The sequence below is a fragment of the Sabethes cyaneus genome, chromosome 3, assembly GCF_943734655.1.
Source record: "Sabethes cyaneus chromosome 3, idSabCyanKW18_F2, whole genome shotgun sequence".
Lineage (NCBI taxonomy): Eukaryota > Metazoa > Arthropoda > Insecta > Diptera > Culicidae > Sabethes > Sabethes cyaneus.
The window spans coordinates 197,608,099-197,680,034 of NC_071355.1; the positions used below are offsets into that span (position 1 = coordinate 197,608,099).

The 71,936-nt window shown below is 38.7% G+C and overlaps 4 protein-coding genes across 12 annotated transcripts; 3 read left to right on the forward strand and 1 right to left on the reverse strand.

Annotated features, from left to right (window-relative positions):
* Nucleotides 1–2,099: 2,099 nt before the first annotated feature.
* Nucleotides 2,100–10,235, forward strand: LOC128742184 (uncharacterized). 5 transcript variants are annotated; one of them, XM_053838447.1, is made up of 3 exons: nucleotides 2,100–2,275; nucleotides 2,335–3,195; nucleotides 3,253–10,235. In XM_053838447.1, exons 2-3 carry the CDS (start codon nucleotides 2,395–2,397, stop codon nucleotides 3,808–3,810), a joined length of 1,359 nt encoding a protein of 452 aa, XP_053694422.1. In that variant the 5' UTR covers nucleotides 2,100–2,275; nucleotides 2,335–2,394; the 3' UTR covers nucleotides 3,811–10,235. The 5 variants fall into 5 exon arrangements, with proteins under 5 accessions (XP_053694422.1, XP_053694423.1, XP_053694420.1 ...); XM_053838448.1 differs by having other exon boundaries at nucleotides 2,340–3,195; XM_053838445.1 differs by having other exon boundaries at nucleotides 2,100–2,271.
* Nucleotides 10,236–15,439: 5,204 nt separating this feature from the next.
* LOC128739244 (probable serine hydrolase) lies at nucleotides 15,440–17,844 on the forward strand. The gene is made up of 3 exons (XM_053834710.1): nucleotides 15,440–15,798; nucleotides 15,882–15,950; nucleotides 16,501–17,844. The coding sequence occupies exons 1-3, from the start codon at nucleotides 15,699–15,701 to the stop codon at nucleotides 17,349–17,351; spliced, it is 1,020 nt and encodes a 339-aa protein (XP_053690685.1). The 5' UTR covers nucleotides 15,440–15,698; the 3' UTR covers nucleotides 17,352–17,844.
* LOC128739246 (uncharacterized) lies at nucleotides 17,738–28,929 on the reverse strand. 2 transcript variants are annotated; one of them, XM_053834716.1, is made up of 3 exons: nucleotides 28,738–28,929; nucleotides 18,169–18,272; nucleotides 17,738–18,104 (listed from the first exon to the last, which is right to left on the reverse strand). In XM_053834716.1, exons 2-3 carry the CDS (start codon nucleotides 18,252–18,254, stop codon nucleotides 17,840–17,842), a joined length of 351 nt encoding a protein of 116 aa, XP_053690691.1. In that variant the 5' UTR covers nucleotides 18,255–18,272; nucleotides 28,738–28,929; the 3' UTR covers nucleotides 17,738–17,839. The 2 variants fall into 2 exon arrangements, with proteins under 2 accessions (XP_053690691.1, XP_053690692.1); XM_053834717.1 differs by lacking the exon at nucleotides 28,738–28,929 and adding an exon at nucleotides 28,397–28,458.
* LOC128739245 (uncharacterized) lies at nucleotides 28,644–41,260 on the forward strand. 4 transcript variants are annotated; one of them, XM_053834714.1, is made up of 4 exons: nucleotides 28,644–28,853; nucleotides 40,423–40,717; nucleotides 40,785–40,957; nucleotides 41,017–41,260. In XM_053834714.1, exons 2-4 carry the CDS (start codon nucleotides 40,480–40,482, stop codon nucleotides 41,125–41,127), a joined length of 522 nt encoding a protein of 173 aa, XP_053690689.1. In that variant the 5' UTR covers nucleotides 28,644–28,853; nucleotides 40,423–40,479; the 3' UTR covers nucleotides 41,128–41,260. The 4 variants fall into 4 exon arrangements, with proteins under 4 accessions (XP_053690689.1, XP_053690690.1, XP_053690688.1 ...); XM_053834715.1 differs by having other exon boundaries at nucleotides 28,649–28,853; nucleotides 40,542–40,717; nucleotides 41,017–41,259; XM_053834713.1 differs by lacking the exon at nucleotides 28,644–28,853 and adding an exon at nucleotides 28,878–29,118.
* The last annotated feature ends 30,676 nt before the right edge of the window (nucleotides 41,261–71,936 follow it).

The window sequence follows — 71,936 nt, forward strand, 5'->3', positions numbered from 1 at the left end:
GCTTCGAACAAAAATCTGCACCAGAACAATAAAAGTGAGAAAAACTGCAAATATCTGCAAATTTATAATGATCTGCAAGACCGTTCCAAAAATCTGGAATTTGCAGACAAATCTGCAAGTCTGGTATCCCTGCCCATGCTCCCGAGCAGGGTTATTTTCGAAAAACCATCGAACTGTCAAATTTTAACCAAAAAGTTAAAAAATTCGTGAAATGGTTCACACAGCGGGGTGCTATCCCTATCTTAACGAACGGTATTTGACAGTCGACTTAACGAAGGGCGCTATTTCAAGAAATGCAAGAAATAGCGCCCGTCTGACAGGTAGATTTGCTGCCAACCTTGTCGAGATGTGCTGAGATGCAAAGTAAATTGATATATACCAGGTATGTGACCATCGAGGGTTGCATTAGTGTGTGTAGAAAGAAGAAGAAATAGTTCTGAAATATGGTGGAACTTGCATGAAAATTAAAACTAAATTAATTGTAATTAATTAATGCAGCTATATTATTCCAGAGAAATATTTGAACATTTACAATGAAATGTAAGGAATATATTTTTAAGTCATTTGCACTTGTAGCCTTCTTTATTATGCGTAAAAAATTTGAGAACATGGGTGACTAACTATTTCGATGTGCAATTGAAAAATGAATTAATGTTTCTAATACTTCACGATCAATACGGTATACTGTTGCTTAAATTAAAACACGTTCCATCTAACATTTTGCTTGCATGATGCTCTTGAATATCTGCCTTTGATGTCTTCTTTTAAAAAATAGTTTTATTCGAATAGATGCTTGTGCTACTGCTTGAAAATCTTAAGTTGAAGTCACTGTTTCAAGATGATACCTTTTTATTATAAATTTACCCGTCTCAACACTACGTAGAAAACCATAAAAAGTAATCTTAGATTGCTACAAAACGGTCTTAGAAGATAATTAACACTTTAAAAGCTTACCAGAAATCAGACGAAAAATATCGCGGGCGAATAACAATGTTGCTCATGCTGCTTATTGAACAATCATGTCCGAGCATTTTAAAAAAAATCATTTTTGTTTTACTACTTGTAGGAAAGCGATATAACGACATTTCTTTGAGACATCTTGATACCGTTTTGACGAAAAAATTTCCGCTTGCAATATGGAATGTTGCACTTCATTGTATTCATGAAAATACATACTAGAAATAATGTTCTAAGCATAAACATAAAAACTGTGAGAAAAAAAATAGACAAATCTTGCGTATCCAACGATTTTTTTAAAAAATTAACTAATTTTCCATACAAAATGCTCGAAATTTCAGAACTAGTGTAGATGTGTTAGTGCAAAGTGTATATGACAGCTCGCATTGTCATATACCTGATGGTATATATCAATTTACTTTGCTGAGATGTTGGCAACAAAAACATGGCACCCATCGCAAGCAGAGTTGCCATTTTCACAGATTTTTCTGTAAAATCACAGATTTTTTCGTCATTTTAAAGCACAGAATCTGTGATCACAGACCGCCCAGCTAGCTTCGAGGTACGATGCTGGTCTAACAAAGCCAGTCGTCGTATGTTCGAATCTCGGCTAGGCGGTGCTTGCTAGTTAGAGTCAGTAGGATTGTTGCACTGGCCCCGTAATTTTCCTGTACTCTAACAGCCGGCTGCGAAGTCTGTCGATAAAGAAGGGTAATGTCTAAAGACGGTATAAACCCATGGCTTTTTTTGCTGTGATCACAGATGACAGATATTTTTGAAAATCACAGATTTTCACAGATATGCTACATGCTGAAGAAGAGAATTTTATCACTGGAAGTGAAATGGCACAAAAAATCGGGAGGTAAAGTTACAAAACCGAAATTACTGCACATCAAAATCAAAATTTACGAAGCGTATGGATGATATTGAATGAACCATATTGTTCAAAAACATTGAAATGCTAGTTTTTCTTCATGGGAGCATAACTATGTAACACAGATTTAGTAACAGATTTTTTTCGATAGTTTTACAGATTTTCACAGATTTTTAAACCAGAAACACAGATTTCAAAATGGCAACTCTGATCGCAAGCCCCTGGGTTCACAGCCTAAAAAGATGTTATCCGCTTCTTTACCCTTCAGTTTCATACGAACGCCTGAGAAAATATGGTATCTCTATTGATACCGATGATTTGTTTTTGTATAGTTTATTAGCTTGGTTTGCTAAATTGAATATTTTTATCAAACACTGATTCGTTCAGTGGGCCAATTTGCTGTCGTTTTTCCATCAAAACAAAAGGGAGGAGTTTACATCGTAAGTACGATCATGAAATTTGAATTAAAAAGCTATATAGCCTATAACAGTACTTTTAAAAAGGACAGGATATTAAAACAAAGAAAATATAGTTTGAATTGTGAGAACTGATCGGCTGACATAATGAGTTCTTACAAGTTACACGTCAACAACCTACCCAGCGAAATTCTGCAACATATTTTCTCTTTTCGGCCGCAGCTGGAAAATCGAAAACTGCTATCATTAGTATGTCGACGGTGGAATGATCTTGTTTTTGACTTTAGCTATTTGGGTCGCATTAAACTAAACTGCATACTTGATATGGAGAGCGTGAAGAAACAACAAAAAATTTTTCGACGCTATCGTAACATTCGCCTGCGGTGTATTCTAAATTGCAATTTGGATGAAGCGGAAACCGAAAAAATAGTGGCTTTATTTGAGAAACCTAGCTCGTCCCTGGAAGAATTTGAATATAATGAAGCGTCACATGTCTCTTTGGTACTAAGACTTCTTTCCATATGCCCGTACGTTAAGAAGCTTCACCTTAACTCTGTCCGGAACATATCGAATGATAATCTACCGGTCCTACAAAATTTGGAGGAATTAGTAATCCCAACCATGTCAAGGTGTGACATTATTCACATAGCGCCGAATCTACGTAAGCTTGAAACCAGGGGTGAACTATATGATCTACCGCTGGCAATTCAGAAATTACCGCTGGAGCAACTGAAAGTGAATTGTACCTTCGTCCGTGACCTTGACCCTGATTTATTCCAAAAATGTTCAAAGGTAACCAAGCTTAAAGCTATTGCACTGTTTGGAGAGTGTATCAGTCCAAAAAGCTTTGAACATATGTGTAGAATCTGTCCATTGTTGACCAAATTACGGATTTCTATACCATCAAAGACTAAATTACAATGTTTGACTAGTCTGTCGCATCTTAAGGTAAGTCATTTTAAACCTGTATTTTGAATTATTGGTTACAATTCCTTATGATTACAGCACATTTCTTTACTCGCAGTTAACTATAAATTGCTTGCAAACAGCGACGTTTGTTTGCCCTCCGTTGAAATAGTCGAATTAACTGTAGCTTCGGATTGGCGTTTCAGCCAATCTATTCATCAAACCTTCCGTAATGTTCATTATTTAAAAATATTCCTAGCAATGACGGAATCAGAAAAGGAATTCATGGATGAAATTGGAGAAACTAGCGATAGTTTTCCACATCTCAAAACATTCGAGCTATACTATTTATCACGGAGAGAAAATTACTCGTTTGCAGTTAAACTGTTTGAAGGGTTATCCGATTTACGTGAACTTATCATGAATAATATTCGACTACAAGGCAGCTACTTTCCGCCCATGAATATACAACAGCTGACGTTGAAAGAATGTGAATTAGTAGTGACTGACGAGATGGTAAATAATCTACCAAATTTGCAATTTTTGAATCTACACAGCAAATTACGGTTAATAAATGCCGAAAAGCTGCCGTCAAGTTGTACGGTTAGGCGATATCCCCGGAAAAATAACGATTTATTCGATAGATTTCGCATTTAATTAAACAAAAAATAATTTAGTTTAGAGGAATAAATAATATTTCGTTCGTGTTTACCCAGTTGTGTTTTTATTGTAGAGGAACTGTGGGTAAGACGAACAGGTTAAGAACATCTAATATAATACAGAGAACTTATAATTTTTAAAACCTAAATGCAGTTTACTTCAGTTCAATTGTCATTGGGTGATTGTTTTCAAAAGCAGCTAGTGGAATATTTAACAAAAAATGTTTTTTAAAGTGTATTTAGGGTATTGCAAATGGTCCGAAAAAGTGAACTTTTTTAGTGCTGCGGGTGAAACGGACAATGTGTGGGGTATTGGATGGACAGGTATTGTAAATCGCCCCGACTGAGAGCATATTATTCGCCTTTATTCTACATACCGATCGGAGCCGGATCCGATCAGAAATTGCGCTTCGATCGGAATACAACGTATGTTATAACACACGTCGTTCGGGACGTTTCTGATCGAAACGGGCCCGATGGGGAGGTAGAATCGAGACGATTATTTTTGACCCTTAGGAAATTAAATAAGTAAAATATGGTGGTGCAGCGTGCAAAAAGTGAAGGGGAGCAATCCTCCCCCTCCCACCAGGGCCAGCCGATCGAAAATTGTTTGGCAGCGGCAATATGAACAAGCATTCCAAAGGCTATTTCATGCCTAGCCGCTAATAATTTGTTTAAAATCCACGTTAACGTTGTTGGTTAAACTTTTATTTATACACACGAGATATTATTAAGAAGCAAAATCAACAATTTTATTATAATAGGGTGATTGATCGTGGTTCGGCCTATTCTCATTGCTTCACATAGCACCCATGGACTAATGCACGTATATCTACAAAATCACAATGTTTTTCGAAAAAAAATTAGAATGTTTGGGAAGAATAACTAAAGACGATTCTATTTCTTGATTTAGAAGATACTTTAGAAGACCAGTTGATTTAGAATTTGATTTTTAATGACAGTCAAATTATGATCCTGGTTCGGCCTATTTTGATCGTGGTTCGGCCCATCGATGATCTTGGTTCGGCCTATTGCGATATAAAGTTTCCAAAACAAATGTTATTATATATTAATTAATCAGAAATGGTAAAAGCCTATTTTTGGTGCCTAATATAGTATCTTACTTCAATTTATCTACCTAGCAGTGTTAAATAAGCTTGTACATGGTCAATATTCTAACTATTTCGGGTTATATAAATTTAGACAATTTTTTACTTTCTTCGGAAGCATTACAAATAGTACAGATGTATTTTTGTTGCTAAATATAGTATCTTTTTTCACTTTATCTACCTAGCAGTGTTAAATAAGCTTGTACATAGACAATAATGTGGTTATTTCATATAAGATTAATTTAGATATAGTTTTTAACTTTCTCCTCCCAGTTGACCTCAAGGTACAACGCTCATCTAACAATCCAGGCGTTGTATGTCGTAATTTCGACTGGAAGAGGCTGTAAAACTCAATAGATCGAAGCACTAGCCTCGCAATTGTCCTGTATTCTAACAGATAGGGTAAGAACCCCACAATTCGCCCCCACCCCAGAATTCGCCCTCCCATTGGTATTCCCGTGATTTAACTCAATATATATTTGAATTATAAGTTGTTAGTTTAATTTATATTCAATTTAACTCAGTTTTCAGTTATTTGAATAGAATTCGTTGTGTTGTTTTATGTATTTTAATGATTTAATGTGGTTTGAAAAATAGGTATTGTATTTAAGACGCGATTTTTCCATTCTCAAGAACGAGCACGAAAAATAAAATTGAGGAAAAGTAATGGAAAATCGTATCTCTCTGCACTTTTTTCGCATCAATTTGGTAATATCTGTTTCAAATTTCATAATTGTGCTTTTGTTTTAATATTTTATCGCAATTCTGTTGAAAATAGAACATAAATGCACTGGGCGAAAACTGGGTATTGTAAATCATATGAGTTCCAAAATTCGCCCGGGTCGAATCTGTATATACTTAACCGAACTTACTGCGTGAACCAGTTTTCGCCCTCATCTATCAAATACATGCAAATATGCCACACATAAGCAAAAGCAAGTCACAATCGATTAGTTTGTTCGCTGATTTATGTTTATCAAAATGGTGAGTAAAAGTATCAAATAAATAATATTTTGATGCAGAAAGCACATCATATCTTCATTTGAATTCATCTAACAAAAGAATTACCTGCTAAACATGGGCTAAGGGGCTTCTACCAAACGAAATGTTGAATTAGCAATAATCGACATCGAAATTGATAATAAGATTAAAACTGCACGAATTAGTAAGACGCGCATAATATTCTCAAAAATCACAATTTTTCTTGTCATGAGAATAAATCTGACTATTGGAAAATCACACGAAAAATCCGTTTACTATTTTATAGCATCTAAGCGCAATAAAATTGTTGTCATGGATAAAACTTTGAAAAGTATTTAATGTGCAATGCAGACAACAAAGAAATAATCGCGGTGATAAAATAGAATATTTCGATAATATCATGAAAACTCTAATATCTTAGCATTACAAACCCGGTCTAACAAAAGAAGAATTCCAAGTTATGTCAAAAAATATCCTAGTTGAGTAGGTAAGATGGGTATGCTTTGCAGTTACCAGAAATATTTAATAAGGTAAACCAGCATACCCATTTACAGACAGTGATTTACTAAACAATTTTTTTTCTTCATCTTTTTATTGACTATATAGCAGTTAAGCTTAGTTATTTCTTGGGGAAGAGGTTAGGTTGTGGACTCGAGTCTCACCTTCGATTAGTTAATATATATAGCCGAATATCAAGATTTTCCAGTTCATCTAATTTTTTATTGTTCACAGTAAACATTTACTCTTTCCCAAAAAATTACTAAACAATGATATAAGTAATCATTAAGGTTATTTAAACTATTAAAATAAACATTGTACCATTCTGTAGGCACTGAATTGTATTTATTCGCCCACAAATCAATAGTGAAAATGAATTCAACAAAGGACCAGAAAAAGCACCAACAGGACCATTCATTTTAAATATCTTTGACGAGTGTCAAAAGCCTTATTTTACTGCAATAAAAATAAACATTTAGTAAAAACCCACCTTCTCTGTGTTTTTTAGTTTTACTGAATCAGGTATCAGGAGGTGATCATGATCAGTTTATTTAAATTTAGATTTACATTTAACGAATTCCTGATACAAATTGATTGCCATATTAATCACTGAATAGACATAATCTTAACGTTAAATAATAGTAACAACAATTCTAATAAAATAATTGAGGTTATTTGGGAAATTTGCAACAAATAACAAGTGGGCGAAATTTGGGTCACATGGGGGACGAATTTTGGATCGCTATGGGCGAAATGTGGTACTAGAGGTTCCTGCTCAAAATTGGGTCTTTGGCTATCAAATTTCAATTTTCGCGATTCCGAATAGCCAAAATAGATAGAATATTAATATATAGTCATACTTGTCTGAGTTCAGGGCTGATTTTATAATAATATGGCGATTTATTCATTTTACAGCATAAAAACCTGATAAAAGGGGCGAATTCTGGGGTCGTTACCCTACCTTTGAAAAAAGACAGAATTTACATTTAATTTCAGAATATTGTCCAATACATCACTGAAAATAGCTACTTTTAAAATCACAACTATGTTAACAAATAACCGGTTATACACCGACGTTAGTCGTTGGTTTTTACCTAATTCCTAATTCCTATCGTTAAAAGAATAGAAATTGGCGGACCGACATACCCTAAAAAACATTCAAGAGGTAAAGCATACTTTTATTAAAAATTATTTACGAGCGTCTTAGAAGAACTCACGAAATATCGCGAACTAATTGGAAACGAATTCCTTTTAGTTCTACTATAATTTCTGCAGAAATTTGCCACGCTGATGAAGGTTGCAAGTCGTAACCGAAAAACGCGTATAAGTGACGTAAGTCAAATTGGTAGAACTGAAAGGAATTTATTTCCAATTAATTCGTAAGGTACTACTTTTATTGATTTTTCGTTATAGTTCCCACAATCATGAAATTTTTGTGGAACCTTTTTTTCCAGATAGTATTTTTCTGGATTGGTGAATTTTTAAATATTGTTTCATGCACAAGCCCTGAAACCGCGTATAAGGTTGCATAAAATTCTGAAACATTACAACCCAGTTTGTACGCTTCTTTGGTAAAAAATACCCTCATATTTATTGTTAAAAGAAAAACTCAATTTTAGGAAGATAATAATTTTGTTTCTGAAATGCATGAAATAATAAAATATGGAATAAAACACAACATTTAGATTTAACACAAGTGGTACGTGCAGCCAGAAATTGGTTAAAACGTGGGCGAAGCGCGGCGCCACTAGCGGTGATTTAGTGAAGCTGATAGGCCGAACCACGATCATTTGTAGGCCGAACTAAGATCAAAAAATTAATGTCGTATTTTCTCAATAAGTCGTAATCTCGCTTTTTGTTTGGAATATAACGTTCCAATAATGGAAGAATATAGATGAATCTATGTTTTAAAATTGTTTTCAACCTATACTTCACAGACTAAAACACTTTCTAGATGTTTAAAAAGACAGCTGTGATGGCGACATTGGAAGCCGCTTTTACATTTGTTATAAATGTAATTATTTGAGCTATCTACATTAATGTTTATGGCAAATAAATGAAGGCAATGCATAGGAAAACATTATAAGCTGTTTATAAAATTATGTTACCTTTAAATCTGTAAATATTCAATGAATTATCGATGATTAAGCTGAAGGGCCGAACCAGGATCAGTTTTTGCATAGGCCGAACCACGATCAATATCTCTACTTAACTGACCCGACAAACTTCGTAGTATTGCCACAAATTAAACCGTTTTGTACATAAATCGTAAATCTCGCTCGAATGACTTTCGTCACAATCTCATGTTTTGCAAGTTGCTAGGGAGTTCATGGGTGTTTTAATCAGAGATGCCATTCGCTATGTAAGCACAAATCGATCTCTTGTACTCTCATGGAACTGCCATATGGAAAGTTTGTGAAGATTTGGTGCAAAGTTTTGTCTATCCTTTTTACTCTTTAACAAACCTGTGCACAGACTTCACAAATAGAACAAACTTGGGAAGGTGGCAGCACCGTTTCGCGCACATAGCGAATACAGTAGAGATTTCTATAACGCGGATTTGTAGAACGCGGATTTCTATAGCGCGGGTACCATGATATTTCTATAACGCGGTTTTCCGCGTATAACAAATACACGTAGCATATGGATATTGAGTTAATTGGGGCTAAACTCGAATTTTGAGCGTTTTTGAACAGATATGACCATGGTGTCTTTTAAGAAGTTGTAGGGCATATAACAGTTGACTCTCTAAGTGATATACGGAAACCACAAAGTTACGGGTTGGCCTGCTGGAGATTCCGGAATATCCGTTGAAATTATCTTATTGGTAAAGTTGGTTAAAATTGGTAAAATATTTTTGAAGTAACTAAAGTCGGGTAATTGATACGAATTAAAAACAAAGTAATAAATAAGCGACCTTAGAAAGCCATAAGGTGGTCCTCCGAAAAATTCAGAACATATCGTGAATATTTCGAGTGTAATTTGACTACACTAGAAGTATATTTCGACTATTTGTGACTCAATTTGGCCATTGGATGGTTTACCGGGAAAAAATTCAAAGCTTACCTGAAATTGGTCACTGGAAATGCAAATTTTTTTAATTTGTAACAGATCAAAATGAAATGGAATATCAGCAATCCTCAACTAAATAGGCCGCTCACGACACGACTCGACATAGCTGCCAAAACGTTCACTGGAAAATTAGGATTTGCCGTCAAAGTGAACAATAAGTGAAAATTCATGTTGAAGTCCGGGCTACAATTTGAAAAAGGTTTGTTATAAAATGTTCGCTGACAAATAAACGAGGTTATTTCGTCAGTTTGTTGAAATTTCTAATTTTGCTAGTGTAATTTGATAGATGTGGTATAGTAAACTGAACTTCCGGTAACATTTACTATACTTACAAATCTAATAGCAAATATATCAACTTTTGTATAAACTCTTCACCAAGTATTGTGCATTTCTGGGAAAATTTTAACAGAAATCTAACCATCGTAGTTAGCCATGGCCATTCCGAAATCCGCGTTGACGGTATCTAATATTTTTATGGATTTTGCCTGAGAAAAAGTGAGAGAGAAGTGTTATTGCTTTTGTTTTCACCTTTTCCTGGACAATTCAGAATGGGGCTTCTTGTAAGAGCGAACAGGCTACGAAAACTTTGTTGCTTTCGTCAACGCGATGAATTTATATTCCCATTTCATATTGTTCAATTCGAGGTTGGATAAACATAATTCCGAACTCAAAGAACAATTTCGCTCGTTGACCACTTTTACGGATGTTCCGTATTTGTCGGAGAATCGCATGTTGGCTTTCCCGCATAATCAAAAACTATTAATGAAACGGTGGCTATTATAAATGTATTATATGACCAATAGTTACTGTTCTTGATAAAGTTTTATATCATTTACTACCATTAATGTTCATATAGGTTTAACCATTGGGGTACGATAGTGTATTACAGTTAGTACTAAATAAATAGTAGGAACGAAATTCTGACCATTGAGTGATAAGTTGGGTTAAATTATTTTTCTGTGTACGTGAAAATGGGTTACATTATTTTACTGTGTACCTGCAAAACGAACGAAATGTCATAATTGCTTCGCGGTTTTTTATGAGGATGGTGGAGGACTAAAGCGTGTACACTGTAAGGAGGTAAGTATTTTCGCAGTTTTTGGAAGAGGAAACCATTTTTGCAGCTTGGCATTCAGCAGAAGCTTAAACCTATTCATACATAATAAAATTTCTTCACGTTTCGTTTGTTTCCTTTTCTCTTTAGCATGTGTTAAATAAGCTGTTGCATGTGTTATAAGCTGTATATACTATGTCCCGGTATGTCTTGTGCGTACGAAAACTATCGAAATGGGACGTTGTATCCTTGCTCTCATTCAAACTCTGCAACGAAACGGATGATCCCTATGAGAACAAGTAGCAGACAATGTGATGCTATCGGAAGGACCGGTGCAAATTAGTACCTGAATCTTTCAGGGGCACGAACTCTTCAATGTGCAGTTGGAATTAACCGGCAATTGCTTTAATAGGTGTAGAACAAATCAAAAATATACATACTATTTATGGAATCATTAATAAATAAACAAAATTGTATTTCTAAACAATATTTTATATCATAAAATAAGATAAGACGACGATTCCCGGTACAATCAATTAACCATACTAGAACCATTAATGCTATGTTACAGGCACCATTAGAGACCATATAATCATCATTGTCCCTATCATTCAATGTTAATCGTTTGTTTTCAAAATACCATAATAATACTATATATGCAACAGTTTTAGTACAATTTCTTTGACTGTATGTCCACCATACCAAGTATGGTATCGCGAAAAATTTGTTCGCGAAAATCAGCATTTTTGTATGGTAACCAAACCTAACGACTAGTTCATACAATGGTTATTTCTAAGTTTACCATTTACCACATAGTCAAAACCATTGCTGGGTATAGTCCGCATATGGTTATCTAATTATTCACCAAATGGTTAGAAAACTATACGGAAAATCGTTGGCGTATGGTATTTGAGTATGCGGGTTGGAATAGCACGTATTGTTTACTTTACTTATATTACGCCAAATAATAAGCCATAGGAACTTTAAAAAGAATTTTGAAGCTATGAGAAGACTTCACAGAAATGAAAATTTATCGGATGTTCCGGAAGCTCTGGAAGACCAAGAGGCGATTTTTTCTGTCTCACCAAGCATCTGTAAGATGGAAAAATATATACTTGACATCTTTCCCAAAGGAACCATGGTCGTGTTGATTCGAAATTTTGTAAAATTCAGGTATAGCCCCAATTAACTCAATTTCCATATGCTACGTGTACTTGTATAACGCGCTTCTTATAACGCGGTCCCAATTACCCGCGTTATACAAATATCGACTGTATTATCTAAAAAAATTGACCAACTGCTCGAAAACCGAAAAAATCGTGCAGTTTTCCCCAACCAGGCGTATGAAAATTGAAACTAAAGGGTAAAGTAGAGTGACTATATACAGAGTGGCGACAAGTCATCCCAAATGTATGCAATGCGGTTTTTCCAATGTTTTTCTTTCTCTTTCCTGCACACGCGTTGGATAGGTCGTCTGCTCGATTGGAATGACACTGACAGATAATTATCATTCCAATTTTGACATTGTCGCCACTCTGTATATAGTCACTCTAGGGTAAAGATGCGGCTAACACAAGGGGTCGGTCACTCGGCACAGCCGTTTTTATGTTAGGCGACTTGAAACGAGGTGAACTTTGCCGATGCTGTACCGAAAGTGTTGAACTGCAAGATTTGTTAAATTCGTTATAATCTGATAGTTCTGATAGTTCTGGCAGCCGTGCGAGATGATTTTGACAACTGGCCGTGCTCCCATTTCATATAAAATTGAACCGGATGTGTGAAAAGCCCTATAAATGTTATTTTTATAAGGCTTTAGAGGTGTGCCGCTTGATAATTTGATATCTCTGAAGTGCCGCGGCATAATGTGCTGAGTGTCCGACCCCTTGGGCTAACATCTTTTTCCGCTTCCTACACGTCCGACACAAAAAGAAAAAAAGCAAAAAAGTAATTTTGTTCGAGCGCTTACCAATACCCATTCATCCGAGGCTGAAGTTAGAGCGGGCTACTCACAAATACATTTGGTCCGAGGCAAAGTTTGTTATAGGCTAGATGAGATGTTGGCTACACGAAAAATGTATGGGAATGACATTTGTGACAGTGGGGTGGGTGTCCCCAACCCGGTAACAAATGTGACAGATCCGAGGCCGAGCTCGCCGAGCTCCCATTCGCTACACTTAAAGTGACTACCCCATAAAAATCCCTAGAACGCTAGAACCTACTTTTCCCCTTATTTAGTAGGTTCGCGTAGGGTGAATCGCCCTATTTTGCTTCCTACGGATCGGCCGATTTTTGCAATATTTACCAGCCTATGCTTATGGGAGTTTTACAGGGGAGTATACCGATTCTCAGGTATACAAAATCGACCGATTAGAACCGACTAAGTTGGTTGTTTAGTAGGGTGATGAATTAGAGCTGACCTACGGAACCACACGAAATCGGCTGGTTAATCGGGAGATAAAATTTATCGATACAGACGAAATACGTGGATTGATTGGTGCATGCAATTGGGCTCCCTACTAATACCGACCAAATCGGGGGAGGAATTGGATGACGAAATAGGTAAATCAAACTAAATAGGCGAATGCATCGAGGCAGAAAGTTATGCAACCTACGGAACTAGACCACAGAGAACAGATTAACAGGCTCGAAGGAAGTAATCGATTTTTTGTGTGTAAAATCTGTCGGTAGCGCCCTCCAGAAATAGTTTGCCAAACGCATTAAAAAATATTCATGTACCTTTATCAATAGTTCTTTGTGCTGGAGTTACATAGCAGCGATGGCAGCGACATCAAGATTTAGTTTGCCACTTACTGCTCGAGGGGTGCTCTATTGAAGGATTACTCGTAGATTACATAAAAACCTTTTACACACTTTTTGTCAATTTTGTTAATTAGAACAGACTACCGTTCTCTGTGACTAGACGAAATAGGTAGATTAATAGATGTATTCAATTGGGCTCCATACTTGGCAGGACCAGTAGAATCAATATATACTATTATATTGATAATACTGCAGGACGAGCCAGAGGGAGCAGGACCGTGATGGAGGCAACGGAGACAAGGGCATGGCGTGTTGCTATCTCTTTCTCATGTAGGAGTGAAGAGAGGAATTCCCAGCAAATTCTTTGGTTCCTGTCAAAATTAACATTTTGGTACCTATGCGTGGGACAAAATTGGGATTTCCAACGAAAAGTTAATGAATGCTTAGTTTCCCGTTAAAATTATTGTCCGTTTCTTTGGTAACAAAACGCGCTGCTCACTTTTTTGATGGCTTGAAATCGTCGCAGAGAGAATTTGCTTGGCTGTATGTAAGTTATAACTATATATTATGCTTGTCTAGCACGTAAGCTATTGATTTACTTGACAAAATAAACGATATTTGCCCCCGCGACGATTTTGGCGACGGTTTCGCCCGCGACGGTTATAATTCATCGCGTACGAAAGGGTGGGAAATTGATAATAATACAGATATCAACTTTTAACTCTGAACAGTATCATATACCTACAGATATGTGCATTTAAGCAGAAAAGAGTCGTCGTTGATCCTGAAAATTTCAAAGTTTTTTTGTTATTTAAAAAAAAAAAAAAAAAAAAAAATAATTGGTTCATGAAAATATATTCTCTGTCTTCAGATTGGCTATATATAATAGAAGAAGCAGTGATTACATTTCTAACTGTCTAAGAGTCACTGTTTTGGGCCCAAAAGCTACTTTCAAAATTAGGTTTTCCGACCAAAAGTTAATGATTGCATTGCTCATTAAATGAGCAACGAAAAATTTCCTCCTTTATAAATACTGAAAAACCTAAAATTTGAATTTTAGGAAAATACCGGATATTGATTATACTTTATACGGTCGCAGTGGTCCAGGCTCCCATAAAAAAAATATTGCGGTTATTTACATAAATTTTCATTCTGTTGCGGCGGTAGTCCGCATCGTCGTCAATCACCGCAACGAGAACAAGGAAAGGTGGCCAAATATTTTTTGGTTTATATGTGCAATTGTTACTGATGCTTTAGCAACTAAAACTACCATAAAAAACTTCTTTTAGCCTCTTATACATTCAAAAATCTGTTTTATACAAGGGACTGGCAACCCTATCCCTGCTCAATGTGTTTGACAGTAGCCAACATCTACTGTCGGCGTGGGTATTATTTGCAAAAATCTGGCTAAAATTTGCAAATACTACCCATCTCCCAGCATACCGGCTTTGCAGAGTGAAATGAACAGAACGTATAGCGGTGTCATGCTGTTTCATTTACTCAAATGGTTAGATGTTAACTGTAAAAACATGGCTGCCTAGCAGGACCGTGGTTTTATATAAATCATAAGTACAAAAATTGGTGTAAATAGTAACAAAATTTAAGAAGTACGGAATGGTGATGCAAATAATCTAAACAATAGAAATTGATCTATTTATATGGCACCTCTGGACAAAAGCACATCCTTCAATATTTGGCGAGCTCAGCATTGGGCGATAATGTATCGATATAACTGGTATCGACATTTGTGGACGAAATCTCGATAGAGATTTTTTCGAAATATAGTTAATTTCGGCATGCATATAAATAAATACTACAGCTCTGTAAATGTTAACACGTTATACGGAGTGTTATAAAACAAATGTAAAATGCAGATCGTCACGTGATGCGAGCATTTTTGCTGATTATGCTCTCAGCTAAGTATACGTATCGATATGTGAAAAATATCGATATTCAATTAACGAAAATTCGTCAGCATCGCTCAATACAGAATTATTTTGACAGCTTGCTATGAACTTTCCGAGAATGAAAAGATTTCTTGCAAAGCACAATACCTTATACGAAAAAAAATTCTGGCAATCCTGAGTGCGAGTGTCAACGTCAAGTTTGGTGAGTTGAGTTGAGGAGTATTGAGTTTGCTGTTTGCGCTCTTCGCTTGCGTTGCGAATGCGATGCCGATGATAAAACAGGAAGGTGTGATTGATTAGTTGTTTCGGTTGTTTCGTCGGATCGGAATTGTTTACAAAGATTGTAACGAACAACTTGCTGCGGGCTCATAAAATCGTTGTCTAAATTTTCGTTATTCGAGAAAATTAATTATTCATCGCAGAAAGGTCAAACTTGTAAGCGCCAATCGTACCAGGTTGCGTAATTGTAGACTTTATTTTTGTAACCAATCGATTGGAATTTGGAATGGAACAATCACCCTTACCTAGTTTGAGGATGGGCAGTGCAGCAAAAATATCTCCGGAGGACGAATCCGTTTCAAATGGGCCTACATCAACGGTGTCAGGTGCGTCTGGTCACATACCAGATGTGTTTTAATAACTCGTGTTTGTATTGTTTATAGTTGTTTACGAAAACTTTCTCTTGCAGCTTTGAACGGGGCCACTTATAGGCCAATCGAGGAAATAGAAATCCCTGTGCCGTGGGGTACCGTAGCAGGTATTTTTTTTGCTTTGAATAGTGGCGTCTGCTCTGTATTGCCTATCAAATTGCTCTTATCGGTATCAGTATTGCACGTGAATAGTGATTGATTCAATGTTCAAAGCTCACAAACTCATCAAGATATACCTACAATATTACTGGTTGCCGTTATCAAGACCTAAATCACAGGAAACATCCCGCGTTATAGTAAATCATTTTCGCTTTAAGCTTATTAAGGTTTCGCCTAGTCATTGCTGAATTTTGCAATTGTGGCGTGTGGTTGTGACGTAAGAGCCAGCGCAGAAACTCGTTCACGCTAGTGACAAGTGATAGCACATTGGCATTTCTCAATTGTTACGTGATCACAAAAGTTGTTGTAAAAAAGTTGTTTAATATGCATATTTATCTTGTACTTATATTTTCCACTTTTGCTAATTCTATAAGCAGACAACTATACTATGTACCCATTTATTCAATTTTTTTATTTCAAGATGTGACGTCCTACAACCTTTTGCTGATAAGTTAATCTTATGAATAAATATGACTAAAGCAAGCTTTTTCTTTCCAGGCAAATGGTGGGGCTCTCGACAGAAACAGCCTGTGCTAGCTTTCCACGGTTGGCAGGATAATGCGGGTACATTTGATCGACTCTGTCCGCTGCTACCGGACGACATTCCAATTTTAGCCATTGATCTCCCCGGTCACGGCCGGTCGTCTCACTATCCAAAGGGAATGCACTATTACGTTTTCTGGGACGGAATCTCGCTGATCAGGCGAATCGTGCAGTACTACGGCTGGACGAAGATTTGGTTGCTCGGCCATTCATTGGGAGGGGCATTGAGCTTCATGTATGCGGCGGCCTTTCCGGACGATGTCGAAGGATTTATTAGTATTGATATAGCTGGGCCTCCAGCTCGCTGCCATCGCAAGCAAGCGGCAAACTTAGGTGAAAGTATCGATCGATTTCTACGTTACGAAACGTTCCCGGAATCGAAAACACCATGCTACAAGTATGACGATGCTATTGATGTAGTTCTGGCCGCATACGATGGATCCGTAGATCTACAATCGGCGGAAGTTCTTTCGAGACGTGGCATGGTCCCAGCGCCAGCTCATCTGAATAAGGAAGGATTTTGCTTTTCGAGAGATTTACGATTGAAGGTGGCTCTGATGGGGATGCTTTCATTGGAGCAAATTCTTGCTCATGCGGAAAGAATTAAATGTAAGGTGTTGAACATTCGTGCTGTACCGGGACTGAAATTTGATAATCCAGATTACTACCCAAGCGTTGTGGAAGCTATGAAGAAATCATCCGATAAAGTGGTGTACCTTGAAATTCCGGGCACCCATCATCTCCATTTGACGACGCCGGAACGAATATCTCAGCAAGTTACGGATTTTCTGCAAGACAGGATTTAAACTAATTGTATTGTCTTATAAAATAGCATGTTTTCGATTCACAAATCTTGGCACAGCAGTTATGTCAGTATCACTACTTGTTACACAGCGCACTCCTTGAAATGCTCGCTCAAAAAGGCAGCATTTGTATAATTAATGTAGAATGAATCTATGCATATGATGTCTTACAAATTAATGGCACTCATCCTTACTATAAGCAAATTTTTAAAATTAACTATCGGGTAAAAGGAAACAATGGCAGTTATCAGAGGTGAAAAATAATTATTTAGGAACTGGTAGGGAAGCAAAAAGGTAGTAGTGAGGAAGTGGCTGCTGCTTCTTTGCGCATCATAACCATATTAATTTGTTTTCAAGACATTTCCTTTGATTGAACATTTTATGTACCGAGCAGTGATGTGAATGTGATATATATATTTTTGTATGTCCTTGAGCAAATAATACACTTTTTGTATTTCGTTACCGTTAAATAGCAGTTTTACTCGTCTTTTTTACACATAGGTTGGTCCGTAAGCTTTCCGAGTGGTGCACGGAACTAGTGACGATTCCTTCAGATAGTTTCCGATAGCTTTTTGCAAAATGGTCTCCAGTGGACTGAATGTAGCACGGGAGCGTAAGCGCGCTTTGGACACTTCTAGGGACCTAAGCAGTTCGAAATTTCGGAGACGAGCTGTTCCCAGTGTTAAACTGGCGTTTTTTTTGTGGTTGGGCTTTTGCTGATTTGCGCCTTTGCTAAGCATTAGTTCCTTTTGATCGCTGAAAAAAGTCACATTCTTTTAGTTGTCGCATTTAGGTGTAAAGTTTTACATTCACAGCTTACAGTGATTTAAGTTTTTCATTCAATTCGTACTCCATTGCGGCATACTTTTCGTTTATGTCAGAAATATAATCAATTTCCTTGGTCATATTCCAGGCTGCGATCCGCTTTAAACAGTTATTTTGTTATTAGGTAAAAAATCTATAATTTAGCGTTAGTTTTTGACTTTTCTATGTTTGATATTTATCCTTAGTGTATGTTTCCATGGAATCAAGCAGTCAAGTGTAAAGCTATAAAAGCTTTGGGGAGCTTTCAAAGCTCATAATTATTTGTACGAAACATTATGGCACGGCCTCAAAAGCACTAAGCTGATGGGACGTTTGAAAAATTATAAAATGTAATTTCGCATTCATCTTGTTGAAACTCGCAATGGGGCTCCTTTCGAAAAAGTCATTAGTTTCCTCGTGGTAGTTGGTTCGTTATGAAATACTTTTGCTTACACCCTATACTTCATATTATAGAAAATATAAACGTATGTTAAAAACAAGTTATAAACGTATTTTAAATCCTAATTTTTCAAATCGAAAGATAGGGTACGGGAGGATTTTTTCAGCCCATTAAACTATTGTTTCTATTTTCTCGGTCTAGGCCTACTTAGTTCTAGTGGAAGAACAGACCTTTTAACAAAAAATAATAGATCAGTTAAATTTTTGAGAAAATAGTTGAACAGACTTAAAATTTACCGAAATCTCAACAGCCGAACGTTCGGTAAAAATTTCAGTAGTGCATATCAACGTTTACGGATCTCTAGTAACGTTTGGTATCATCGTATCATAAAAAGATTAACCGAACGTTCCAGGCGTCTCAGAAACCACAAGTCGCTCTCGATCTGGTCGAGCCAAGGCGCACATTGGTCCCCTCTGCTTCTGGTGCCGGTAGGGTTCTTGAAGAGAACCGTTTTCGTCGCACTGTCGTCCAGCATCCTTACGACGTGTCCGTCCCGCTGTAGCTAGCTGACTTTTGCCATATGTGCTACGGGAATCTCTTCAAGTTGTGCCTGTAGCTCAAGATTCACACGCATCCGTCACTTTTCGCTTTCAGTTTGTACTTCGCCCAATATCTGCTGCAGCACCTTCCGCTCAAATACGTCAAAGAAATGTATATGTTCCGTGAGCAGCGTCATAGCTTGAAGTCCATAAAAGCTACCAGTCTAATGGGGGTTTTCTACATTGTCAGTTTCGTACCGCGGCGTATGCTTCTTGATCGTAGCATTTGCAAAGGGCGGTTACCAGTAATCCCAAATACATGAACTAGTCTACCAATTCTGGTTCGTCGCCGTCAACAGTTACTGTCCGTAGAAGGCTATCTCCTAACTTTCGTGTGATTGCCTCCGCCGTTGCAAAGTTACTGGCTATGATATCAAAGTCATCTGTGAAGTCTGGGTGTTGGCTACTTTTCTGAAAAACGTGTCTCTCGTTTCAATGAGTGTTCCGAGATGCGCACGAAAAACAGCTATGATCAGTCGCGTCAGTTTGTCCGGAAAACCGCGTTCCTGCATTATCTACAATAGCTGCCCAAGGAACAATTTTTGCTTATTAAACGTTTCACCGACAGCTTTTATTCAGCACATGCTGTATAGCTGCTTTTAAAGTATATCTAAACACCTCTGTTCAATGCTTATACAGTTGGTTTTGGAGAATTTAAACAGCACCGTGTTGAATATGGACGTGGAAGATGCGTTTGTATGACTGTTAATCAACGTATAGTAAAACGTTTATTCAGTACGCATAGAGAAGTTTATTAAACTGCTGTTAATGACACTGAAGCTACGTTTATTCCACAGCAGTTCAACATTAAGACAAGCAAAAAGAATAAAATATGCAGGAAAGTACCTACTGTTATTTTATTTTGCTGGTTTCGTTATTTTCATGTTCACATTTGTATTCGTATTTTTATAATTTAATGAGAGACTTAGTAGGAAATCGTTGGTTGACTCAAAATTTATCAAGCCCGCCATTATACTTTTTTCATTCATCCGGATTCGAACTTACATCCTGGCGATCGGAAGCCATCGACGAACACATCTGAGATAATCTGACAGATGACAGGCGTCGAGTTTTTAGCCGATGTGGATTTACCAGTTTAAGTTTGTCAAGCGTGGAACAAAAATGGGCTAAAATACATTTAAGCGCTGAAGAGTAGTTTCTTAAATCATGTTTGGCATCTGCTGTACAAGATTGCTTTAGAAGTATTTATTCTGCACATGTTAAACATTCATTAAACTATTTGTGCTAAAGTATTTCGCTTGTACCACCAGCAATACCAGCAACATAACACACTCACAACGCAAAGGTTTTTTTTTCTCTTGAATATTGACGACGGTGAGCGATGCTACTGAGTGAAATTCACTGGAAACTAGCTGCGAACATTGTGTGCGATTGTTCAGTTAGTTAGCAGTGATGTTATTAGTTAGCAGCAGCAGTGATTAGTTAACAGTAGAAGTGGTTCGTGGCAGTACCGCAGAGGAATAGTACTTTTGTCACCCCGTCATTAGTTTACCCAGATAGTACTGCTTCATGAGCTAATCGCTACGTATATTCGTCATCAGATCGGATTTAGTTTTTTTTTATTTAAAAAACAAAAAGCAGCAGTGGATGGCACGAGCAGAAGTGGGGTTTTTGCGCACCGGCAGCGGAAGCTGGTCACGCGATTACGGTACGGCGCTACCAGCAGTGGTGGTATCGCCACTATGCCACCCGACCATAACAATTCTGGCGGCTTTAGCCCGACGCAATTCATCTCGCTGAGCAAAATCTATTGTGAGTAACTCGCAAAGCGTCAAGCAGAGCTGGTTGCCTTGGACGAGGGATAACGACACGCCGAGGGAGAAGATACATACCGTCCAGACAACGACAAATAAAAGGATTGCCACGACCAGCAAAGTAGACTTGTCTCTGCTAAAAGTGGTAATGCAAATTTTTTCTATTCTTAATCTGTAAAAAAAAGAAATAAAGTGTACCTAATATAAATTTATTTATATAAATTATAAAGTGTAAAGTATAAAGTGTCATTCAAGTTATTGGTGTTATTGGCTGCCATCAAGCACACCTGCTCTTGGTGGTGCTACTGATACGTTTATACGACGATTAATCGACACATATTTCACACTTGCTCTCAACAATGCAGCAGATACGTTTGCGCAACTTTCATTCGACCCTTATTCCATCACTATTCCACAGTTGCTCTCAGCAATGCTGCTGATTCGTTTGCGCAACATTTATTCCACTTTTATTCTGCACGTGCTGTCAGCAATGCTGCTGATACGTTTGCGCCACGTTTATTCCATCCTTATTCCACTACTATTCCACACGTGCTTTCTGTAATACTGCTGATACGTTTGCACAATGCTTATTCCACTTTTTCTCCACAATTGCTCTTAGCTGATACGGTAGCTTTTAAACGACCGGTATTCCACACCTGCTCTTAGCTGTGCTGCTGATACGTTTGCACAATGCCTATTCGACTCTCGTTCCACACTTAAATAACAACATGTAGATGTTGATTAGAAGCTAGGAAAAATGTGGGATATAACGTTTAAACAACACGTACTTCAGCAAATTCGCTTATTCAACACCGGATGCTACCACGCAACTCTTATTCCACACCTGCTCTTTTAACTGCTGCCGTTTTGCTCCTTGGGCTGGCCTCGATCGACTGTATTATAACATGTATTTTATATTTTTGCAAGATCTGTCGGATGGTAAAATTTTTGTTAATTCTGGCGCAAGTTCCAATGAAGCCGGCCTGATAATTCCTCACGAAACCTTGGGCTGTCGGTGACAGCTGGCGTGACTGGATCTGAGAGAGTGACTTGTAAGTAGAGTTTACCAGCGTTTTGCGGCGATAGTTGCTACAGTCGAGTCGATACACTCTTTTGGTAGATGAGATAAACCACTCCTTTTATCCATTTCTTAAGTAGATTTTCCTCACTTAACCATGTTTGTATAGCTCTGCTGATAGGCGGTCCTTAACGGTGGCTTTGTTGGTCCTCAGCATCCGATTTCTTGTTTGACCTCTTGGAGGTCAGGTGCTGGGACACTACTATCGTCTATAAGCATTTCTAGGTTAATTTCCGTTCCTCTCCTTCGGAAACTTCGCCATTGATGTGTTCATCGAAGAACCGCTTCTATAATTCGACCATTTCTCGCTCGTTTGTGATCAGATTTCCTCCCTTGTCCATACCCTTGTCAGGTTCCAGTGCACAGCACGAGATTGATTTCTCTTCTCGCAAACTTGCGCTCGTTATTAGCTTTGAAGTGGTTGGTAAATGGTTGAATAATGCGTAAAACAGACCCAACAGTGGTCCTCCCAGCAACTCCTACCTCCTACGACTACCTCTTCATGGTACCAGCTTGAATACGAGCAACCTTAGCGGAGATCGGGTAACCAACCCCGGGGGAAACTAAGGTCGTATACCAAAAGGAAAGGAGGCACAGTGTGTCTCGGCTCTGCAAGATGGCAGCCCGATCACGACACTCGGTAGCGTAGGCTTTGGTACCCTAAAAGCTAAAAAGAGTCAAGAAAATCTTACTCGGAACATTTTGCATGGACTACAGCGACGAAATAAAGACATGGAATGGAAACTTGGTACCTGGAACTGCAGATCGCTAAATTTCGTTGGTGGCGACAGCAGGGTGCTGCTCGATCAGTTAGAACCCCGAAAGTTTGGCATCGTGGAACTGCAGAAGATCTGTCGCAAAGGCGAGAAGGTATGGAGGATCCGTGACGGCAAAGCCCAATTTTTCCAGAACGGTGGAGCGACCAACGAGCTGGGAACAGGCTTCCTAGTGTTGGGCGAAATGCAGGATCGCGTAATGGACTGGAAAGCGGTCAATGAAAGGATGTTCGTGTTGAGGATAAAAGGCTGTTTCTTCAACTATACCATCATAAACGTACATTATCCACACGAAGGTAGATCCGACGACGAGAAGGAAGCATTCTATGCGCAGCTGGAGGCAACGTACGACAGCTGCTCACCACGGGACATCAAGATCGTCATCGGGGATATGAACGCCCAAATCGGCAGGGAAGCAATGTATAGACCGGTGATCGGACCCCATAGCCTGCAAACCGACACGAACGATAACGGCCAGCGATGCATCAACTTTGCAGCTTACCGAGGCTTGGTGGTCAGAAGCACTTTCTTTCCTCATAAAGATACCCAGATAACACAAAATCGTAATAGAAAGTTCATAATAAATCGTTTTCATGTCAATTTCACATTGGAATTGTATAATAATTAGAGTATGTCAAATCGAAGTGAACAATAAGTTGTTTTGCAGTCGTACGTGCCTTCATATACAATTCATGACTGTGAATTATAAAACAGGATAGACGATTGCAATATTTGATTATATCTTAATCATATATTCAGGAGTATTTAGTTGCGTGTTATAAAACCTACGCAAAAAAGAATTACAAATAATTGTCAAAGCTTTCGCACGTATATTGCCTCCACTTTGGTACATATATGTTCTTATATGGCGTGATATATAACTTTTTCGTTCAGATATGATTTCGTATATCTCAGTTGCAATCGAGATATACAAACCAAATGGTTTACTGGGTATCCACAAAGCCACCTGAAGATCACCTGACCAACGAACTTCGAACCAAATCTACCATAATCTCATCGAGGGGCATATTCTCGAACATCACCAACGTACGCTCACTACGGGGTGCGGATATCGACTCGGACCATTACCTAATGGCAGTACACGTGCGCTCAAAATTATCTACGGTTTATATCTCGCGACAAAGCCGCCCTCCGCGGTTAAACATTGGGCAGCTAAACAACGCGCCAGTTGCCGAAAACTACGTGCACGTACTGAATGTAGCTCTGCCTTTCTCTGTGAAGCTGGATACTTCGACCCTCGAAAACGGATGGAGTAGGATACGCTCGGCCGTTAACGAGGCCGGAACCGCGGTACTAGGAGTAGAAACCTCGAGTGCATGAAATGATTGGTTTGACGAAAAATGCCAACAAGCGATAGAGAGGAAAAACGAGCTTGGAAAAAGTATCTAAGCATATCCACGAGAGAGAATTTGGCCAAGTATCGACGAGCGGGGAATGATTCGACCACGATCCTGAGGAGGAAATAGCGCCAGAAGGAGGACAGAGATTCTGAGGAGCTGAAACAACTGTTCCGGGCTAATGATATGCGTAAGCTTAGCCAAACTCGTAAGGGCTATACACCTAAACCTGAATGTGTAGAGACAAGGAAGGGGATCTAATCACAAACGAGCGCGAGGTGGTCGACAGGTGGAAGCAGTTCTTCGATGGGCACCTCAACGGCGATATAGCGGCAGGAGACGCAATGGAAGTTAACCTCGAAGTGCCTACAAACGACAACAGCGTGCCGGCTCCCGATCTCGAAGGGATCCGGCGAGAAATCCGTCATGTGAAGAATAATAGAACCGTCGGGAAGGACCGTTTCCCGACAGAGCTCTACAAAAATGGCCCAGAACCGCTAGCAGTGGCACTTCATTGGATAATTTCAAGGATTTGGGAGGAGGAGAAACTACCGGAGGAGTGGATGGAAGGTGTAGTCTGTCCCATCTACAAAAAGGGCGACCGGCTAGATTGCTGTAATTACTGCGGCATCACGTTGGTCAACGCCGCCTACAAGGTGATCTCCCAGATTTTGTTGCGTCGTCTGTCCCCAATAGCTAGAGAATTCATATTATGGGGACTCGTGCTACTCGACATCATTACTAGAAACCTTGGGACGGTGGAAGCAATCTACGCCACACTAAAAACGGAGGCTAGGGGGATAGGGTTACAAATCAATGCGTCGAAAACCAAATATGTGGTAGGAAGAGGCTCCAGAGAAAGCAAGGTTTGCCTCCCACGGACAGTGACTATTGATGGTGATGAACTGGAAGTGGTTGATGAGTTCGTATATTTGGGATCTCTGGTCACCGCCGACAATAATACGACTAAGGAGATCCAACGACGCATTCAAGCTGGAAATCTAGCCTACTTTTCCTTCCGCAAGATGCTTCGATCTGGGAACATACGCCGCCGCACAAAGCTGACGATGTACAAAACGCTAATCAGACCGGTAGTCCTCTACGGACTTGAAACGGTAACTTTGCTTACGGAAGACATCCGTGCACTTGCCGTTTTTGAACGAAAGGTGTTGCGGACTATTTTTGGTGGAGTACAAACGGAAAGCGGAGGCGTATGAATCACGAGCTACAGGCACGGCTTGGAGAGATTCCCATCGTACACCTGGCGAAAGTTGGGAGACTACGGTGGGCCGGCCACGTCGCAAGGATGCCGGCCGGCTGTGAAGTGAAATCCGTTCTCTTCAAGAACCCCACCGGCACCAGGAATAAAAACGCTCAACGTGCTAGATGGCTTGACCAGGTTGAAGCCGACTTGCGTCTGTCGAGACGTTGTGGTAGTAAATTGTGCTCAAATCGATACGTTATACACTGGTCTGAAAGATACCTTCGACCGTGTAGATCACACACAGATCTGTTAGTAACCAAGATAGAAAATAAGGAGACACCAGTGAACTTTGTGAATTGGTTGAAATCATACAGCTGGTTAATCGTCGCCTCTTGATAAAACTAGGCGTGCCTCTTCTAGCAACGTTTACACCAAAGCTGCCGCTCCACAAGGAAGCAACGTTGGACCCCTATTGTTCTCCTCATTATTTGACGACGTGTGAATTAGATTTCCTCTGTGGTACAGACCGCAGTATGCTGATTATCTGAAAAATGTTGTACACTCAAGTCTTTTTTTACACGAATTGTTTTTTTTTCGATTACTCGAAAATGGTGCAGCTAAGGAAAAATTTACAATCTACGTGAGGAATGTCGAGCTGCTCCCAAATGTATTGAGAAATAAATGAATGGTCTCTAAGTTACCCCGTTCTTCATACTCAAAAAACTAAATCGTGTAAAAAAAATACTTGAGTGTATTCCTCAAATCTTGTGGAAATGGTCGCGAACTGCAAAACCTTATCGATAGCTTTGCGAACTGATGTCGTAAGAATGAACTTTCCATTGGCGTGCACCATAGTGTTTAACAATAATTATTTCTATCGCATCGGCAGCAATCAAAGTTATCAAAGACTTGGGTGTGCTTTTTGATACGAGGCCCCGTTTTCGGGAATACTACTGCCTATTTTGAATTATATCTAAAGTCAAAGTCTCCTGGCTACATATTGGTGTGCTGTGCCCTGTATTCATAACCGTGCGTTTTGTCCTAGAATATGCTGCTTCAAACTGGGGCTCTTAAGCATGACTTTATTTTTCCTGATTGCGAGTCAGTAATTGGAGCTGAATTCTAACGGTATGCTTTAGGCAGGGATGATTCCTCCTCAGAATAAAAAAAGAGAAGAGAAAAATTCACACTTTACTCAGTCGTGATTTATGTTGCTCTGTTTTGTTTGAACTTTTCTCTTTTTTACTGATCGCGATTGCTCAGCAACCTGCTCATTGTTCTTCTCATTGAGAAATAAACTGAGCAACAAAGTGCAACAAAAAAGTTTTGCATATGACGATGGTGGATGATAGATATGGCAACAATGTAATTCCCGTGCCGTTACTTGCTGCAGTACGAGCGATTTCGGAAGTTTCTCATTTTTCGCACAATGAGAATCTAAAGTTTGTTTATATTTCTCTTTATTTTTGGTCTGTTTCTCATTGCGTGGATGTATTTCTCATTTGTGGCAGCAGTTCTGCTCATTGTGTTGAATGAAAAAAGTTGCACTTTTTGCACAATGAGTGAGGAAATGGCAAGCCTGGCTTTAAGATTCCTTTCTTGATAAAATCCTTTGGCGCTTCAGGCGCGCCGTAACAGATTGCTGCAACCTGGTTTATATATTTCAAATTTCAATGATAAGGATGCAGCATATTTTCAATTATTCTTCTGCCATTTTGAAATTTTAACGAATCAGAAATTTTTTGAGGTTTTTTGATTTCCATTTTTTTCTAAAATTAAATATCAAAATTTAAAACATGGAACGTTTGGGCACAGTTTGATGGGAGAATTTCGCTAAAAAATGAACAACAAATGGGTCATTCCATGCCAAGTGACCAAGAAAAAGTTCAAACGTGTAATCGACCTTCACGGATTTGAATCAAATTTCGCCAGATTGTTCGTTTTCGGCCAGGAAGTAAAAATCCAAAATTTGGTGCCGATCGGACATTTCGTCGATCATTGGGAGCACCTCCATTTTTGAGGAAAATACCCGTTTTTGTCACTTCCGGAGATATGAGCAAAAGAAAATAAGAGGGTTTGACAAAAAAAGGTATTTTCCCTAAAAATGGAGGTGCTCCCATTAATCGAGTGAATGTCCGATCGGCACCAAATTTTCGATCTTTGCTTTCTGACCGAAAACGAACAAACTGGCGAAATTTGGTTCAAATTCGTGAAGGTCGATTACATGGGGCTCGGACACTTCGCGTGGAATGGACCCAAATATAGGCCAGGCCTTATCCTATGCTCATATTGAGCTTCCCAGCAATGTTTATCTTGCTGACTTTTACACGGACACAGCTCAGATAATTTTTTCGTATGCCAAAAAGGTTGACTACTTTAGAATTCCTATTCTTCGATATCTGGGTTAAGCAGTTCATATTTTGTCTCTTGATAATGAAAGACAAAATCCGGTCCATTATTCAAGGCAAGCAACAATTTCAACATAAGCGGGGTGCCTATGGACGATGGTCCACGGCATTGGTTGCAAGCGACGGAAGGTCTAACTACATATGTAGGTACAGCACAATATCGCCGTCTGTGCACCGAAATGAACAGCTACGTTATTTTCATTTGAATGCAACCCAACTGCGTAAACATTGGCTGAGTTTGGAAATTCTCGCGGCGGTCGGTATGCGATGTTGTCTCGTTGTCACGTAATAATTTACTAGCAACAATATCGAACGCATTGTTTGAACAGTATGACAATATTTGGACTATGTGTTTCGTTTATAGTGCGACAGCGTAATGTTCCGTTTGAAACCAAAGGAAATTAATTTGATTTTAAATTCGAAATATTCCATTTCAGCCGTCTGAACATTGTTTATTAGAGGAATCAAAGACAGTTTCTAAAAGATTGGTTTCGAAAATTGGCGTAAGCAAAAAGTACAGAAGACTTCTGGAGACGAACCCGATAAGTAAATAGACATGCCGGAATTTCCTAGAGAACCATCTTTGTGGCTGAATAGTAGACACACTAATGTTATCCATCGTTGGTGATGTGCGACGTCATCTTACCTGTTCTTTCCGGACAGAGAAAAATGTTACATATAGAGAAAGATGAGTTTTTTCACCGTACACCGTACATATACCTACCGAGGAAATGTCGAGCGGGAAATTATTGTAAACTGTCACTGTGTTTTGCTAATGTGTGTGACCGTCGTCGATCGCCATCGTGTTCCTTCGTATAAAGGTGATGTTTTACACTTTATAGACTCATTTGTTTGATAAGACGACACGTTTGTATAAATTTAAACTATCACTCGTTCTTACTTTCATTCAGTAGTCGGCCACAATATGGATAATATCGGAAAGTCGTGCTTCATGCTTAAAGTTGAATAGTTTTTTTTTGTGCTTACTTTAGTGCATTTCCAGTTCAGTAGTGTTCAAGTGTTCCGCAATATCGCAAGGCGCCGAGCACGTGGTTGTCCCTCTGCAGTGAAGTGATATTAATCGTGGCACTGATCGGGATTGTGTAACGTTTTGTTCTGTTTTTTTTTACAAGTATCCGGGTTACTTAAGCCCAACGTACAGAAACTTGGCTCAAATGGCCTTTGTCAATAGTAGTTTGTTCGTTTGGCTCGAGTTATACGGATTCTTTGTATCGACTTGAGTGAGGCGTGATCATCATCGGTATCGACAGCTGTGCACGCGTGCTCTTCCACGTCAGCGTATTGAGCCGATATCAGCCATGTAGTTGGGATAATGTAGTGCTCTAGAGATAATCAGAATTTATGAACGTTCGTCCCTTTTCTAACTAGAGTTAATTGTCAATGTCGAGAAAAAAACTTAAAACTTAAATTTAGATGCGTGGGAATTGTCTAACTTATGCTACAGTGACTACAGTTATTATGTACATTGTACATTTTACGTATTCGGCAACCCCACATCTTCCTAAATTAAGTTAAAATCTGAAGTAAACTTTTTTGATTTGTATTATACTTTATCAACCTACGTTTCTAGTGGGAGGTAACATATGCGCCTTCCACAGATGTTAGCACCACAGAGAACAGATTAACAGGCTCGAAGGAAGTAATCGATTTTTTGTGTGTAAAATCTGTCGGTAGCGCCCTCCAGAAATAGTTTGCCAAACGCTTAAAAATATATCCATGTACCTTTATTAATATTCCTTTGTGCTGGAGGTACATAGCAGCGATGGCAGCGACATCAAGATTTAGTTTGCCACTTACTGCTCGAGGGATGCTCTATTGAAGAATTACTCGTAGATTACATAAAAACCTTTTACACCCTTTTGTCAATTACCTGCTAGTCTGTTTTCTGTGTTAGCACCATGTTGATTGTTGTTCAAAAATTAGGTATATCTAGGAATGAGTCGCAAAAAATTAATTTTCAAATACACTAAAAAAAATCTTCACCTTTTTTTCGAAAAATAAAATAGAAGTAATAAACAGTTTTTAAAAACTTATGGATAGAGCAACATTTTTTAAGGGATTTTGTAAAACAACGAATTTTATGATTTACAACAAAAATGCTCTTATCTAGGACCCCGGTTCAATTCCCAACTCCGCAGAAGTCATGCATGACCCAAGCTGTTAAAGTAACTATAATTAAACAAAAGAAATGCTCTTATCTTTCTAAGTGCATCCGATTTTGAGATATTTGGAAAAAAATTTAATTTACTTAAAACTAGAAAGCATGGAGCAATATTATTATCACAGGATCATCATTAAGTTTTCTTCGTTACTTTCTCGAATTCACTTTTTCAAGACGCGCCAATTATTTCAGTACCGTCATCCGGGGCGAGATTGTGCCAAAAAAGCATATATTTTTGTTCTTTAGCTCAGTATACACACAATTTAGGAACTAAGTTGATTTCAAACCTGTCAATATATACTAAATTGTTCAATTAACAACTACCGTAGAGATGGTTTAGTTACAATGAAACCTCATTTTACTGGAAGTGCATGAACTTTGGCACAATCTCACCCCTTCTAGGGGTGACATTGTGCCAAAAACATAAAGTAAGGCTAAAAACTTAAACAGTGAACATTAGCAATGTTTATAAACAATACACATAAATATCAGTATAAAGTAGTTCACATGGGGCCGTCCATGAACTAAGTGGACTATTAGGGGCAGAGGGTCGGCCAAAAACAACGCATCATACAAAAATTATGAACGAAAATAGCCCGGAGAGGTCTGACATTACTAAAAATGAGTTCGTAGTCAATGGACATGTGCAGGGCTGTCATTCGCTCACACTATGCGCCCAATGTTCCAATATTATGCCTTGTCGCACAGAGCGATTCGGCAACACACCTCTACAGCTAATATGCACACAGCGTACGAGCGAAAGCGGAGTGGGAGCGAACGACTGCCCTCGGTGAAAATCGCCCAGTGAGTGACAAACAGCACTTGGTGCTGCCCTTTGCCACACTCCGTGCGGAATTGCGCAAAAAAATTGTTTTGTATTTACAAATTTTCTGCCCTTTTAAAAGTGAAAATACACGGTGCACTGAACAACTAATATGGTCTATGTTAAGTTAGTACGGATCAGGCACCGCAACAGTAAAAATGTTTTTTTTCAATCACACCACTTCAACTGACCCAGCGTAGGGTGTACAATCCAGCCGCGCAGAGTGCGGCTCTTGGTGTGGTAAAGCACGCAGCAAATTTTTCACTCTGCGTTTGCGGCTGCCTTTTCTTGGTGCGCATAAAACACGAAAGAGCGTGTTTAGCAAAAGAGACACTGAAGGGAATTTGTGGGCGAACACACACCGCATGGCGAGTGTTGTGTTGTTTAAGAATGTGTGTCTTTTGGTCTGCGCTGCGGTTTATGCCACCTCTGGACATGTGGCCTATCCCACCCCCTCCCCCTCCTTAAAACTGTCAGTTTATACACGGTATAATATATTCCGTCTTATATTAGAGTGTTTATTCAAAGTATCTGAAATTTCCAGAGAAAAAGTAAAAATTAGTTTAAATTATTTAGCAGACCTATGATGCTGTTTGCTCCAAAATGGATGATGCAATCTAATCTGTCAAAATATTGTGCTTAATAGTAAATAATGTGAGTGTGCTGGTGTATACTGACGTATTTTTGTTGTGTATGTGAAAGCCACAAATTGGATCGATCATTATGGCTTGGCACAATCTCACCCCCGTTAAGCTCGAAAAGTACAAAGTTTCGAAAAATATTATTTTCGTAATCAAAACTTATCCAACGCATAATAATTTTTCAATACATTGTAAATGATTAGTTTATATACCTTCAAGATAGCAAGTTGATGCGATTTCTTGTTTGGGTTGGTTTATACGGGACATTTTTTACAAGCGTTATTTCCGCGTATTTTTGATCGCGAACTTTGAAACCCTGTTTAGGCTAAATAGTTTGCTAATATTATCTGTGTTACATTCTAAGTTATGAATAAATATGTTATGTTCATCATCATTCTGAGTTTAGGCCACCAGTTTCTATAGATATAATAAATTTTCACAAATAAACAGTTTTGGTTTTTGGCACAATCTCACCCCCGTGGCACAATCTCACCCCGGATGGCGGTAATGTTTTTATCAATTTGACTGCGAAGCCTATCGATAAAGAAAGCTCAAGTCTTAAAGACGTTCATAACTCAAGGCATTTTTATCAATTGGCTTTAGTTTTGTTTTAAGTTTAAGCTTGAAAAAATTTATAATAAAAATACTTTCAAAAAATTTAGAGAAAAAATAATTTTTTTTTCAAAGTTTGAGTGGCAAAATTGACGATAAAATTCAAATAAAATTAAAGCATAGAATTGAATCAAAATGGGTTGTGCTTTGATAAATCACAGGTGGTGCCTGCGAGGCTTTGTTATTAGTGACGCCGCTCGGCTAGCTCTCATGGTAGTGACGTTTTACTAACTTGCTTTACTTTTATGGAGCACCCGAAGTATCGAATCTTTGCCAATTCCAGAAGCGGCCAGGATTAAACTGCCATTGTTCAATCGCTCTAAACATTCGCTGCTTGAGCATTCTCATCGACAACTCCTATCCAATGGGTGAAATTACTGCCGTTATTGAAGCTGTCGGTCTCTATATTGCTTCGCTGAGCGTTCATTTGCCATTACCTTTACGTGGCCGGGCCATTGTAGTCGGCTGTATATAACTCGCTTGACAAAATCTGCATCTTTATATACCTCTTACAACTCGTGGTTCATGCGCCTACATCACACTCCATCCTCCAGTTTGCTGCCAAGAGTTCCGTAAAAGATCATGTTTGCAGTTTGCTTTATAGCCAACATCATTGTTGGTGTTAAAATGGTGCTGATGTTCCAAAGTAAACAAAATCGTTGCTCACTTCAAAAGTGTCTCCATCCATCACTATCGTAGCTACAACTTCCGAAGAGTTATCATGCTTCCTGTCTGCTACTGGTATTTCGTTTTAGCAGAGTTTGTGACGATTATCGAGTCGAGACGAGACACATCGAGTCCGATCATTATCGGCAGGGATGATTCCTCCTCAGAGGTAAAAAAGAGTAGAGAAATATACGCACTTTGCTCAGTTTTCAATACGATGCGTTGTTCTCCGTTTTGTTTTGCTTTCGCTCACTCTTAGTACAGACGGCTGTTTGAGCAACCTGTACGTTGTTCAATCTGCTCATTGAGGAGCATCAAAGTGTTAACACTTTGAACTTATCCAAGCATTTTTCACTAGCGAATGATGGAAATGACAATATGCGACTGCCGTATTTTGACACGACTGTTTTGGTTTCACTTTTCCCTCACTGCAATCTGCAGTCGTTACCGAGAACAAAGTCGAAAGTTTCTCATTTAAAGAGCACACAGTGCAAAGTGTGAGAATGAGCAAAGTATTTCTCTTTGCGTTTTGATCATTCTCTCTTTGTATGAATGAGTATCACAACTGTTTCAGCAGTTCTGCTCATTGTGAAGAAGGTAAAAGTTGCACTTTGTGCACAATGATCGAGAAGATAACAAGCCTGATTATCGGCATCACACATGAGTGCGATATCGCTCCCATTACCCTAATGGTTATCGTGGAACCATCAACGATGGTACGCATCAGTCTAATCGGATTCGTTGGAAAATTATGCTCAATCATATTCCATTATAACTCAATTCGATTTACTGAATCGTACGCTGCTTTGAAGTCTTATGAAATCTCGATTCATTGTAGAACGTCCTTCGCGAAAAGCGCGCTGGTATTCGCCAACAAATGATTTCTGCAATGGCCATAGTCTGTAAATAAAGGTAACTCTCGGCTTTGATACAAAATTTGGCGGTTTTTGGGTGCCTTGTCGCCTCTGTAATCTATAGTCTCTGTGATGGTTTCGTCAGCCATTTTGTTTATAGTGTAGATTTTGACAACTGTTTTGATTGTCGTTTTGGTTCGGTGCCTGGATAGCACGTTTCATTTTTTTGACAGATTAGAAGAAACATCCACTTTCTTCGCCGCATCGCGAATCACAAAATTTCACCCAACGGTTGAGCAGACTCACCTAAACAGACTGTCACCATTCTGGCACAGCAAAGCCTTGGGTAAAACCGTCTTCAAGTTCTACGGGCCGAGAGCGGGGGCAGCTCATCGCCAATTCGTTGCGCGTCACGCAAGTCGGCTTCAACCTGGTCGAGCATATACCACGTTGGTTGGGCCCCTTTATTCTGGTGCCGGGGGGTGCTTGAAGAGAACGGATTTCACTGCACAGTCGTCCGGCATCCTTGCGACGTTGCCGGCCCACCGTAGTCTCCCAACTTTCGCCATGGGTACGATCGAAGCGCCTTGCGGAGGATAAAAGTGGGCTTGACTTCCAGCTTGGCTGCGTCGTTGAATCTCCTTATTCGTTTTTTTTGAAACGGTAGTTCTTTTACAATTGACGAAGGGACGGTAGAAGAAAATAATGAAAATTTAAGAGTGATGATGAAAGAGCGGAAAGGTGAAAGAGCAAGGGGCGGGTTTTGTGGGTTTGAATCCGGTTATAATCTCAGATTATAGCTTGGTTCGACGCATCCCAAGTAGCACTTGTAACTAATCATAAAAATAAAAAAATACAAAAAGGTTGCACAGCAGTTACATTTAGGATACTTGTAACGAGTTAGGTTACATAAAATTAAAAATAGTTACTTTTTAGTTTTCTAGTGACAAAAATCTCAAAAAGTTACCAGGTAGTTACCAAATGACCAAATTGAAACCTTTTTTTCGAACTGTCATCAACTTGCTGGTCGCAAAACAGTTAATTTTCCGTTACGAGCAGTTACGAAGTCAAAAAAAGTCGGCTAGTAACATTTTCGCAACAATTTGTTCACTGTTCCTTGTAAACACAACGGATTAAAGAAAAACTAGACCTGAAGAATATTGCTAATGGTAAAGATAAACAATTGGTACACGGGTTGTGAAATGCTCTTGTAAATGCGTTTATTTACTTAATTGATGGTACTTGGAATCTTCTCCGCCCAGACATTGGTATTAAGTAAACAAATGATGATTATTCTCAAACGTCAAAACGATCAAGTTACATCGAAACGAAACCGGCAATGAAAATAGGTTACAGTGTAACTTAGAAATGACGACATAAGAAATAAGTGACTACAACAGATTTAATATTGGTTACCGTATAACCGATACCGTAACCAGGTCGAAGGCTAAGGTTACGTACAACTAGAATGTAACTGAAATGTAACCTTCTATGATTAACACTGGTGGTAACTGTTTTATTCAAACTGAAACTATTCTTTGATATTAAATTAACACTTTCTTTTCACAACAATCACTAAAAAATACCTTTTCCCGATATCAACAATGCGAACAATGAACAATGGCTGCTTAAAATGATTTCATGCAATATGCCGAAAACGATACAAAACTTCAAGGACGATGGTGTAGTAGTGCAAAATGGCTATGAATTTTACTGTGATAGAAGTGATAGCGAAAACAACTTGATTTTTAATGGTTTCTAGGTGAATGCTCCACTAATTCATTATTGCTAAGAATAAATTTAAAAAATCAAAAAATTAAAATTAAAATTTTTATATTTGATTTACAAAACATCAATTTTTCAAAGAAGTAAGTAACGAAAAGCTATATTAAATAAGAGCGCGTGAATTTTTCAAAGCTAGAATCATGCATTTCACCATAAATTTGAAACTGCATTAAAATTTGTGTTGAAATAATAATTTATACACTCTTCTATATTCAACAGTTAAATTTACTGCTTGACGTTGACAGCCATAGATTGAAATAATAAACCTGCTACATTTTCGCTATGCAATAAAAGTTACAAGATAACTAATTTGTCACCAATTGAAAGTCAATTTACAGTTTATGTGTAACTTCAATAGTAACCATTTTGTAACTATACATGTTACATATTGGTTATTGAGTAACTGTTAATGTAACCAGATTTAGTTACATAAGTTGCGCTATTTCGGTTACACAACTGTTATATTTTAGGTTACTGTAACCGAAGTTTTACATTTAAATTTGTCGCATATCAGCCGCTGCGACTCAATTGTGACAACGTGTGCTACTTGGGATGCACCTTCCAGCAAGGTAGGAGTCACAACGACTACTTGTTAAGCGTAGCTACTAATAACCCCCTCCCCTCCTTCGCTCACCTTTCCGTTCTTTCATCTTCACTTTAAAATTTTCATTACTTTCTTCTACCGTCCCTTCATCAATTGTAACAGAACTACCGTTTCAAAAAAATATTATTTGTATATGACTGACCTCATTTCAAGGTCACGAAAAAACGTGTGGTTGGTCTATCTTCTTACTCGTATTATTGTCAGCGGTGACCCAAGCGGTGAGATCCCAAATATACGAACTCATTAATCACTTCCAGTTCATCGCCGGCAATAGGCACTGTCCGTGAGAGGCAAACGTTACTTTCTCTTGAGCTTTTTCTTACCACATATATGATTTTTCACGTATTGATTTGTAACCCAATCCCTTAGCCTCCATTTTTTGTATGACGAAGATTGCCTCAACCGTCCCCAGGTTTCTAGTAGTGATGTCGAGGTCGTTTGCGAAGATTAGGAGTTGGTTACTCTGGCTGAAGATCGTTCCTCGCGTTTCGATGCCCGCTTGCCGGGTCACACCTTCAATAACGATATTGAATAACATACAGGACAGTCCGCAACCCTGTGTGCAATTCGAAAGGACTCGAGAGTGCTTCGAAACGCGCACGGTATACACATCGATCGCTCAAGGGTAGCTTTGATCAACCGCGTCAGTTTATCCGGAAAACTGTACTCGTGCATGATCTGCTATAGATGTTTGTGTTCAACTGTATCGTATGCTGCCCTGAAATCCACGAAAATATGTTGCGTGGGCATGTTGGGCTCCCGACAATTCTGGAGAATTTGTCGAATCCGTAATAACAGGGCCCAAAAAGCCCGTCTGATACTGCCATACGAATTCTCTCGCCATTGGGGATAGCGACGTAACAAAATCTGGGAATGCACCTTGTAGGTGGCATTGATCAGTGTAATGCCGCGGTAATTACAGCAATCTAGTCGATCGCTCTTTTTGGAAATGGGACAAATCAACACCTTCCATATACTCCATCGGTAATTTTTTCTCTTCCCAAATCCTTGAAATTATCCAGTGAGGTGCCGTTGCTGGCGGTTCTTGGCCATTTTTGTAGAGTCCTGCCGAGATTCGGTCTTTATCGGCTGCTCTATTATTCTTCTGCTGACTGATTTCTGGCCGGATCTCTTCGAGTCTTTAGGCATTACCCTTCTTTATCGACAGACCTCGCTGCCAATTATTAGAGTGCAGGACACTTACTATGGCTGTGTGTGATTTCGTAAAATTTTGTGTTTATAGAAATTCAATAAAATCGTACAAAACTCACCTTAAATTTAGTGGTAGATTACCATTAAACTACAGTTAACGCTATGGTAAATTTTGCTCTGTTTCGTTAGATTTCGTTAAAGATGAAATTTCGCGAGATACGGCACAGCCTTAATACTGATGAGGCTAATGTAACGATCCTACTGACTCTAGCAGCACCACCCAGCCAAGATTTGAATATAAGACGACTGACATATTAGACCCGTATCGTAGCTTGCAGCTAAGTGGGCGACTAACCACCGTACTGGTTTTCATCATTTCAGCCGTCTTCGGTTTTCTGCCGCTGCCTGGCCGTTGGGTTATCTGGGTCACGTCGAGTGATTTCACCATCCGGAACACCGTGGCATGATGCTTTCACAGGTGTTTCCCGATCCATTTGTGGGATGCTGCCGAATTTTTTACGACGGTGCCCAGAATTTTTTGGAGGATCTGCTCTTACTTCGATGACATTTTGATAACCACTTGACTTTCCAGGTAACTGAAAAGCATCACCAATGATATACAAATGCAAACTAATAAGCATTTAAGTCACTTTAACTGCTTCTTAAATGCTATTTTAGCAAATTATACGACTACTTTATTGCTTACTGTCTTATAGTGCTGACAATGCTTGTTTGCAGCTGATTACTGACACGAAGAATTTGAATAGAATTTTGCATGTCAATTTTCAGCACCTATGCAGTATAAAAGCTAATATACAAAAATGGGCAGTATAAAATGCCAGATATGGCAATAAGCGGTTGATTTGCTGCTTATAATAATGCTATTAATATAATTTGTGATGAAATTCTGTCAATGTAAACATTACACTCTAAGCTAATTTAATCAATTTTTCACTTTTAATTAAATTTAATTAAATTTGTATTATTTTGATTTCACACTAATATATTATTAAAATATTTTGAGATCCCTCAAGTTTTGCTTATTGTTATGTTTTATTCTTTTAGTTTTAGTTGAGACAACAAAGGTTAGTTATTACCTTTATCTAAAAAAAGTTAATATTTTGAGACTTTGTAATGCATGCTGTCTTAATATATTTGAAGGGTGTTCCGATCAAAATTTGGTCGACTTAATTAATTTGTCCAGCCATCTTTAAGAAACAGAAAATAATGTGGACACACTAATAGACTTGGATTTTCAAATGCCAGAGTGATTTTGCATTATTTGACAGATTTTTAAATTTACCCTTGTCATTGTATAACAATACTAGACAGATAAAATATTTAATGAGGACGCCAAATGGCATATTCTGTAGTAGGGCAATGTTTTACTATAATTTAAAAGGGTGAATGCAGTGCATCGTATGCAGCAAAACCATCGCTCTGATATCTTTCGAGCCGTCACCTAAACTACTAAAGCGATTGAATGCAAATTGCAACTTGCCTTTTGTCCATTCAGTTGAAATATGAAGACACTGCAAAACTGGTTGAATACCAGACAGCCGGCACAATGAAATTGATAACTACCTTCTTCTCAGATATATTAAATATGCGGTAGTAGCATAAAAAGTGTAAAGTACGATGAGTATTATGAGGGCTGATAAAACAATTACTTTTTTTTGAGAAAATTGAACAGGTTTCCGCGCATATGTATAGTACCCATAAAATGAAAATGCATTGATTGCTTTATTGAAAATCATTCAACTCATAACTGTTGCAGGACTGGACAAGATACGAGCCGTAGCTTTTTGTAGATTATAACTAGCAGTTTCAGGTTAAACTATATAAAAATTGGTAGTTTTCTTTTGCTGCATCCATAAACTAAACGCCTTTTTATTCATTTAGCTATTCTTCTTAGCCAACGTCATATTTTCAATTATCTAAGCACAGTGAAAGTTGCACATACAGAGTTTGTTGTTATATGAGAATTTGCCGCAACAAAATCTAATCTCAGGATATTCAACTGCGAGTATTGATATATTACATAGTTTCATTGAAAGCAACATATTTGCGAAAAGTTTGGAAATACGGCAGCTGTACACGATAAGTTCAATGAATTTCCGATAATTTTTTCGATTCTGCACGTGCAATAGTAATGATCACATTTGTCCAACAACTGGCATCACATACTTCCAAGAATAAATGGGACTCCATTTCAACACTCGACGAAAAAATCGCCACATGTGTGCTCTCCCCATTCGCTCGTACAACTTTCCTCCGATACTGGAAAAACCAAACGAAGAACATCGTTTAATTTAACGACCGTCAAACTTTTCTTTTCGCCCGTCCATGTAGTGGAGTAAACTTTTTCCTTTTCCACCGAATTTTCCGCTTCGGTAAGGAAAAAACTAACAAGCGAATAACGGCCATAGACAAACAACATATAGAGGAATAAACCAGCTTGAAGAAGCCCAGCACAGGACAAAAAGAAACTTTCGGAAAGAAATTTCGAAATACTCCACTCATAAGAACGGTTTCCCCATTCCGGCGCAGGGCACCGCAGCGGATCTTCATGTGATGGTCCAAGTTTTTCCGCTCCATCTCCGTCGCATAACGATGGGCTTTCTCTGGTTGGGGGGGTTATCCTTCCTGTATGGGTGGGAGCCAGTCGTGGTCGATCTCTGCAAATGACACCAAAAAGGTACCGTCATCATCGTCATCGGTGTCGTTATGTGATCACATAAAAGTGCAATCATCGACAGCGGGTGGCCACTTGAGATTGAGACCCCGGACACGGTTGTGTGTGCGTCTGGGTAGGCTTGTTGAAGGGCCTATTGTGTAGATGATAAACGACGAGGGACTGAAGCATGGCAGAGACGGGAGCTGGGGCCTATTGTGAAAAGATTGTTGAAAACTTGTCCGCTAGGGGAATCGGTAACAAGCGATAGCTTCTTATTGCTAGAGGATGTACTTGTGATGCAAGAAGAAGTTCTTGGAGCTTAGAGACTTTTTATAGCTATTGAGCCCGTAATACGTTGGGGTTTTCTGTAAAGGCTTGATGGTTAGCCATTTGACTGGATACCAATCGCTGAGATGGTAGGTAAGAATAATTCCAACTACTCAATATAGCTGCTTCCTACTTACTCTATGCATGATTAGCAGCTTGAGACAAAGATGCTTTGAACAGTATGCAATCTCACAAAGGAGCTTTGTTTCAGATATATAAATAGTTGACTTTGTCTGCAGGCGTAAATTGTTACGCAAAGGTAACACACGAAGTACTGTTAAATAAATTGTGATTCCCAACGTGAGACATGCTAAAAATAGTCGCATTGCTACTGGTGTTATCCTTACAGGACGTGAAATCGGACTCACTACACGACGATCTGCTTGATTTGGAGCAAAATGTGCCGATGGGTCGGATCTCACAACTTTTTGTTCAATATATCATTCAAGATTCTGAATTTCGACGTAGCTTACAGTATGTTCGGTCAGCCGAATTTTCCGACGCATGGAACCAGTTCCTAACGATAGGAAAGGTGCATCAATTACTCTCGTATATGATAAACGCCGGACTAACGGTTGATAAGGTGTTATATATGTTTGCTGAATTTACTGGAATTGAGCCACCGTCAGTGGTTTTTAAAAGATGTGCGGATGATTTGATTGAAACAAATTGAAAAAGAATTTTTTGATAACTATTTTTTCTACTTTCCAGCAATTGGTAAGACAGGTGGGTTAAATGCATTCGTGGATGATGTTATCGAGGCAGTGGCGTTGAGCCAGGTGAAAACAATTACCGAGGAAAAGAAAAAGCTCAGCCCAGAGTTTTTGCAAATGACTGAGACGATGAATTCGGATGAATATAAACGCTTGTATGCCGAAGCACTTGTGAGTAACCAGTTTATCTGTCTCTTTAGATCAAAATTCATGAAAATCGTTCATTTTAGGACGATCCGGAAGTTCGATTGCTGCAGGAGAAGCTACGAATATATGGTATTGAGATACCGAAGCTACTGGATCTGATGAAAGCTTTCTTTGGGTGGTCAGCTTTCTTTTAGTTTACTTGGAACCGGTATGATGCAATGAAATTCAAATAAATTAAAAATTAAATAAATATGCCAACTATCATAGCGGAGTGTGGTCAGTCATATACATTGACTCATTACCCTAAGATTTTTTGGCAAAAGCCAAATAGCTAAACAATGTCCAAATTCTATCAATCCAATCAGTAATGAATACAATAAACCGTATCCGTTCCCCGCCAGCACAGGCAAGCAATTCGGATTTCGGATTTCCCGCAAAACGGCACTGGATTGACATTTATTGATACGCTCATTTTTCACTTTGGCAAATGATTGAAAATGCCACCCACAAAATCATACTGACAGCCAGCCAGCCAGCCAAGGACTGCCGGAGAGTGGCATCCCCTGCGGGGAATTGAGTTAACGCCTTTCGATCTTCGCCCTTCGCTTTCCGTTGCTTCGCCGCTTCGCGCCGTCGAACGACAATCAAATCAGTTTCGCCTAAATTAGCCTCCCCACCGCCCGCACCACATCGTCTCAAAGGGGCTGAACAAGTATCCCAAAATATCGAGCACATGATGGTGGGGAAATCCATTTCCTTCGTTCGCCGTCGAATTGTTGCTTGCACTCGGCAGCTTAAATTCTTGTTCTTTTCCAGTTACCACCCTCCATTATGCCGAGGCTATTGTGGGGTAAGAAGAGTAATTCACTCGGATGGAAAGTCATTTTGGCGTTGATTTTTCCTGCCATACTCGACACTCGTGGTTTTCCTTTGCATCGAGGCGGAACGAATTTCTTACCAGCGCAGTTCAGTTTTTTTTTCGGTTGAAGTTTACAAATGAAGATATCCAACGAAGGAAACCCTTAGCATCCAGCACATTTACTGCTGCAAGGCGGGGAAGAATGATGGCCAGTAAACCTCGAATGACACTTTTTCCAACGCAAACTAGTCACTTTCCTAAGAGGATTTTAAATTATTGCTCACTCTTTGTCCGGTGCAAAGTTTCGTTTTTTTTCTCTACGGTCTCTGATTCTGTTCTCATGTCGTTGTGTTCAAGAAAATAATTCAAAATAGCATTCGTCTGAAGTGGGTAAGTACCGTTTTATTTTCGGGGACTAACAAATAAATTTGGCGCAGAAGGAAAAATGGCTCCTGCCTGCACGCGGTCGGAAAATGGTTATGTAAACGGAAGAGTTGGTTGGCGAACGACGTGTGCTCGAGCGAAGCGCTCATAGCCGGAAGCCTTTCTGCTGGGCAACATAGAAGTTTGGAGTTTTTAGAACATCCCGGTACTTTATTTTCTTTTGTTAGCTACATTTTACAGAATAAAACTAAAACCTAGCATATTGTTTGCCTATGGATAAAGATGGAGTTCGAAAACAGTGACGAAGTCATTCGGACATCCGTGTTAAAAGAATCCTTCGGTCACGTTGTCGTGCACAAACCGCATTTTGAAGGCAGCAAAAACCGCACCGGTTCAGTTTTGACCACCGACCACCGAGCTGAATCAAAGTATCGTAGACGGAAAATTTATTCAAAGTCATTTATTTACTTACCCTGGAACCAATTTGGGCCGGTAATGACTTGATTTAAAATCCGGATTTTTTCTTTATGCGTAAAGGATACTTGTTGTAGGTACTTATTGAGCCAATGGATTGTGTACGTTTTGTGGTAAAAGAGCCAGAGAATAAGTCTAGTATAGTGTATTTTACATATTTGTATTTCTTCTGCTGTTATTTATAGTTCAATATATTTTAACTTTTCCTCGTTTAGATTCATTTTGGTATAAAGTAGATCTCAATATATTTAGTGTTTATTATATACTAGCTAACCCGACAAACTTTGTATTGCTGTACCTAAACCGTAAATCTCGGATGACCTTTGACACGATCTCGCGTTTTGCAAGTTTCTGAGCAGTTCAGCAGTTCTTAGACGATTCATTTTGGAAGTTACGCAACTATGAAACCATGACTACTGTGCTGTGATATACAAATTTTCAATTTTTGCTCACAGTAAAGTAAAGTAGTGAACAATTCCCACTACCCACTACGCCAGAAAAAATAATGCTTCTATTTGCTTGATTACCCAAGAAACATTTATGCGCTGAATAAACATTTTAGCCACCATAATTATTCAGCCATAGCTGAATATGCATCGTATAAAATTTATGCAAACAACTGTACAATACTTATTCAGTCGGAATTGGAGAACTTATACAACCTATTTTATTGGAGGCGAAAAACACTTGTTAAGCAGTTATATCGCCTCTGTGCGCCTTGTTTCCAGCTTCGCGCAAATTGGTTATTCAAAAACGCGCAACCTCGCGTTAAGCTACATTACAGCGCCTCTATTAATCTACATTACAGCTTCAAAGCAGCTATTAGTAAGCCCGAAGCTTGACTTAGATGTTTAAGAGCTGAAAAAAGGTTTTTATTTCTAATACTAAACCATAATTCAGCCACAGGTTGAATAAATTCAGCTAAAAAACGTTTGATCAACCTGGAATTGTTACTTGGGTAGCTGTTTTCAAAGCTGCAATGGAGCTTAATAGAGGCGTTTGCGTGTTTTTAAATAACCAATTTGCGCAACGCTGTCAATTCTATTTTTAGAACCAGAAATAGTTTTGCAATGCTTTTTCAGTCGCTTAATCAACGTCTTATCAACCTTTATGCAGCCAAAAAATGATCTATTTTTAAATCTAAAAAAGAACAGAACGCGTCATATTTATTTTGCTATGGCGTCGTATGCTATTGTTTTAAATTTTGAATAACTTGAATTCGTATATGCAAGCTAATTAAAATTGCATGTCGTCATCTTTCGGGAATTGAACCACCATCTTCTGATCCATAAGCACTCATCGTATGATCCGCCCCATCTGCATCTGCAGAACAGACAGTGAAAATATCTTTACACTTGAAGCAGTCGATAATGTCGATAACTGACATATATTTTTGCTGCCAATCCAATTACGAAATTCTATGATCTGTCAGTATGTGTGCTGTGAACCGAATGAAAGCTTGTTATTAGTTTGTAAAGCCACGTTAACACCCTTAAGCTGCTTTAAAGAAGTTTGAAAGCTGTGAGCTGTGAAAGCGTCTACTGGTTTATAATGCCACTTTAACACCTTTAAGCAACCGTAAAACGGTTCTATGTTTATGGCTGTTTAGAAGCGGATTGTTTAGCAGAAAAATCCGCTATTAAGCTTATTTATCAGCTTTGGAGGAAAGCGGGTTTGGAAAAACTTAAAGTAGCTTAAACATCGCTTGGTCAAACACCATTTGAGTGCTTACTTTATGCAGCTTGGATCGTCTTAAACCAACTCGTAAAAAACAATTGCTCTTGCTGTTTACGGGTTGGTTTAAGGTTCAAAGACGGGTCATCATAAAAGTTTGTTGCTATTATTTTTTCTTTCAAAAGAATCAGTACTTTTTTGTTGTATTTGTGAAAGCTGGTAATAGTATATGTGAGGTTTGCAAACCAAATTTTAGGTTTGAAAATGACGCGCGACCAGGAATACTCCATACACCCAAAAAAATCGTCACGTCCAGTTTACGTAAAAACATAGGTAATTCTCATCCACCGCACTTTGCATGTAACATTCACGTGAATTCAACCGCTTAGTTGGTTTCGAGGTACAATGATGTCCTAAGAAGCCAGTCGTCGTATTTTCGAATTTCAGCTAGGCGAAAAGCTTCGGGCCTAAACGGATTTTCTAAGATTTGACCCTTATTTATCGACGGACTTCACAGCCAGCTATTAGAGTACTAGACAGTTACGGGGCTAGTGCAACAATCCTACTGACTCTATAAAGCTCTCGAGATTCGAAAATACGACGACCGGGTTGTTAAACCGGCATCATACCTCGAAACTAACTTAGCGGTTGGGTTTACATGAATATTATATGCAAAGCTAGGCGGTGCTGATAGATAGAGTCAGTAGGACTGTTGCACTAGCCCCGTAACTGTTCTGTCCATCAATAGCAGGCTGTTAAGCCTGTCGATAAAAAAGGACCAAGTCTTAGAAGGACGGTAAAGCCCAAGGCTTCGCTTTTTTCACTTGAATTATTGGTGGTTTGTACTCATACTAACCGGTGTACGTGCGATCCGGGTAAATTTTATCAACTTTCCTCACATCGCTTTCGTAAAGCTTATTTCATAATTTCTTTACAATCATCATCTCTACCGGTTATCGGACATTAATTCAATTCCCGGATCCGTTTGCTTGTGGCGTTTATTTACCTCTCGTAGTAAAGCTTTAGCCTTAGCTTTCCGCCAACGCTATACCGCATCGTCAAAATTTCAAAAACGTCAGTTGAAAATGCTTCAACAGACCCATACAAAAGCATCGCAACATTGAAACGAGAACGATGGTAACTCGTACCATTTTTATGAAGACGTTTGCTATTGAAAGTACCATAAAAAAGCTAATTAGATTTACTATGATTCTTGAATAGGCAACATGTTCTCAGACAATTTTACAACCTTTCATGGTAATGTCTAGAAATTTTTACTACGAATCTAATATTTTTGTTATACATTGAAATAACGCCGAAAGTAACGTATAATAAATTTGACTAAACAACGCTAGGGCTAAACAGAAATCTTTTTAGCCGATATTTACTGGTACGTTCTTTCATTTTTACCTTCTAATATAGTATACCCTACCATGAAATTTCTTTCTGTGTAGCTTACTCTTGCGAGAAAGCCCTCAGAGAGAGTTGCGAAGACGGTCCTCTTTTTCTCATGCTTTGGCTGTTCTTGGTTTCATTTTCGGGTCGACAAATCAAACTTGTGCGTGAAATCCTCATTGTGCATGTAAACTGTGCGTTTTAGAATGATATATTTTGGTGTTAGTTGGTCCACGGGTATTTCACATTTTACAAAAAAGTCAATTTCCAGTGGAAAAAACAAGACTAAATCAATTTTAAATGTGTGTTTTTCAAAAATCACCAACTGTGAGTTATCAATACTTTTCCATTTTTGACCAACGATAACGGCTGGCTGCATTTGACAGATCGTACTGGCTGCGCGAGTCTCTCTCAGGGAGAAACCAATCCAGCATGGGAACCAAGTTTATGGCTTTTGTACATCCACATTTATTTTGGATCAAAAAAATAACGGCTTAATGATTGTGTTTTACATGGGTTTTTAAATCAATTTTGATTTTTCAGTAGTAAAATATTAGATTTTATTTTCTTAAATGAAGAGTAATTCGAAGAAAACAGCGATTTGATAAAAACTGTCACAAAAGTATTGGCTCTAAAGTTGGCATCGCTGGTTTAATGATAATTCCGCTCAAGTATAGTAGTAGAAAGAGTACAACGTATTCGTGTATATGTAAACAACACAATCGCGGTGTACAGCAAGCTTTTTAATTTTCGCTACTGTTTTACATTAAGAGGATTATTGGAAGATACAAGATATTTTTCAACAAAAGTGGGGTATATTTTCGGTACAAACTGTTTCTTTTTTCAGAAACAAGTTGTAGAAATTACGGTAGGGCTATTCAAAATCGGGAAGAAAAAATGCTTTAGTGGTGTGTGCATGGTATGCGTATGTACACACTCAGCGGAAATCATGATCATCATAAAAATAATTGCCTGTGTTTGAACCTTAAGGCGATCCAGTGTACAAGATTTTTCATAAACAGACACTGATGAAGCCTGCATGTCGTAGGCGAAATACGTATTTGTCACGAATAAATATAAATAGCAGAATTTAATTGAAAAGTTTTTAATTTCAGAAGATGGCGGTTCAATTCTCGAAAGATGACGACTTGCATTTTTAATTAGCTTGCATATACGAATTCAAGTTATTCGAAATTTAAAATATAGCTTATGACGCCAAAGCAAAATAAATTTTACGCGTTCCATTTTTGAAATTTAAAAATAGATTATTTTTTGGCTGCATAAAGGTCAATGAGACGTTGACTAAGCAACTGAAAAAGCATTGCAAAACTATTTCTCGTTCTAAAAATAGAATTAACTGCATTGCACAAATTGGTTATTTCAAAACACGCAAAAGCCTCTATTAAGCTCCATTGCAGCTTTGAAAGCAGCTACCCAAGTAACAATTTCAGGCTGATCAAACGCTTTTATAGCTGAATTTATTCTACTTGTGGCTGAACTATGGTTTAGTTAAAGAAATAAAAACCTTTTTTCAGCTCTTAAACATGTATATTTAGTGGCTTGCTAATATCTGCTTTCGAAGCTGAATGGAGCTTAATATAGGCTTTTCGCGTTTTTAAATAACCAATTTGCGCGAAGCTGAAAACGAGGCGCACAGAGGTTATATTTATACAGGGCGATATAATTGCTTAACAAGTGTTTTTTCTACCTCAAACGAAATAAGTTGTATAAGCTCCAAATTCGGCTGAATAAGTATACATAAATTTTATTCGATGCATATTCAGCTGTGGCTGAATAATAATGGCTACTAAAATGTTTAATTAGCGCGTAAATGTTTCGTGGGAGGGATGTTTATTAAGATGACAAATCGTTTATTCAGCTAGTATAGCACAATTATTGAGAATATTGACGGGTTGTAGAGAAGTTGAAGATGCGCCCAATCTGCTTGTGACACTATTATGTGAAGCAGCTGATTTACAGCGCATTCGTTGGCTGCTTAATCACTTATAGATTACAGAGGTATTTACTTCAATTTATTCAGCGTCTACCACCAGTATTTAGAGTTAAATCAGCTGTGACCAAATCAGTAGCATTGTAATTCAGCTTCGGTGTTTGTTGGGTAGTTCTCGAGTTATAGGAAAATTTGTATTCCATTAGTATGCATCATAGAAAAAATTCCTACCTCCTAAAACCCCCACATGCCAAATTTGGTTCCATTTGCTTGATTAGTTCTCGAGTTAGGGAGAAATTTGTATTTCATTTGCATGGGAACCCCCTCCTAAAGCAGAGAGGGGTCCTAATTTACCATAGAAAAAATTCCTGCCTCCTAAAACCCCCACATGCCAAATTTGGTTCCATTTACTTGATTAGTTCTCGAATTATGAGGTAATTTGTATTTCATTTGTATGGGAGCCCCCTCGGGGGCTTCGCAGCCGCAAGGTTACCAGGTCTGCTTTGACAAGCGAGTGATCATGGATTCGAATCTTAGTAGAATCACAGACAAACAGACATAACACTCGTTTTCCATTCATCGTACTGATTAAACCGTCATTTTAAATTTGGGCTTAGTTGGGAATGTCTCCGTTTTGGTCAAAGTGGCGCTTTTTGACGAAAGAAGGGGAATCCCCCATAAAAAATACTTGCTACTTCGAGGGATACCCATATTGCTATTTGATATTTGGGAATGTCGATCATAGATGGTGCTAGTGTTCAGGCTAAATTTGAGGTACGATAATTTTTGTTAATTTTTCTTCCAAGAGTTATGTCTGTTTGTCTGTGGTAGAATCAAACCATTCGATGTCAAGTGACTTTAGCATGGGGTTATTCTCAGGCCACTCCCCCCAGTTACTCTTACATCATGCTGAATTCTAAATTTACCCACTGAAGCCTCTTGAAAGTGCAAAAGTCCCTCCTATACTTAAGTGTACTGGTCAGAGGAACGAATGAGTCCCAGGCCAGGGACGGCTATAATAAAGTAGATAAAGTAGATAAAGTAGATCAAGCTTTGAAGGAAGGGAAGGGACCCCAATACACACAAGCACGCATAAAATTTAATAAGCATTTCGCTTATTCAATAGCGATTATAGCAAAAAGAAATGCAGGTCATACAGCAAACACCCGGGCGATATCACAATAGATCAACTATACTGGTCGCAGTGATAGGTCCACACAGGAAAAAAATGGGAGCCCCCTCTTACAGGAGGGAAGGGTTTCAGTTCACCATAGAAAAAATCCTACCTCCAAAAATCCCGACGTGTCAAATTTGGTTCCATTTACGTGATTAATTCTCGAGTTATGCAGAAATTTGTGTTTTATTTGTATGGGAGCCCCTCTGGGGGCGTCTCTAACCATCATAAGAACCTTTCTCGGCCTTAAAAACCCCTATATGCAAATTTTCACCGATTTTCAAATTTTTAAAGGCCGATCGGCTCAGTAGTTTCCGAGTTTATAAGGTACATACAGAGAGACAGAAATTCATTTTTATATGTATAGACTAGTTATAATTGGAAAGTTTGCTACTTTGATTCGAACAAAGGTTATGAAAGGAGCAAAAACAACCACGAACTTCCTTTTTCGTCAAATCGCAACCAAAGTGAAAACCATTCCCGCTGATTTACGTGACACATTGGAAGCGATAGATGTAAACATTTCAAAACTAGCACTATTTATGCGGAAGACATGAATATTAAACCAATGCAAATAAATTTCTTCGTTGCGTTTTCCATTTCAGCTAGCATTTTCCATCGGCGAAAATTCACCGTGTCGGACGTTTATTGCAAGCTTCACCGTCTCGCCGTTGTCGTTGAGAATATTGCAGCAGCAGCAGCAGCAGCCGCTAGAATGTGAGTTATTTATTTTACATTTTGGTCGTTAACATTTTTCGCATGGAAAAGAAACACACCTAGCGTGGTAAGTGTGTCTCTCTCTTTTCTTTTTTATTTGTACTAAATTTAAAAAATGTGCAAAAAATCCGGTTTGTTGCTTGACCAGTCACAGAATGGAATTTAAAGTGGCAATCAAAGCGATGCCGAGGCGGTAGCATAACAAAACTAAGTGAAATATTGCAGGTAATAATTTTATCTGAATTAATGCTTTGCAAATAGCGTGCAACGCTTAGATGCTTTTGAAGTATTCTTTTTTAAATTGAATTTTGCATTTCTAATAGTGTTTTTTCTGGGAAACCAAAACACACTCAAAGTTCGATCTTTTTAATGAAAAAAGTAAACATTTCATTTTCTTCAACAAAAATTGCCCATTTTGTGACCAAGATGGGAAATGTAATTTGCATGTAATCATCACGCTTCGATGACTGTTTAAAATGTTCCTTCGGTTCGTTCGTAAATCTAGAAAGCCTTGTAAAAGTAAAACCAAAACCTAAGCTTGTCCGGTACCGGAAGCAAAGAATATTGGATTATCACCCTCCGCGCATTGCTCAATTGTAACTGTGGAAAACTTCGGGAAGGAGCAACCAATTTCGCGCTTTCGGTGATTATAAATGGTCCATTTTTATTTTCCCAAAGTGGCAGTAATTGAACCACTTGGCTGCCAGACAAATAAACTTTGCTAAGGAGGGTTCCGCCGCCGACATGAGAATGTCGGTGTCAGAAGCAACCTACATTTGGTTTTAGTTTTTCATTTGAATGCTAATGAAAACAAAACCTTTCAGCTCAGTCGGTTTGCTGTATCCAATTAATTAAATGACTGGCAGATTATCCACATGGAATACAAATTAGCAAATCCAGGAACAGGATGATTTAAAGCTCTGCGATGCTGCTATTTAAACTAGGACTATGAACAAAATTCAAAGGTTGTTCCTTATATTGAAAAAAGAACACTGCAATGATGCTATAAAATGCTGTTATATTGATTGCTTGTTCCATGTAGTATTAATCAGATTGCCATCAAACCCGCAATTCACACGTATTGTTTTCTTTTACGATCTTTTAATGGAGCAATATCCTGCTCTATGTACAGCAGTGATATCAACACCGTAAGCGGCGAGGAAGCCTGGTGATGATTATTGCCCTCACCAACGAAACGAGGGCACAGATAGGAGCAGGATACGAACACCCCATTGCTGAATCAGGAAGCAAGAGTACAGAAAACAGGAAAGAGTCATCGAACGAGAATTACCGCTAACATCCATAGTAACGCATCAATGAACATTACACACGTATCCGAATTCTCGCAAAAGTCAAAGCGGAAAGATGGTTCCTCGAAGAAGAATATAGGAACCCATCTGTTTCCTCCCTCTGTGGCTCCATCATTGATACGCACTCAGCGAACCGTCTCGGGAACACACGTTAGGCTCGTTATGGATTCCTTGCATGTTGTTAGACATTCACCTCACGTTACGTGGCTTCCGGATATGCAAGCCGCAAATATTCTTCTTTCGTCGAATATTCCCCCACCGTTCCCCACAGCGGGGATCAGCTAGCCATATAGATATCTTTGGTTTCCAAATAAAGTGCACTTCATTCACACCTTTAACTTCGGTCGGCTGCGCCATCTGGCACAGGGAGATAAATGATTATCGTTAGACACTTGACGGCGTGCTTAAGTAAGAAAAAAATATACGGAAAGGAAAACCTTGATGCGGTGGTTTATTCGTCATTGTCGCAGCTTGCGAGCGATGCTGAAGCCGACAACAAAGCCATTTATATAGCATAACATTTGATGTGTGTCAATAAGGTTCACAGCGGAAAAAAGGTGCGATTATAATTTTTTTATTATATTTGTCAAACTAATCAACTTTCTTCAAAATATTACTTATTATTGTTTTCTAAAATATTCCTAATAATTGTAATTGTCTAAAAATTCACTTCAGATGTCTGTTTATTTATTTACAGCATGCAAATATCACTACATGCATTACTATTTGCATGTTCACAATTCTCCTCACATTGATCATTATGCCACCGAAACAAACCTATATTTAATTCGATTTAGATCTAAAACGTGCTACTGAAGCGATTTGTATAACAAATTTATCCTGCCAATACTATTGTCTGACAAAATAGTGTTCACCGCTGCTAAAAAAACTAAACGAACAAATGTAAGCAATCTAATCATCGATTTAAACCGACGGTATGCAAAAGGATAGTAGACCTTTACATGTCATCACGCGATTTTTGTTTACCAAAATCAAGTCGTATGAAAAACGTGCGATAAAATAATAACGACGACCTTGGCTTGATAGGAAAAACGCAAAAACATTGAAGGTTGACCATAAATTATGCCGTTCTACCAATTTCCTATCACTGGCGTAAATGGAGCCAAATTCAGGTTAAAACTGCTTGTCGTATGTCGTACCTAAACTTTAATCCCAATTCTTCATTCTTTGGCCGCCCAAGTAAGAATTTCAAGTTTCATTACGTTCGTATAGGGGTTTAAATGACCAGTTTCATAAAACCGCTAATAAAACTATGAGATCCACCAGAACTTTTTGATGCCCGCTATAACACTGATTTCGGACCAAGTGGCCCACTCCTCAGAATGCCCACTCCTTTCAGAACCGCTATAAGAATTAGGTCATAAGCGCAAATAGACGTATCACGCTCTGCTGAAAGCAGCAATAAAACCGGTTAAATTTTCGCTGCTTGACAGCCATTGCCATAATTTAATAAAGCTTTTCGCTTGTCGCTCTAGAAAAAGCTAAATAAGTTCGCCAGCTTTATCAACTTGAAAATACATCCGTGAGCAGCAAAGTTCAAGTTTTACTGTCAGATTATTCTGATCGATTTGGTTTATAGCGACCATAATAAAATATCCCATAGAATATTTAATAAATTTTAAGCAATTTCGTTAGTTTGCAGCATATGCGCATTTAATTTTATCGCGCATATTGATATGAAAGGTGGATACAATCAACGCGCCTCTGAAATGTTGCTATTTTCGAAAACTGGTTGTTTTAACAAAACAAATATATTCTGCAAGTCAATTTCAATTCCTAGCAATAATTATTTTAGTTGCTTTCTCTGTCAGGAAAACCGTTTGATAATAGCATTCTTTCCGCAAAACATTTTGCTTTGATGATTTTTCGTTTGCGAGCTAAAACAAAATACTAGAATATGGCAATATGGCTTCGCATAAAAAAATGATTTTGGTGTTGAACGTTAGTATTCTTCATAATAGCAGCAAAAAAACTGTTTGGTCAGGGTGTAACCGTTTTAATAACTCTATGAAAGTAACATATTTACTGCAGATTGACAAGCAAACGCGATAAGATCAATTTTGAATAGTGCGCCATTTTGTATTGCTACGCCACACGTCTGGTAAGTTTATAAGAGACGTGGTCCAGTCAAAAAGTTTTAACGTGCTAATGTAAGCAACCACAATAAATTTGCTTTATTAACAGTTTTATTATGGTTTTCTAGCTAGCCATAAGTGTGTTTGGATTCGTATCCTCTTGGTATTATGCATTACCACAATAAAACCAGAGGTATTGATTAATACCGCAATAAAACCTTTATAAAACTCAAGTAAAAGCAAGTGGCTTTAGAATTGTTACTTGGGCGGTTGCTTCAGTCCAAGGTCACCTTACTCTCGGTCTTCCACTTTAGCCTATGTTGTACTTTAAGGTCGTGCAGTGCCGCCGGGCGATCAGAATCAGGTTTCCGTTTGACGCTCTTGCTTTTATTCGGTGGACAGAAGTGCCTCACGATGTTCAAATTCTTCGCTCAGGGATGCAGTGGGCAATACGAACAAAACATTGAGCGTAGTTGCTTGACTGTTTACGTCATGGCTACTGCAAACAAATTGATAACGCTATTATTTTTATCTGTACGCAACAGGATTGGTACGATTTGCGATGCATAGGTGGATACCCCACCTATGGTGGTAGGGTAATCGCAAAATCGCTCAAATCAGTCCAACTTTTATAAATATATGTTAGGACGGAACGCGACAAGTCATATCGCAAAGGAGTCGATTTTCTGTCAAAGAGGAGCCGGCCTCCTGATTGACTGATCTCTAACTTTCAACTGAAGAAACAAACGTTCAGAGAAGCATAAAATAGTCAACCACGAAACTGTCAAGTTAACTTGCTAACAATTTAGCAAGTTCGCTTATTGAATCAGTGCCGAATTTAGGAGTCCTCTTCACGTTTGTCGGTCTTGGGTTGCTGGTCTCTGATTACCCCTAACACCCGCTGCTCCAGCATCTTCATCAACAGCGCTCATCAAACGGCTACGGGGCCTGTCTCAAAGTCATCGACCTCTGTCGGGTTCTCTGCTGAATATTGCTTTTACTGGTCTTCCATCCGGCATCCTTGCTACATGGCCATCCCACAGTAGTCTGCCGTGTTTTAGTCGCCTTACTGTGGGGGCTGAATGAGAATATTACATTGTTCTACTCCAGTATCAGAGCGTACATCATGTAATACACTCTCGTGGTTGTTATACACTGTGCTACCGCCGCGTAGATAGCGTGATCGGGTCGGTACGCCATCGTCTCGACGAACATCGGTATAATCTGCAGTCCGACCGCGTTGATAGTGCTGGTTGATGATCACGCTCGGTTGTTGGCAGTCAGTCAAACAGGTAAGACTTGGACGATTCTTAGTGACGGGAAACTAGCTTTTGCACGCTCACAATATGCGCATCTTTGGAAATTTGATGTATTTCGTGATTCATACACCTGCGCCACACTCCTTCTCCTCGCAGATAACACAAGATTGTAATAGAAAGTCCACATTAGGTCGTATGCATGTCAATTTTACATTGGAATTGCGTAATGAGTATGATAAATTGTGCGCGAAGTGTATGATAAATTGTTTTGCAGTCGGACGTGTATTCACATACAACTTATGGTCATGAATTACAAAGCAGTTTAGCTAATTGTAACATTTAGTTATATCTTAATCGTATATTGAGAAGTATTAAAATGCGTGTTCCAAAAACCGTTATATGCAATGCAAAATAGAATTACGAATGATTGTCAAAATTTTTGTACGTATATTACCTCCACTTTGGTACTTATATGTTCTTATGTGGGGTGAAATATAACTTTTTCGTGCGGATATGATTTCGTACCTCACAGTTGCAACTGAGATATACAAAACAAATTGTTCGCTAGGCTAATATGACGCCAATAATTGATTGCACCAAGAGCTTGTTAGGGCGAATAGATTTGTGGGAACTTATCAAGCCGGCTTCGTCGAAGGCCGGTCTACAACGGTTCAAATATTTACACTGCGGCAAATCCTCCAAAAGGGCCGTGAATACAGAGTTCCCACGCATCATTTATTCGTTGACTTCAAAGCCGCATATGATACCATCGACCGGAAAGAGCTATGGAAAATCATGGACGAGAACAGCTTCCCCAGGAAGCTCATCAAACTGATTAAATCTACGATGGATGGTACGCAGTGCTGTGTTCGGATTTCGGGTGGATTGTCAAGTTCATTCGAATCACACAGAGGGCTTCGTCAAGGTGATGGTCTTTCATGCCTGCTGTTCAACATAGCGCTACAAGGTGTTATGAACCGAGCGGATATCAACACGCGGGGCACGATATTCAACAAATCTAGTCAATTCGTCTGCTTTGCCGATGACATGGATATTATCGGCAGAGCATCTGTGGCGGTGGCTGAACAGTACACCAGACTAAAGCGCGAAGCAGAAAAGATTGGGTTAAAGGTAAATACGTCTAAAACAAAGTACATGCTGGCCAGCGGAACCGAGGCCGAACGACACCGCTTGGGCAGTAGTATATTGATCGACGGCGATGAGTTTGAGGTAGTCGATGAATTTGTCTACCTTGGCTCACTGGTAACGGCGGACAATGATACCAGCCGTGAGATTCGGAGGCGTATTATCAGCGGAAGTCGTGCTTACTATGGGCTCCACAAGCAATTGCGGTCGAGCAGACTAAGTCCCCGTACAAAGTGCACCCTGTACAAGACGCTTATTAGACCGGTTGTTCTCTACGGGCATGAAACATGGACAATGCTCGAGGAGGACCTGCGAGTGCTCGGAGTTTTCGAACGACGAGTGCTAAGAACGATCTTCGGCGGCGTACAGGAGAACGGAGTATGGAGGCGGAGGATGAACCATGAACTCGCACAGCTCTATGGCGAACCCAGTATCCAGAAGGTGGCTAAAACTGGACGGATGCGATGGGCAGGGCATGTTGCAAGAATGCCGGACAACTACCCTGCAAAGATGGTGTTCTTCTCAAATCCGGTAGGAACAAGACGACCAGGAGCGCAGCGAGCAAGATGGTTAGACAAGGTGGAGCGAGATCTGGCGGAGAGTACTCGGTGTCCGAGGAATTGGAGAGCGGTAGCCCTCAACCGAGTTACATGGAGAAATTTTGTTCAACAGGCTTTGTCTTAGGACGGCAAGCCACCTAAGTAAGTAAGTAAGAGCTTGTTGGTCGCTCTCTTTCAAGGTCCACGTTTCGTGGCCGTTAAGTATTACTAGAAAAATTAGCATCTTATAGATCACGAGTTTCACACGGAGTTGCAGGCCACGAAACCTAAACTGGTTACGCAATATACTTATCTACTTTGTCAATAAAAACCTGGTCAATTGTTTGAAGATTCAGTTCGATTCAAATACAGCTAGTTAGAATTTCGATTTACACATTTACTGTAGCATGAGTTAGAGTACACTTGGTATCATTTGGTCATTAACTCGTATTTATTTTGAATCGCTCGATTAATTAATCAATAGCCATTAAGTTTAATGACTTAATGCATATACTGACGGACTGTGTTTTGCTCTAATTTTTTTGGTGTCCAACTTCAATTTCAACAAAATCTCTTGGTTCAGAAAAACAAAGCAAACGGACAGAAAATTACTCTTAAATCGATGGAAATCTAGGACATCCATACTGAGGACCGATCCACGTCGTACAGACCTATTAAATAGTAAATTTTTAAAAAGAAGACGGGACATGTGTCCTCCCATGTTTACGATGCTTCTGCAGAATTCTGTAAAAGTCCACATGATAACTTACACATCGTAAATTACATTTAATTCAAGCAATATAAACACAAATTGATCTTATGACAGGACAAAAAATTCCATGACAGCTTGCAAACAATTTAACGATATATGCAAAGCCCGTAGCGGGCAATCTAATTAGCATATAAATCGATGCCTCAACTCGTACCGGATGAAAAGAAGTGCGCCATCGATAGGACACCTTCAACAGTTCCAGTGTGCAGAATAAAAACATTTCCGGTTTTTTTTTGCGCCAAACTTATAGAGAGAAGATCATTCCATTACTTTCCACCCGAGAATTGATTTCAGTAGCTTCTGTAACTCTTGAAGGTCGGATGGTTTTTTACAATTTAGAAAAAATATTTCTGTTGAAGCACACCCTTACAAGAATAGATTCAAATAACGGGATGCGTAGTAAAATTTTTAAACCTATTAAGTCGTTTAAACGGTTTTAGATACTTTCATAGTAACTAACTTTTTTCATCGTTAAAGGGATAAGACACTCTTCTATGCACGGTGTATGCAATCATGTTCCGATGTATGCAACAAGTCTAAATAAAAAACATTCGAACAGTGCGAGCAATCAGAGACACCGTAGGGTAAGAACCCCACAATTCGCCCCCACCCCAGAATTCGCCCTCCCATTGGTATTCCCGTGATTAAACTCAATATATAGTTGAAATATAAGTTGTTAGTTTAATTTATATTCAATTTAACTCAGTTTTCAGTTATTTGAATAGAATTCGTTGTGTTGTTTTATGTATTTTAATGATTTAATGTGGTTTGAAAAATAGGTATTGTATTTAAGACGCGATTTTTCCATTTTCAAGAACGAGCACGAAAAATAAAATTGAGGAAAAGTAATGGAAAATCGTATCTCTTTGCACTTTTTTCGCATCAATTTGGTTATATCTGTTTCAAATTTCATAATTGTGCTTTTATTTTAATATTTTATCGCAATTCTGCTGAAAATAGAACATAAATGCACTGGGCGAAAACTGGGTATTGTAAATCATATGAGTTCCAAAATTCGCCCGGGTCGAATCTGTATATACTTAGCCGAACTTACTGCGTGAACCAGTTTTCGCCCTCATCTATCAAATATATGCAAATATGCCACACATAAGCAAAAGCAAGTTACAATCGATTAGTTTGTTCGCTGATTTATGTTTATCAAAATGGTGTGTAAAAGTATCGAATAAATAATATTTTGATGCAGAAAGCACATCATATTCATTTAAATTCATCTAACAAACGAATTACCTGCTAAACATGGGCTAATGGGGTTTAGCGAAATGTTGAATTAGCAATAATCGGCATCGAAATTGATGATAAGATTAAAACCGCACGAATTAATAAGACGCGCATAATATTCTTAAAAATCACAATTTTTCTTGTCATGAGAATAAATCTGACTATTGAAAAATCACACGAAAAATCCGTCTACTATTTTAAAGCATATAAGCGCAATAAAATTGTTGTCATGAAAAGTATTTAATGTGGAATGCAGACAACAAAGAAATAATCGTGGTGATAAAATAGAATATTTCGATAATATCATGAAAACTCTAATATCTTAGCATTACAAACCCGGTCTAACCAAAAATGCTAGTTAAGAATTCCAAGTTATGTCCAGAAATATCCTAGTTGAGTAGGTAAGATGGGTATGCTTACCAGTTACCAGGAATATTTAATACAGTAAACCGGCATACCCATTTACAGACAGTAATTTACTAAACAATTTTTTTTCTTCAACTTTTTATTGACTATATAGCAGTTAAGCTTAGTTATTTCTTGGGGAAGAAGTTAGGTTGTGGATTCGAGTCTCACCTTCGATTAGTCAATATATATAGCCCAATATCAAGATTTTCCAGTTCATCTAATTTTTTATTGTTCACAGTAAACATTTACTCTTTCCCAAAAAAATACTAAACAATGATATAAGTAATCATTAAGGTTATTTAAACTATTAAAATAAACATTGTACCATTCTGTAGGCACTGATATCCCACATATCAATAGTGAAAATGAATTCAGCAAAGGACCAGAAAAAGCACCAACAGGACCATTCATTTTAAATATCTTTGACGAGTGGCAAAAGCCTTATTTTACTGCAATGAAAATAAACATTTAGTAAAAACCCACCTTCTCTGTGTTTTTTAGTTTTACTGAATCAGGTATCAGGAGGTGATGATGATCAGTTTATTTCAATTTAGCTTTACATTTAACGAATTCCTGATACAATTTGATTGCCATATTAAGCACTGGATAGACATAATCTTAAAGTTAAATAATAGTAACAACAATTCTAACAAAATAATTGAGGTTATTTGGGAAATTTGCAACAAATAACAAGTGGGCGAAATCTGGGTCACATGGGGGACGAATTTTGGATCGCTATGGGCGAAATGTGGTACTAGAGGTTCCTGCACAAAATTGGGTTTTTTGCTATCAAATTTCAATTTTCGCGATTCCGAATAGCCAAAATAGATAGAATATTAATATATAGTCCTACTTGTCTGAGTTCAGGGCTGATTTTATAATAATATGGCGATTTATTCATTTTACAGCATAAAAACCTGATAAAAGGGGCGAATTCTGGGGTCGTTACCCTATCTGCTTAGGGGGAAATAATGTTCCCTGTAGCAATCCGCTTGTTGTGTTCATCTAATATTCTGTTGTGATAGCTTCGGAATAAGCTTCAGCGATCTTTGGGAACAAACCAAATGCATACGAAAATAATAGGATCGTTGTGAGTAAAAAAATATATAGTAATATACTTACAATCATTTCGAAAATAATGATGAAATTGTGAGTATTGGATTAAAATTGACATAAAAATGAAAAAATATAAAGTAACGTACCATACGAAAAATTTTAAAAATACTGAGATAAAACTAACAAAATATTAACGAAAAATTAATAGAAAATGATAAAGGATCAATATTTCAAGAAGAAAACGTTCGGGTAAAAGCTTAAAGCGAATCATTAATAAATTGGATCCATATTCGGGCTGGTAATGAATGGCCGAAACACAAATGGCCGAATCACGAATGGCCGATATCCAAATGACCGAATTTCAACAACAGTCACAGAAGGCCGAATCATGAAAGGCCGAATCACGAATGGCCGAATCACGAAAGGCCGAATTTTTTCGGAATGCCTAAATAACTATTCAATAAAAACAAGAATTGGCAAGCAGTTAACTACTAGCTTTAATCAAACAAAATAAGCAACACAACTATTTACTATAGGATATAGATGAAAGTTCTTTCTTTCCCTAAGCGCAAATGCGAGACCTATTTACCGTGTCAGTAGCAAATGTTTCCTAGATGATTCAGGGTAAGACGGCCGCGAGTGTGCGCCGGTGACCCGTCGTCGGAAGTGCCGGCCATTGCGGGGGGCACCCCGCCTGTGTTTCAGCCTTTTGTGATTTGGCCATTTGTTATTTGTGTTTCGGCCATTCGTGATTCGGCCATTTGTGTTTCGGTCATTCGTAGGTAATCCCCATATTCTAAAAACAGATGCAAAACTGAGTCAGTGAAAATCGGGGACAAAAGTACAAACGAGTTTAAAGTCGCCATCGAGCAAAGATGCAACATCGTTGAAAAATATTCTGAACAGCCGAGGTGCTAGGTTGCTCCCCTGAAGTACTCCACTCAAGTTACCAAACAGTGATGAAATACATACTTTCAATTTTACGCGTAGTGTTCTATCGCAAAAGTAAGAGTTACCACGTTCAGTCAAACTATCTGAGGTTCCCGGCTGACGCAGCTCATGCAAAAGTATGCGATGGTCAATTCTATCAAAGGCTGCTTTGAGGTCACTATAAACTACATCAACCTGAGCTTTCAACTCAATTTGTACATTAAGTAAAAAGAAAACTTTTTCCAAATTAAATTCTATTGCCTGCAAGTCGTAGGCGAAATACATATCTGTCGCGAATAAATATAAATAGTAGAATTTAATTTGGATTTTTTTTAAATTTTATTTCAGGTTTCGTATTCTACGAAGACGCTCCAAAAAGCTTCAGTCAAATCAATTTGTGTAAAACAAGTAAACGTGAAACTCAATAGATCCGTGGTAACCGATCGACCAGGCATAGAACCTTGTTGATCTGGAGAGAGTATTTTGAGAGACAATTATTTAGAATAATTCCGATGCTGCCGAAACATCGATATTGCCGATAATAGACAAACACGACGAAAACGAACGGCTGGATAATGCGTAATAGTGGTCCTTAGACTCTTATCCAGCAACTGCTATCCCTATTTTTTCCCATGTGTGGGTGGACTCATCACTGCGACCAGTATCGTTGATCTATTATGATATCGTCCGGGTGTTTGCTGTATGACCCGCACTGCATTTCTTTTTGCTATAATCGCTATTAAATGAGCGATATGAGGGACATTTGCACTGTCAAGAGGCTTTAGCGGGTACTATAGAGTTCAGCATGAAGGAAGGGTAAATGTGGTGCATGAGAATAAACCCATGCTAAAATCACTTGACATCGAATGGTCTGATTCTATTAACATTCGAACCACGACCACTCGCTTGTCAATCCCTAACTCTTTGTAATGCCAGCCTTAGCGGAAATCGAGTAACCTACCCCGGTGGAACCTAATCTCTCTTATGAATGCTGAGTGTAGTAATGAGGAACCGCCTTGAGCTTTGAGCGTCCGTTCCCATGTCAGAGGCGGCTCTTGGTGGCTTGATGATTCTTCAACCAAGTGCGCGATTGTTCTCCAAGTTAGAAGCGACTCACGACAGCGTCTGATCCAGAGCGGGCGGCTGAATTAAGAAATGTTTTGTTTCAGCACTACACCGAAGATGGCAGCTCCATTACGAAACTCGGTAGCGTGGCCCTAGTAAGGCAACATAAATAAGCCCACCTTGTTACAAAAAATCAAGGAAATCTGACAAGATGTGGATAAAGGCAACGAAAGAAGGACATGGAATGGATACTGAATGGATACTGAAACGGATAAAAGTCCGTTGCTTCAACTGCATCGTCATAAACGTCACTGCTTATACAAAGGAAGATCCGATGAAGAGTAATAACACGATGTTCAAAATACCGTTATTAAAAATTAAATTGGTAATTTAAACGGATAATGCCAGTTGGTTTGTATTGCCATCCTACACCTCTGAGCTAATTTTTAAAAAAATCGATCGACGAATTTTTGAGTTACGCCCTTTTGAAGTTTTAAAGGGCAGATTGCTCATATAAAGTAAATAAAAATCTTCAATGACACTTCCAAAATGAACGTAAATCACAGCCTGTATTGATGTTTTATGCAACACTACCTGACCCGACAAACTTCGTATTGCCACAAATTAACCTGTGTTGTACATAAATCATGAATCTCGGATGATCTTTGTCACAATCTCGAGTTTTGCAAGCCCCCCAGTGGAAGGCGCTTCCGACGGCGGGTCACCGGCAACACTCGCGACCGTCTCGTCCTGAATGATCTAGTGTTACTATAGATAGTTTTTGTGGTCTTGTATTGACTAATGTTTTATGGAAGAGTCTCGAATTTCTCGAGTTCGATTAGTTTTTGAGTTTCGCAAAAATTTCTGTTTTATTTGTATGAGAGTCCATATCCCTCTACCACAGGGGTGAGAGGTCTCTAACTATCGTAAAATAAATTCAAGACTCCAAAATCTCCCACATGCCAAATTTGGTTCCATTTGATTGATTAGTTCTCGAGATAAGAGGAAATTTGCATTTCATTTGTATGGAAGCCCACCCTCTTAAAGAGGAGATGGGCCATAACTCGCTTTCTAAAGAAGAGAGGGGTCTCAATTCACCATAGAAAAAAATCTTGCGTCCAAAACCACTTACATGTCAAATTTGGTTCCATTTGCTTGATTAGTTCTCGAGTTATGAGGAAATTTGAATTTCATTTGTATAGGAGCCCCCCCTCCTAAAGTGGGTAGGGGTTCTAATTCACCATAGAAAATATTCATGCCCTAGAAAACTTTCACATGCCAAATTTGATTCCAGTTGCTTGATTAGTTCTCGAGTTATGAGGAAATTTGTATTTCGTTTGTATAGGAGCCCCCCCTCTTAAAGTGGGGAGGGGTCCTTATTCACCATAGAAAATATTCTTGCCCTCAAAAATTTTCACATGCCAAATTTTGTTCCATTTGCTTGATTAGTTCTTCAGTTATGAGGAAATTTGTATTTCATTTGTATAGGATCCCCCCCTCCTAAAACGGGGAGGGGTCCCAATTCATCATAGAAAAAAATTTTGTCTCCAAAAACACCCACATGCCAAATTTGGTTCCATTTGCTTAATTACTTCTCGAGTTATGAGGAAAATTGTGTTTCTTTGGTACAGGAGCGCCCCCTCTTAAAGTGAGGAGGGGTCCTAATGTACTATAGAAAATATTCTTGCCCTAGAAAACTTTCACCTGCCAAATTTGGTTTCATTTGCTTGGTTAGTTCTCGAGTTATGAGGAAATTTGTATGGAAGCCCCCCCTTTTAAAGAGGAGAGGAATTATAATTCCCCTTATAAAGAGGGGAGGGGTCTCAATTTACCATACAATAAATTCTTGTCACCGAAAACACCCACATGTCAAATTTTGTTCTATTTGCTTGATTAGTTGTCGAGTTATACAGAAATTTGTGTTTCATTTGTATGGGAGCCCCCCCTCTTGGTGGGGGGAGGGGTTTCTAACCATCACTAAAACCTTTCCTGGCCCCAAAAAACCTCTAGATGCATACTTTCATGCCGATTGGTTCAGTAGTTTTCGATTCTATAAGGAACATAATATGTTATAGACAGACAGACAGACAGAAATCCTTCTTTATAGGTATAGATATGCCCATTGCCGACCATTTTAGGAGTTTGACGCTGTATTGGGACTAACCGGAAATGTTCCGGACCACCACCACGAGTACAACGTGCCGACGTATCATATTTTTGTGGATTACAGGGCATCATACGATACAGTAGAGTGCGAAATGCTATGCAGATAATGCACGAGAACGTACAAACGGACAAAATTACGCGGCTGATCGAATCTACCCTGGGGCGAGTGATGTGCTGCGGATGTGTTTCGGGAACAGTTTCGAGTCCCATTTCAAGTATTCAAAAGCGATCAATAATGATCCATCACAATGATCCACCCATTTCAACTTTCATTTTAGATTCTATCTCAAGTCCCTTTTCAAGTCAAATTTTCAACTTGTACAAATGTACAAATTCAAGTATATTTTCAACCTTAATTTCAAGTCTAATTTTAAGACCTGTTCCAGGTTTAATTTAAAGTTACCTTTCTAGGCTGTTAATAGCCAATTAAAACATTAGACAGCCACTATAAATATTGTGCGAATAATCTATTGTACTCTTTTATTCACTTTCCATAATCATCTTAAAATTCTTGTTTCAGATCTATACAGTGCAAGTTTAAAATATAAAAAAGAGTGAGGTAATTCCTTCATGACTGATCGCAAACCATACACAGTGGCACTACTGCTATCATGCTTTTCCACGCCATTTGCAAATGCACAATCAATGTGTTTCTTGCATCGGCGGGACTGAAGTTACCTCTATACATAATGCATAATAAATTGTCCCTGGAGGATAGCAAAAGACGTTGCCATATGACAATGCCTCTTACATTCCTAAACACTCTAACGACACATTTCACTTTCGTAAATTTCGCTCCCATTCCAGAGGAAACGACTGATTGACTGACGACACTTTTTCTTTCCAGAGCAGAGCGGACGGAAAACTCGGTTTGCTTCCAAAAAGTTTACCCCAAAGTCAGTTCTTCCCGCTGCTGCTGCTGCTACGTTGGTTGACCATCAACTAACAAGAGAGAACAAATTTATCGCAAACAGATTATTCCATTTATGACTTTATGTCCAGTTTGTGATACGATGTTCCCTTGTCTGTTCCGGTTCCTATTGTGGACGATACGATTCGGAAACAACATAGCAATTCAATTACGTTCAACTCGTTTACGCTCTCCACCCACACACAAACCTTGGAAGGCGGGGGTGGTGGGGGAGGGGTTGAGAGGGGAACCAGCTGTGATTCCGACGATACTTGTGTTCAGCAGATGTTTCGTCCAATATAGATACATAATTTACGTCACTAGTGAAAGCTGAGATTGGACGTTTTGAGAAGAAGAAAGTATTTCTCTTATTTTTGATAATAATTTTGGTAGAGTTAGTTGGCTACGGGTATGGGAGTGTTGATTAATTCTGTCGTTATGTTATTAGTTACAGTTGCTTAACAATACTGAAAAAAGTGTTTGAGCGAAAGTGGTTCTAACTTAATATTATCTATTTTCGCTATCAAAATATTAAATCAATTTCTTCTGTTATGCGTATGCGTAGTTCCGCAACTTTATAGAATAGTAAGAAAAATATATTTTTTTAGAATGCAACACAGGTGTTCACTGTAATTTTCCCATTTTTACTCTGAAACCACTTGCTGTGTGTATATGAAAGCAAACGTAGGACAAATTACGCCGGTCAGCAAGTAACATTTATTTCTTTTCCTCCGACAGACACTTTCCGGTTTAGTTTAAAAGTCAGTAACACTGGCAGCAGCAGCTGCTTCTGACAATTGGACCTAGAAGCAGTGACAGCCGGCGTGGCGGTTCGGTCGGTCGCCAAAACTTTTTCCGGAAGGTATCATTGTTTTGTGATTTCATCCGAAAACGATAAAATTCTATTGGTCTGGTCCGGCTATGGAGTTCTGAACAAAGAAGCGGGGTTGACTAAACGAAACGCCCTTATGGGGAAGTATGCCGAAGCGCAGAGTGCAAGCTGTTGGATATAAAGGTTGGCAGATACAATAATTCGAAATCGTTAAAGCTATTTTGTTCTCTTCTGGTTTCTTTGCAAGTAATTCACACAAATCTGTGTAACACGAACTAGGGGCGCCCTTTTGGAGGGTGATTAGGGATCATCCTCCAGTACCGTCAGATTTTCTTCCTAGATTGGTAAAAATATTCTGTTTAAGCATGAATCTGAATATATTTAGTATTATTTTGGAAGATTGCAAGAGTTTTCTTTTTCTACAAAATAGTGTATGGATGCACAAATTACCGAATGCAATAAGTTGCTTTCGATGAATTGTAGTATCTTCTAGTTTTGCTGAAGGTTAGTGCTTTGTCCTTTCGAAACTGAAATGAGCGCAAAAGTTAGGTTGTTCGTGAAAAGAGTCTCGGTTTGAAGCAGATCGATAGATTGGAATGGATATTGCAACATGTAGGAGGTTTAATCGTTGCCTAGCTTTTGTCATGCGAGCAAAAAAATCAAGCGTTTTTAAACGATGGAAAGTACTTTTTTTTTAATTACATGGTTTATTTACATTTGCGGTAAGTAATCAAATTTATTCTTCCAAATCAATAAGCAATTATACATCTCTAGTTAGTAGTAAATGATGCTTATCTAAGGCATGGCAAATAGCTTTATATCCTTTAACCTGAAATCAAATGATCTCGAAAATATTGCTTCGCTTCAGTAGCCGTAATCTGAAAAGCATTGTTCGCAGATACGAAGAAGGATTTTCAGGGATTTCTAGCCACATTTTTGTCACCCCTACAAGAAGGTGAATAGAACGCAATCCATCTAGAAGCATCCTTCAGACAGAGACGCGAAACGCGGCGTACTTCTGCTGATGTGGAGCCACATTTTAAAATCATAAACAGGAACTGAGCTACGCAGTGGCTAACCGATTTGCACCCTCGTGTGCGAGGTGCTGTAATCCAAAATTTTGGAGAACACTTTCCGCTCGAGTGACGTCGATTATTATGACTTGTTCCATGATACACCTGATGGCAGTTGGGGTCCAACCCGGTTCGGCAGGGGTTAAATGTGCGACCATCACCACCGTCATCATCATCATCATCAACATCAGTGGTAGCAGCAGCAGTGTGTGTTGTATGAGGGTGAAAATGATTGACGTTTCTTTCGTGATATCTTTTCCACTCCATCATAATGCATACTTTCACCGTTGCCGCCACCGCCGACATATGGAGCGAACTGGTAAGGCAAATGTGGAAATCCTTTTCCGAATGGTGGTGGGTGGTGGTGGAGAACGGGGCGTTTCACCGTTCTGCATATTTTCAGACGGAAGGATTCTTACGGCCGTGGCGGATCAAACTTTCAATCAATCAATCTGGAAATAAATTATTCATAACGTCTAGTTAAATTTTTTTGGCAGGACCAGATTTTACCACCTACTTGCCGGTTCTGGATTTGATTGCTACCTGATGTACCCGTACTTGTAAGCGAGCCAATAAAAGTCTTTTCCATATGCTCTGATATAAATGTAGAAATGATTTATGACGGAAGTACTGCGTTCCTACTAGTTTTGGTTTGTTCACGTTGTATACCAACGATTAAATATATATTGAAGTATGGCCAAAATACTTTCATTTTTTAAAAATTATTATTAAAGAAAGCGTTTGAGAGAAATTCCGGAGTACCAAAATTTGTTTTAGGTAAGATGGTCATTCCAACTGTACTTTTCTATGAATCGCTCGGTTTTAATTTAGCTGTCTTGAGTTCTTGCATCTGTAGTGAATAAAAGCACCAACTGATTAACTCATAATATTAAAAGGGATTCCATATTGTAGCATCACTGGTAACATTTATGATATAATTATAGTTAATCCTTATTTGAATATAATTTAAAGAACTATCTAAAATTTATTTCTGAATTTTGTATACAACCAAAATCGAGCACACAATCTCGATATATTCTCCTAGCCGTCACTCAATCGATCGCTTCTGCTAGATTGAGAGCTTTATTACCGCTATTTCGGTTCAATCCCTTCACTAGCCGGCTAGGTTCGAACGATTTAAATTTCGATGTAAATCCTTGTTTATCTACTTTCACAAAGCCCAAAACAAAAAAAAGAAACCTTTAACTCACTACAGATTCTCTCTGTTAACGATGTCGGTTAATCCTGCTTTACGATATTGGAGTTTAATCGAACGAACCAGTGTAGTGGGAACCAGTAAATTTTCGCCCATCCGTTTCGGCTTTGGCTTGCCTTGCCGAAGCTTTCGTCCTCTTTTCCGGGAATTGTAATATCATAAGTTTGGCTCATCGCTGCCGCTCGCTTTTATTTATTTCCACTTCAACTCGTTTTGATGCATTTATTTTCAGTTGCTCTCGGGCGTACCGAAAAAAAAAACGATCCGTCCGTCAGCATTACCTTTTGGCAGCGAGCAATTAAAATAATTAAGTTGAAATATGCTTCAGTTAAAAGGAATCCTCTTTCAAAGCACTGGAAAATACTTTCATTGGCAGTGAATATCACATGTTCGTTGAAAGTAGAGTACGAAAACAAGAAATCAAAGCATTTACTATATTTGATGTAAATCCGTTTCAAAGAAAGGTGTAGCTCTTCTCCTATAAACTTGTAGACAAGTTCAAAAAGTTTTCCTTTCAAGATTATCCGCCCATAAGTTTGACCTTGTTAATAAATAGTCGGCAGAATACATTTCCGACTTTATAGGCTATAGTTTTCAACTCCATTCAATCTTCCACCCACTGTCGGTGGCTGGTACGTCCTAACGTAGGCACATTTGTTGTCAGTTCCGCTACGTTTTCTGTCTGGGCTTGCGGGGCAGCAGTACCGTTTCCACGATAGGCGGGTTAGGCTTTTCCTCTCAGAGGAAGACTATTGTTTTAACTGGATATTGTTTTCGTCTCGCCAACTGGCGTTTGATACTATCTAGGGTACTAAAGTTATTTCGGGAAGCTCTGCTAATGGTTGGCGTTTTCAGCGAATCTCCAATCTGATCGCACAAAGCCTGGCTAAAAGTAAATTTGGACGCCCCCCGTGCGTCACCGGCACGCCCTTGTGAAACTGGACCCATTTGAAATAACTTTGTTTACATGTTTATGAAGAGCAGCTGGTGCAAGTTTCGTCAAAATATTCCACCACGTTGCACGGTGGTCCGGATTTAAAAAAAATGCAGACATTAGCAATTTGGTAAAAAATGCGTGATTTTTCAAGAGTGGTGTCTTCGGAGCAGTTTATTGATAAAATATAGCGCATCTTTCTGCACTATTTGGGTGACCGTGATTTCACCTATTAGGATGATATGAACTTTTGTTTTTTTAAATAATTTCAAAAGAAATTTTTTTTTCTCCAAAAAGTTGCAGAACATACTAAAATAAGCAACTTTGCTGAATATTGTAACTGTCTATCTCTAAAGTTATTGAGCATAATTGATTTTTAAGTGCTCCTTTTTAACACATCATTATATTTCGCAACCGATAAGAGAATAGAAAAAAAATAATAAAAAATAAAAATGTATCCGTAAAAAATCTTGCAAAACACCTGGAAAATCCAGACTGGTCTAGATAAGTTGGTGAAAGTGCTAAAAATGCTACAATCGACAGTGTGTAATGTTCTAAAACGTAATATTTCAGCATGCTTGTGTATTTGTAATATTTTAAAATTGCTAGTTGTGTGGCGCTTAGTTTAACAAAAATCATAACACTAACTTTGTTACATAAAAATGTATTGCTCTTGCTTCCCTATTTCAGCTCATTCATAGAAGTAAGAAGTAACTCTGTTGAAGGGGGGCTCCGTTGCCGCAAGGTTATCGAGTCTGCTTTGACAAGCGAGTGGTCGTGGGTTCGAATTTTAGTAGAATTAAGCCATTCGATGTCGTGACTTTAGCATGGGTTTATTCTCAGGCCCCTCCATTTACCCTTCCTTCATGCTGAATTCTATATTTACCCTCTGACGCCTCTTGACAGTGCAAATGTCGCTCCTATAGTTAAGTGTACTGGTCAGAAGTACGAATGAGTCCTCGCCAGGGACGGCTATAATATGGGATAGTACTGGCAGCGAGGAATATGTGGGTAAAATAGATCAAGCTTTGAAGGAAGGGTAAACCCCAATACACACAAGCACGCATAAAACTTAATAAGCATATCGCTCATTCAATAGCGATTATAGCTAAAAGAAATGCAGTGCAGGTCGTACAGCAAACACCCGGGCGATATTACAATATATCAACTATACTGGTTGCAGTAATGAGTCCACACATGAAAAAAAAAAACTCTGTTGAAGACATAAAAGCTCTATCTCTAATACTTTTCATGATACAATACATAAGTTCTTTAGTTTTAGCTTCTGTAGGGAAAAAGTTGTGCGCAATTTTGGTTTGAAATAGGCAAACTTTAAACCAATTTTCTGTTATTTGTTTGTTATTTTTTAATGTTTTTCCAACCAGCCTAATAGCATTAACATACTGTATTAAACAGAATTAAAATTTAAAACAGAACATTTCTTAAGTCTATTGATAAAATTGCTTACTGATTCACCGAACGCGAAGAATTCTTTGGTCACACTATTGAAGCATTCCTACAGGTACGACCAATCATCAGGTGAACGAACGACACAGAATATCTTCACGTCGTCCGTATATGCTAAATTGCGGTCTGAGCCGAGCATAGGTACTCCACAGTTATGGATCAACTAGGGCGCATTTCACGCTAAATTATAGAATAAAAAAATCAACTTAAATGTCACATTAGCTTTGATAGCAAAAATATGAAGCTAATTGTATAAGCTTTCAAGGTAATTATCTATTTTGGTTGATTAATAATCATAAAGCCACAATTTTAGCAGTTATTCTACCTTTGTCTAATCCACAATTATGGATCAGTGCGATAAATGGTCACAGTTATGGATTAAAGCGTTACATGTTATGAATCAACGGAAGCAATTAAATCAAGTTCGAAAAATTTTTGCTGTTAATAGCAATATACGCAATAAAGCAATATCAGGCTAATTGCTACTTTGCTGCAGTTACAAGCCATGATGCGCGCCATCCGGATCAGGGTGGGCACCAGGTCTCCGGAGCCGGTTCCCATAGGGGGGCAGTTCAGCATAAGTAAAATATGTCATGTCGCATATCAAAAAACATCAGCACTTCACAAAATAGCGATTGGGGACCATCTCATGTCTCTCAGAGGTCATATGGCCGCTTCCGGGCCGCAGGGAGATTTCTGGACCGCTTTCCGGGCCGCAGGGGATCCAAGCATGGTACGGATTTCGAAGGAATTTGTCCAGGACATAAAATGGGCCATATGGCCTCTGAGAGACACGAAATGGTCAATATTACTGTATTATGAAATGCTGATGAATTTTGTTATGCGACATGACATGTTTTACGGATGCTGAAATACCCCTCTGTGGGAACCGGTTCCGGATTCTTAGTTCCCCTCAGATCCGGCGCGCACCATGGATTGTAACTGCAGCAAAGTAATTGATATGACCACAGTCGCTGATTTGTTAAAAAAAATCAGTATGTTTCCTACAAATTTCGAATATTTAGCAACATTGTATAAAAAAGCCATGTCGCGGTCCCCCAAGGAACATCGGAATATTTCCGGAACCATGTGACATGGAACCAAGTTCCATGCCTTGACCACAAATAAAAACTTCAGCCAACGGACAATTTTCATTACTTTTTTATGAATCATCAACAACTTCCTTTACTTAGAACACATAGAGAAAAGTAGAGTTTTAATTGATTCATAATTGTGGGAATATACATTATTCCCACAATTATGGAACATATATATTTGTATAATTTGTATAATTTATTCGTATAATTCATCGGACAATTTGGGTCTAAATGAATACTTAAAAGTTACTTAATTGTTAGTATTTACATTGTCAAGTGCATGAATTCGTTGGCGGTAAATGCGTGATGGTTCGTCAAAATTAAAAAGGTCAGCAAAGCAGTTGAATTGTCTGGTCATGGAAGCGATGGGAGAGTTGGCAGCATATTGCGTTGAATAGGAGTCTTCCTGTAGAATCATTCTGGGTCGTAAAACTCTTGAATCATATACGCCAGTTAAAAGCTTGCAGACAAACACAGATTGCGAAACCTGTCTACGTCGACTTAGCGTGCTTAAACCCAACAGACGACAACGGTCTTCGTACGGTGTTAAGTTTTGCTGATCCCTCCACGGAAGATGACGAAGTGCATATCGAACAAATTTTCGCTGTACGTTTTCCAGTTTGGCGGACCAGACAGACTCGTGCGGGTTCCAAACGATGCTCGCAAATTCCAGCGTTGACGGTACAATAGAGCAATAGAGAGCTTTGAAGCAGATCGGGTCATTGAATTCACCAGCAATCTTAAATATGAACCCAAGATTACGATTGGACTTGTCAACGATGGCAGAAATATGAGAGTTCATGGTGAGTTTCTCGTCAAGTAATACTCCAAGGTCCTTCACCTGTTCTATCCTACTCAAT

What these genes read in the sequence shown, in the direction of transcription:
- LOC128742184 (XM_053838447.1), top strand. Translation starts at nt 2,395, where the DNA reads ATGAGTTCTTACAAGTTACACGTCAACAACCTACCCAGCGAAATTCTG. An exon ending in CTAGTCTGTCGCATCTTAAG is followed by an intron (nt 3,196 to 3,252) that starts GTAAGTCATTTT and finishes TTATGATTACAG; the next exon opens with CACATTTCTTTACTCGCAGT.
- LOC128739246 (XM_053834716.1), bottom strand. Translation starts at nt 18,254, where the DNA reads ATGACCAAGGAAATTGATTATATTTCTGACATAAACGAAAAGTATGCC. An exon ending in AATGAAAAACTTAAATCACT is followed by an intron (nt 18,105 to 18,168) that starts GTAAGCTGTGAA and finishes GACTTTTTTCAG; the next exon opens with CGATCAAAAGGAACTAATGC.
- LOC128739244 (XM_053834710.1), top strand. Translation starts at nt 15,699, where the DNA reads ATGGAACAATCACCCTTACCTAGTTTGAGGATGGGCAGTGCAGCAAAA. An exon ending in GCCTACATCAACGGTGTCAG is followed by an intron (nt 15,799 to 15,881) that starts GTGCGTCTGGTC and finishes TTTCTCTTGCAG; the next exon opens with CTTTGAACGGGGCCACTTAT. An exon ending in GCCGTGGGGTACCGTAGCAG is followed by an intron (nt 15,951 to 16,500) that starts GTATTTTTTTTG and finishes TTTTCTTTCCAG; the next exon opens with GCAAATGGTGGGGCTCTCGA.
- LOC128739245 (XM_053834712.1), top strand. Translation starts at nt 40,381, where the DNA reads ATGCTAAAAATAGTCGCATTGCTACTGGTGTTATCCTTACAGGACGTG. An exon ending in GTCAGTGGTTTTTAAAAGAT is followed by an intron (nt 40,718 to 40,784) that starts GTGCGGATGATT and finishes TCTACTTTCCAG; the next exon opens with CAATTGGTAAGACAGGTGGG. An exon ending in GCTTGTATGCCGAAGCACTT is followed by an intron (nt 40,958 to 41,016) that starts GTGAGTAACCAG and finishes CGTTCATTTTAG; the next exon opens with GACGATCCGGAAGTTCGATT.